This window comes from Eleutherodactylus coqui, chromosome 5 (genome assembly GCF_035609145.1).
Source record: "Eleutherodactylus coqui strain aEleCoq1 chromosome 5, aEleCoq1.hap1, whole genome shotgun sequence".
Lineage (NCBI taxonomy): Eukaryota > Metazoa > Chordata > Amphibia > Anura > Eleutherodactylidae > Eleutherodactylus > Eleutherodactylus coqui.
The window spans coordinates 262,281,653-262,353,741 of record NC_089841.1 but is presented as its reverse complement, the minus strand read 5'-3'; the positions used below and the strand labels follow the sequence as shown (position 1 = coordinate 262,353,741).

General features: G+C 47.2%; 1 protein-coding gene across 2 annotated transcripts; it reads right to left on the bottom strand.

Annotated features, from left to right (window-relative positions):
- Nucleotides 1-27,907: 27,907 nt before the first annotated feature.
- LOC136627115 (WD repeat-containing protein 55-like) lies at nucleotides 27,908-52,987 on the bottom strand. Of its 2 annotated transcripts, none has more exons than XM_066602051.1 (5): nucleotides 52,938-52,987; nucleotides 38,455-38,568; nucleotides 33,748-33,847; nucleotides 31,054-31,223; nucleotides 27,908-28,443 (listed from the first exon to the last, which is right to left on the bottom strand). In XM_066602051.1, the coding sequence occupies exons 3-5, from the start codon at nucleotides 33,832-33,834 to the stop codon at nucleotides 28,107-28,109; spliced, it is 594 nt and encodes a 197-aa protein (XP_066458148.1). In that variant the 5' UTR covers nucleotides 33,835-33,847; nucleotides 38,455-38,568; nucleotides 52,938-52,987; the 3' UTR covers nucleotides 27,908-28,106. The 2 variants fall into 2 exon arrangements, with proteins under 2 accessions (XP_066458148.1, XP_066458149.1); XM_066602052.1 differs by lacking the exon at nucleotides 52,938-52,987 and adding an exon at nucleotides 39,777-39,850.
- Between the last annotated feature and the right edge of the window lie 19,102 nt (nucleotides 52,988-72,089).

The window sequence follows — 72,089 nt, the reverse complement described above, 5'->3', positions numbered from 1 at the left end:
GACCGATGCCCAACCTTTTGAAAGTTCCCGGGGTCCGGGGGATGAGGCTGGGGACTTCCGGCAACTGTCTCAAGAGCTTTCAGTGGGTGAGGAGGACGATGACGATGAGACACAGTTGTCTATCACTCAGGTAGTAGTAAATGGAGTAAGTCCGAGAGAGGAGCGCACAGAGGATTCGGAGGAAGAGCAGCAGGACGATGAGGTGACTGACCCCACCTGGTTTGCTACGCCTACTGAGGACAGGTCTTCAGAGGGGGAGGCAAGTGCAGCAGCAGGGCAGGTTGGAAGAGGCAGTGTGGTGGCCAGGGGTAGAGGCAGGGCCAGACCAAATATTCCAACAACTGTTTCCCAAAGTGCCCCCTCACGCCATGCCACCCTGCAGAGGCCGAGGTGCTCAAAGGTCTGGCAGTTTTTCACTGAGAGTGCAGACGACCGACGAACAGTGGTGTGCAACCTTTGTCGCGCCAAGATCAGCCGGGGAGCCACCACCACCAGCATGCGCAGACATATGATGGCCAAGCACCCCACAAGGTGGGACGAAGGCCGTTCACCGCCTCCGGTTTGCACCGCTGCCTCTCCCCCTGTGCCCCAACCTGCCACTGAAATCCAACCCCCCTCTCAGGACACAGGCACTACCGTCTCCTGGCCTGCACCCACACCCTCACCTCCGCTGTCCTCGGCCCCATCCACCAATGTCTCTCAGCGCACTGTCGCTAGTACAAGTGTTGGAGCACAAGCGCAAGTACGCCGCCACGCACCCGCACGCTCAAGCGTTAAACCTGCACATAGCCAAATTTATCAGCCTGGAGATGCTGCCGTATAGGGTTGTGGAAACGGAGGCTTCAAAGGTATGATGGCGGCGGCGGCCCCGCGCTACTCAGTTCCCAGTCGCCACTACTTTTCCCGATGTGCCGTCCCAGCCCTGCACGACCACGTCTTCCGCAACATTGTACGCGCCCTCACCAACGCGGTTACTGCCAAGGTCCACTTAACAACGGACACGTGGACAAGCACAGGCGGGTAGGGCCACTATATCTCCCTGACGGCACATTGGGTGAATTTAGTGGAGGCTGGGACAGAGTCAAAGCCTGGGACCGCTCACGTCCTACCCACCCCCAGAATTGCGGGCCCCAGCTCGGTGGTGGTATCTGCGGCGGTGTATGCTTCCTCCACTAAACCACCCTCCTCCTCCTACGCAACCTCTGTCTCGCAATCAAGATGTGTCAGCAGCAGCACGTCGCCAGCAGTTGGTGTCAGGCGGCACGGCAGCACAGCGGTGGGCAAGCGTTAGCAGGCCGTGCTGAAACTACTCAGCTTAGGAGAGAAGAGGCACACGGCCCACGAACTGCTGCAGGGTCTGACAGAGCAGACTAACCGCTGGCTTGCGCCGCTGAGCCTCCAACCGGGCATGGTCGTGTGTGACAACGGCCGTAACCTGGTGGTGGCTCTGCAGCTCAGCAGCCACACGCACGTGCCATGCCTGGCCCACGTCTTTAATTTGGTGGTTCAGCGCTTTCTGAAAAGCTACCTACGCTTGTCAGACCTGCTCGGAAAGGTGCGCCGGCTCTGCGCACATTTCCGCAAGTCCCACACGGACGCTGCCACCCTGCGCACCCTGCAACATCGGTTTCATCTGCCAGTGCACCGACTGCTGTGCGACGTGCCCACGCGGTGGAACTCTACGCTCCACATGTTGGCCAGGCTCTATAAGCAGCGTAGAGCTATAGTGGAATACCAACTCCAACATGGGCGGCGCAGTGGGAGTCAGCCTCCTCAATTCTTTAGAGAAGAGTGGGCCTGGTTGGCAGACATCTGCCAGGTCCTTGGAAACTTTGAGGAGTGTACCCAGATGGTGAGCGGCGATGCTGCAATCATTAGCGTCACCATTCCTCTGCTATGCCTCTTGAGAAGTTCCCTGCAAAGCATAAAGGCAGATGCTTTGTGCTCGGAAACAGAGGTGGGGGAAGACAGTATGTCGCTGGATAGTCAGAGCACCCTCCTGTCTATATCTCAGCGCGTTGAGGAGGAGGGGGAAGAGACAGCTTGGCCTACTGCTGAGGGTACCCATGCTGCTTGCCTGTCATCCTTTCAGCGTGTATGGCCTGAGGAGGAGGAGGAGGATCCTGAAAGTGATCTTCCTAGTGAGGACAGCCATGTGTTGCGTACAGGTACCCTGGCACACATGGCTGACTTCCTGTTAGGATGCCTTTCTCGTGACCCTTGCGTTACACGCATTCTGGCCACTATGGATTACTGGGTGTACACACTGCTCGACCCATGGTATAAGAAGAACCTTTCCACTCTCATACCCGAAGAGGAAAGGGGTTCGAGAGTGATACTATACTACAGGACCCTGGCGGACAAACTGATGGTAAAATTCCCATCCGACAGCGCTAGTGGCCGAAGGCGCAGTTCCGAGGGCCAGGTAGCAGGGGAGGCGCGGAGATCAGGCAGCATGTACAGCACAGGCAGGGGAACACTCTCTAAGGCTTTTGACAGCTTTCTGGCTCCCCAGCAAGACTGTGTCACCGCTCCCCAGTCAGGGAGTCAGCGGGAGCACTGTAAAAGGATGGTGAGGGAGTACGTAGCCGATAGCACGACCGTCCTCCGTGACGCCTCTGCCCCCTACAACTACTGGGTGTCGAAGCTGGACACGTGGCCTGAACTCACGCTGTATGCCCTGGAGGTGCTTGCTTGTCCTGCGGCTATCGTCTTGTCAGAAAGGGTGTTTAGTGCGGCTGGGGGAATCATCACAGATAAGCGTACCCGCCTGTCAACCGACAGTGCTGACAGACTTACACTCATCAAGATGAACAAAGCCTGGATTTCCCCAGACTTCTCTTCTCCACCAGCGGACAGCAGCGATACCTAAACAATACGTAGGCTGCACCCGCGGATGGAAGCATTGTTCTCTATCACTATCAAAAACGTGGACCTTTTAGCTTCATCAATCTGTGTATAATATTCATCCTCCTCCTCCTGCTCCTCCTCCTGAAACCTGACGTAATCACGCCGAACAGGCAATTTTTCTTAGGCCCACAAGGCTCAGTTATATAATTTTTGTAAACAATGTTTATATGTTTCAATTTTCATTAAAGCGTTGAAACTTGCACCTGAACCAATTTTTATTTTAACTGGGCTGCCTCCAGGCCTAGTTACAAATTAAGCCACATTAACCAAAGCGATTAATGGGTTTCACCTGCCCTCTTGGTTGGGCATGGGCAATTTTTCTGACGTACATTAGTACTGTTGGTACACCAATTTTTTGGGGCCCTCGCCTACAGTGTAATCCAATTAATTTTTTGCCCACCTGCATTACAGCTGACGTTACCTCAGCTGTGCTGGGCACTGCAATGGGATATATTTATGTACCGTCGGTGGGTTCCTGTCGGTCCACACGGAGTTGTAACTGCATGTGTCCACTTCTAAAGAACCCCAGTCTGACTGGGGCATGCAGTGTGGGCCGAAGCCCACCTGCATTAAACATGACATTACCTCAGCTGTGCTGGGCAATGCAATGGGTTTTATTTATGTACTGCCTGTGGCTTCCTGGGACCCTCCCATGCTGTCGGTCCACACGGACTTCACAATAGGGAGTTGTACCTGCCTGTGTCTACTTATAAAGAACCCCAGTCTGACTGGGGCATGCAGTGTGGGCCGAAGCCCACCTGCATTAAACATGACATTACCTCAGCTGTGATATGCAATGGGATATATTTATGTACCGCCGGTGGCTTCCTGGCACCCACCTATGCTGTCGGTCCACAGGGACTTCACAATAGGGAGTTGTACCTGCCTGTGTCTATGAATTAAAAACCCCGGTCAGGTTGGGGCATGCAGTGTGGGCCGAAGCCCACCTGCATTTAATCTGACGTTAGCTCTGCTGTCCAGGGCACTGCAATGGGATACATTTTTGTACAGCCGGTGGGTTCCAGGGAGCCACCCATGCTGTGGGTGCACACGGAATTCCCATTGCAGAGTTGTACCTGCCTGTGACTATTTATAAAAAACCGCGGTCTGACTGGGGCATGCAGACACCTTGACAGAATGAATAGTGTGTGGCACAGAGGTTCCCCATTGCTATGCCCACGTGTGCAGCTCCTGATGACGGTGGCACAGGATTATATTTCTCATTGCTTCTGTTTCTGTACAGCATTGTGGGCTATCGCCCGCCCCTTTTAAAGAGGGTCGCTGCCTAGCCGTGCCAACCCTCTGCAGTGTGTTCGGCGGTTCCTCCTCATGGCAGACGCACTTATAAATAGACATGAGGGTGGTGTGGCATGAGGGCAGCTGAAGGCTGCGCAGGGACACTTTGGTGTGCGCTGTGGACACTGGGTCGTGCGGGGGGGGCGGTGGGGAGGCAGCATGTAACCCAGGAGTAGTGGCAGCGGAGTGTCATGCAGGCAGTGATTGTGCTTTGTTGGAGGTAGTGTGGTGCTTAGCTAAGGTATGCATTGCTAATGAGGGCTTTTCAGAAGTAAATGTTGGGAGGGGGGGCACTCTTGCCGCTATTGTGGCTTAATAGTGGGGACCTGGGAACTTGAGATCCAGCCCAACATGTAGCCCCTCGCCTGCCCTATCCGTTGCTGTGTCGTTCCCATCACTTTCTTTCCCATCACTTTCTTGCCCAGATTTTCACAAATGGAAACCTTAGCGAGCATCGGCGATATATAAAAATGCTCGGGTCGCCCATTGACTTCAATGGGGTTCGTTACTCGAAACGAACCCTCGAGCATCGCGAAAATTTCATCCCGAGTAACGAGCACCCGAGCATTTTGGTGCTCGCTCATCTCTGTTTAATATGTTTTTATTAGATTTTTCAATAACACATACATATAACACATAGTACTCGTAGCACGAAACACGAGTAAGGCATTTATTTGTATCGTGCCTCTCCAGGTTAAGGCATTGAGGATGTTAGAGAGGGGGTCATATACCAGATTTGACAATTCAAGTTGGCAACTGCTGACCTTTCACCTGGCCTCTTGTACGTGGCTTGTTGTATCACTGTTTTTTTTTTGTTTTGTTTTTTTTTTGGTGTAAGCTTGCTCTGCCTTGTTTAACTTCACATCACACAACATCAACTTATTGTGTCTGCCCTTGGGGTACTGCCCAGTGTCAGACACCAGAAAAAGAAAGACAGAATATAACAGAGGGAATGGTTGGGAAGCAATAGGGTAGAGGGGGGGGGGGGGGGGTAGGGATAGGAAATGTAAAGAGGGCAGTTTTGGTTGGGGGAGGGTGCCCGCCTATCTGGGTTCGCCTTTGTGGTCCCCAGTCAGCTCGAGTGATTACCTTCGGGTTGTTGTGGTTCGCTCCTAGGGTTCCGCCCATCACCACCCCATCACCAAATGGAATTGTGGCGAGTCGCGGTATTCGTTCCATGTTGCCCATGCTTTGATATCTCTAGCAGGTTTTTCGGCTCCCTCGTCGCCCATCTCCTCCATATATATCAGCTGGTTCAGTTCCTGAACAAACTCTAGAATGGGGGGAGTTAAGGTGCTGCGCCAGTGGCGTCGGATGACTGCTCTCGCAGCGGTGAGGAAGTGGCGCAGTAGCCCTTTTTTAATGGGGGCAAATGGGCCCGGGATAATTGACAATAGTGCCATCTGTGGGGTGACCTCCACTGTGGAGTGTGACGCTCCCTCGTAAAGCTCAAAGACTTTGCTCCAGAAGGGCTGAATGAGTGGGCAGTCCCACCAGATGTGTAGCATGGTACCACGCCCGGACCTGCATCTCCAGCACTCCTCAGGAATCGAGGGATAGAAGCGGTGGATTTTGTCTGGGCATCTATACCACCTGGAGAGAAGCTTGTAGTTTTTCTCCTGAGCTGCGCAGGCTAGGGGTAGTTTATGCGTAAGAATGAAGGCCCTCTCCCAATCGGAGTCCTGCATGTCCCCCATCAACTCCCCCTCCCAGCCCACCGTGTATCCCGGTAGGCCCAGGGTAAGCCTGTCCAGAATTATTTTATAAATCCTGGAGAGGACTCAGGTCGGGGGCTTAGACCTTAGAATTAGATCCTCAAAAGGTTCAGGGGCATTCCCGTAGGTGCGCGACTCTAGGTAGTTTCTCCAGAATGAGGCCAGCTGCAGGTACTCCATCCAGAGTAGTTTCTGGTCGGGTTTAGACGCCTGCAGGTCGATAAAGGACGGTAGGCCTTCGTTTCCCATAATCTGGCAGCATCTGACGTCCTCCTCTTCCCTCCACCCTAGAAAGCTCTGTCTCTCATACCCCGGTGGAAACGCGGGGTTGTGGAATATTGGGGTCAGAGCTCCTTTGCGGAGTGTCACGTCTCCCTTGGCTGTCCGTCTGTCCCATGTTTCTATGCAATTCAAGGTCATTGGGGTGTGTGGCAGATTCGTGGGTCTGTCCTCTTTTTTTTTTTTTTTAATCCATGGTAGTAACCTAAGGTGGGGCCAAATCAGTGCAGCCTCCAATCCCACTCACTGTTTCGAGGCCGCATGGTGGTGCCAGTCTATCAGCCTGGTAAGGACCGCTGCTGAGTGATAGACCTTCAGATCCGGGAGGCTTACTCCTCCTCTGCATTTAGGGCGCGACATGGTTCTATAGCTAATCCGGTTGCATCTCGAGCCCCACACGAATCTACGAAACACTTGGTGTAGTTGTTTAAAGTATTGAGCTGGGAGTTTGATTGGCATGGCTTGGAACAAATATAAGAACTTTGGGGTCGCGTCCATTTTTAGTACATTTATCCGACCGAACCAACTTAATTGCTTGGTGGCGTATCCTTTCAGGTCTATCGTTACTTTATCTAGCAAGGGGATATAGTTTAGTTTATATAATGCCTCCGCGTTTGCCGCTATTTGGACTCCTAGGTATTGGATGGAAGTTGTGTGCCATTTGAAATTAAATTGGCCTGCCAGGTGTGCAACTTCGTTGTGGGGGAATGTGATATTCATTGCTTCGGATTTATGTAAATTGACCTTGAAATTACTTAGGTGGCCATATTGGGTAAATTCCCGTAGGATTGCTGGGAACGAGGTGCGTGGCTGAGACACAAACAGAAGAAGGTCGTCTGCGTAAAGGGCCGTTTTACACATCTGGTCCCCAACATGTATACCGCGTATGTCTGGGCTCTCCCGGAGCGCCACTGCTAGGTGTTCCATTACGATCTGACTATAAAGATTAGTAGTTAGGGAAACGCGTCGAGGTGTATTAGGAGAGTAGTGGAGGGGCTTAGTCACATGCTATGATACAAGTTAAAAGCATTCAGCTAGCAATTGAGGAAATGGACACACAGGTCTCGGCGTCTAACAAGCAGTAGTCCTCACAGGTGTTTCCAGTCATAAGTAAACCAACACAAAGTACTGCCGCAGATATACATGCTTTACTATGAACAAAGGTTTATATACTCTGATAGAATGTGGTGAATCAGACAACATAGCCACTTCCACTGCCTGATGTACAGCTGGCCAACACTATCGGCCTTATTAGCTGTATAATTAATTTGGTTGAATATACCCAATGAGAAGGATTTTTTGGGGATCCTTATATGAATACCCATATGCAAAATGAAGTATAGAGAATGGTGGTCCCATTTATACTATATTGCACTAAGTGTTTGAGGCAACAGAAAGAATAAGAATAGAAGCACCTATTGCATTGAATAAAAATTGAAGATTTTGTGGTGTTGATAAATGTAACAACCAACAACCAACTTCAATTGTTATCCTGCTCATAAGTAGTTGGACTTTATCTACAGACGGATACGTCTGTCCTACATTGTGAATACATTTCTTTCCTAGCCTATGTCATTATATACAACACTTTGAGTGCACTTTGATACTTTCTTGGATGGTCATCAATATTTGGTGCACAATCTATCCATTTATCCTAATAGGAACCCAATATATCACGGAAGAAGTTTGTCACAAAGAAATAACAATGATATGTTAGATTGTGCATACTGTATCTAATAAGTCTAACGCATGAGAGAGCTAAAATAAACACAAATACGTGAAACTTGATACATCTTTATTAAAAAGTTTATTACGTCTGTTATACAAAAAGAGGCATCAACATACTTTGATATATGGTGAATATTTTGTATTCCCTATTAACGCATAATGGGTTCCCTATTGGCTTAAGCTATACATTTATTTAGATTATCACTGTATTTGTGTAATGTGCCTTTGACTAAGTCAATTTTATCATTTATTAATAAAAGTTAATTTTTAATCCTAACCTGTAAATAAGTGTTCCATTACGATGGCGTACAGGAGGGGGGGACAGCGGGCACCCCTGCCTTGTCCCATTTTTGATATGAACTGGTTCAGACAGCAGGCCATTCACTCGGACCTGTGCTGATGGATTAACGTACAGCGCCAGTATCCAGTTTAGGAATTTCGGCCCCAGGCCCAGTTGTGTCAGAGCGGCATTCAATCGACGCGGTCGAATGCTTTCTCGGCGTCTATTGAGAGGAGACAGAATGGTTGCGGGATGCGAGGGGCCTGGCTTACCAGAAGGAGGGTCTTATTGGTGTTGCTCCTCGCTTCTCTCCCTTTTATGAACCCCACCTGATCATTATGTATTTGGGAGGGAAGAATAGGGGCCAATCTGTTTGCTAGCACTTTGGAATATAATTTAATATCGAGATTAAGGAGTGATATCTGGCGGTAGCTGGAGCACGCTCCGGTGTCCTTGCCTGGTTTGGGCAGCACTGTAATATGTGCCGTGAGTGACTGAGGAGGGAAGGGGGTCTCTGGTGATATCCCATTGAAGGCCTCAAGCAGTACCGGGGTAAGAATTTCCCTGAACTGCTTAAAAAAACGTGGGGTGAACCCATCTGGGCCTGGTGCCTTACCGGCCGGAGAGGCTTTAATTGCATCGTTAATTTCATCTGTAGTGAATTCGGCCTCTAGAGCTTCCCTTGTCTCCTCTGTGATCCCTGCTAAAGCTATTTTTTGCATATATGCATCTATTTTGGATTTCCTCCCTGCGGGTGTCATGTCTACTAGCTGTCCTTGTATATTATATAATTCTTGGTAGTAAGACCTGAAGGTTTCTGTGATGTCCTTGGGGTTGTGTTTTTTATGACCTCGATTGTCTGTTATGTACGGTACATGCGTTGGGTTTGTTTGGTTACGAAGAAACCGTGCCAGCGAGCGGCCGCATTTATTTGCGTGCTCGTAGGAGTAACGTTTCAGGCTGTCTCTGAATCGTAAGTATTTCTGGTCCAATAGGAACCTCAACTCTTCCCTTATGTTTATCAGTTTGTTTTGGGTGGGTGGGCTTCCCAGTGCGGCGGAACTCTTTTTCCAGGGTCGCTATTTTATCTAACAGGGTGATCACCTTCGCAGCCCTTTCTCGTTTTAGGCATGACCCGTGTTTAATAATGACCCCCCTTAGCACGCATTTGAGCGCCTCCCACTGTACCGGTTTAGAGGTCGTGTCCGCCGTATGATCAGCAAGGAAGTTCTCTATAGTTTTGTTAATATCTTCGCAGCATATCGTGTCTTTTAGGAGAATGTCATTTAATCTCCAAGACCATGGCCTATCTGTAACTCCTGGGACAGTCAGGGAGAGCAACACTGGGGCATGGTCCGACCAGATTGCTGACCCAATAGTGGCCTCTGGGTTCCATGTCAGCGCGTGGTGACTTGTGGCTATGAGGTCAATCCGGCTATGGGATTGGTGAGCTGGGGAGAAGTAGGTGTAGTCTCGTTCCATAGGGTGTGTCAGCTGCCAGACGTCTACCAGTTGGAGCTGTCCCATCGTCTTGTGGAATCTATGGAGCTGTGAGGCCGAGACTGAGGCCCGTCCTGATGAACAGTCCCGTTCAGGGTCCATGGGGAAATTGAAGTCACCCCCAATATCACCATCCCCTCTACGAAATTAGCCAGTCTATTCAGTATAACCCTCCCCGTCTGGGCAGGACTCCGATTGGAAAGGTACCATGTCGCTAGTGTAAATAGCTTACCCCACAGGCGAACTTTCAGAAAGGCGAAGCGTCCCTCTGGGTCCACGTCCGAGTCCAGTATTTCATGCGGAACCGCTCTATGTATTGCTATGGAGACTCCCCTCGATTTGGTGGTGGGGTTCGTGCTGTGGTACCATGCTACGAAGCGTCTGTTTCTCAAGGCTGGAGTATGTCCAGTGCGAAAGTGCATTTCCTGTAGGAATAGAATATGAGATTTTAACTTATGCGCTTGATATAGGATTTGATTTCTTTTTTGTGCTACATTGAGCCCCCTGACATTTAGCGAGCAGAAAGTTGTTTTGGTCATCTTTTTGGGGTGCGAACGGCTCAGGTGCTGTGTTCAAGGACTGTATCTGGTTATGTATCTGCCCGGTTCAGGACCTCTCAGTGTCACTCTTGGCGAGCTCAGTGAATGGGGGATGGCGTGAGGGGTGAAGGGGCAGGGTGAGGAAACAATGGGAAGGGGAGTAGGGAGGAAGAGTGGGGTGACAAGACAAAGTTTAGTCACACTACAAAGATTAGACTATTAGGGGAAAATTTACCCCACAATTTGTAGTCGGTGGTTCCCTTAAAATAGGTAACCCACCGGGCTGTTGGGTCGCACCTGACCCCCTCCTTTCGAAGGGGAGGGGCACCTGTGGTCCTGGAGGTTTTTAGAAAGGAAAAGTAAACAGTATGTTACAACAGCAATGGGGGGGATTCGAATTTGCCCTTGTGACGACTAGTAGTCAGTCTTGGCTCCCCAAACTAAGGCGCGCTTTCCAACGGCGGAGAGACCGTTCTGGAGAGCACCTCCGGACCGCCAAGTGGCCACATTTTCAGTATGCATTTTTAGAGAAACCGATATTTAACTTTTCAAAATACTCAAACTTGTTCGCAGCTGGGCGCTTGATTAGGTATGTTTTTTAAAGGTGGGTCAGCCACGTGGTGGGGCTGGTGGTGAGTGTCTTCGGTCGCGTCTTTCACGGCGTCTTCTCCTCCTCCCTGGGTCCCTGTGTGGTTGTTGGTATTGCTCATCTCTAGGTAGCGACGGGAGCATCGGCCAACCCAATATGTCAGGGATTGGGATATTTAGTGTTTCGCAGAAGGCTGGTATACCTTATAGGTGTCTCAGTTCTCTCATTCTCCCTCCGTGTCGTACTTGGAGGCGAAAGGGGAACCCCCAGCTGTAGGTGATATCTCTTCTGCGTAGCTCTTCAAGTAGTGGGCGCAGAGCCCTTCTTTTGGCCAATGTGAACCTAGATAGGTCCGGTAGGATCTGTAGCCGAGTTCTTTCGAATTGTATTTCTCGTTTTTCGCGTGCCCCTTTCATTATGGCTTCTTTCAATTGGAATTTATGGACTCGGCATACTACATCGCGTGGCCTGTCTGGGTCTGTAGGCTTGGGCCCTAAGGCTCTGTGGCATCTGTCCAGTTCCAGTGGTGTGTCTGGTGGTGCTCCCCGTAGATCACTGAAGATGAGACGTACAGTGCTTTCTAGGTTGGAGGGTTCAATTCCCTCAGGGAGACCTCTAATACGGATGTTATTTCGGCGGCCTCTATTTTCAATGTCGTCAAGGGAATCCATGAGGAAATGCAATTGATGAGAAACTGTAGCTAGGGCGTCTTCGTGATTTTCTACTTTATCAGTAAGGGTAGCTACTTCGTCCTCGGCTGCTGAGACTCTCTCTCCCAGATGATGGACATCTTGGCGGACGGCGCATATTTCTGTTTTGTATGCTGACTCTAGTCGCGTAATATACGCCTCCATATCTTCTCTGGTGGGTATGGATTGGAGCTGTGCTCGCAGTTCGCGGAACTCTGATATTGTATAGTTATTGCCCCCTTGCTGTGGAGTTGGCGAGTTGTTGGTGTCTAAGCTGTTTGTGGCACTTCTTGCCCTTTGTGGCGTTGCTGTGTCTACGCTTCCTTTTGTTGGCTGGTGCGTTCTGTTTAGAGATGGTATGTTGTATTCGTCGCTCGCGCTTGTGTCGGCGTTGGTTACTGCAGCTTTTCTTCTGGGGGTCGTGATGTTGCTTGCCGTTTTCGCCCCACTTTCTTGGGGTGTTGCTGAGGCTTCTCTTCCTGGGCCTGCGCTATTCTGTGCTTCTGTTTGGGGATGCTGAGTTGTGCTACTATTGTTTCCCCCAGCCATTAATGGTCTCTGTTCGGGCCCCTGGGTCTCTGCTGCATTGGGGGATCTGCCGCTTTCCATATTCCCTCGACAAGAGGAGTTGCTGACAGTCTCTTGTGGGGGAGGCTGTTGTGGAGCACGGCCGCCATATTGTGTGGCTGTATATGCTGGTGTCGGCTGTTGCAGTATTGCAGGGGAGGGTCGCGGGGGATGCCGCTGTGGGGTGTCTCTGCCCTCCTGTGTGGCCTTATATAGCGGCGGGGGCTGTTGCGCTGTGGCGGTGGCACGTTGGGAGAGTGCCTGCTGCATTGTATGGCCGCCATTTTGTGCTGCCTCTTGTAGCTGTGGGGGCTGTTGCTCTGATGTGGACATCATCCTTGCCTCGTCCCTGGGTTCTAGTACTCCCTCTGGGTCCGGAGGCTGTGGCTGCCCTCCCCCTGGCTTCCCCGCCATACCTTCGGTGCCGCGCTGAGGCTCGGAGTCCGTCCTGGTTCCCTCCAAGATGGCCGCCTCCCGCCTCGTGTGGAGATCTGTGCCGCTGCCGGGTGAGTTGCCGCCGGTTTCCCGGTCCTGTTCCACCTCTCGCTCACTGCTGTGTAGCCGCTCGGGTGCTGCGGGGGTGAGAGGGAGAGTCCTCTTCTCCGCTGGCTGCTGCATTTGTACGCGGCGTTCCTGCAGCTCCTCCACTGCTCTGCCGGCGGCGCCATCTTCGGATCCTCTCTTTGCCTTCCCAGCATGAAGGCTTCCAGTCCTCGGGCCGCGGGGGGCCGGGAATGCATGGATATGCACCGCTGGGGTCTGCTTTTTTACTGCTGCCCATTTCGGCTTCTTTGTTCCGTGATGTGGTCGCTCTGCAGGACGTCGGCGTCCCCGGTCTCGGGAGCTCTCAAGGTCTGCTGCTGCTCTCCGCCATGGCCAGGCCACGCCCCGTCACTATTATTATAGGGGGCCACTGGGGGATGTCACTATGATCATTAGGGCTGCTCTGGGGGATGTCACTATTACCATTAGGGCTGCTCTGGGGGATGTCACTATTATCATTAGGGCCGCTCTGTGGGATGTTACTATTACCATTAGGGCTGCTCTGGGGGATGTCACTATTACCATTAGGGCTGCTCTGGGGGATGTCACTATTACCATTAGGGCTGTTCTGGGGGATGTCACTATTACCATTAGGGCTGCTCTGGGGGATGTTACTATTACCATTAGGGCTGCTCTGGGGGATGTCACGATTACCATTAGGGCTGCTCTGGGGGATGTCACGATTACCATTAGGGCTGCTCTGGGGGATGCTACACGCGCCTTCGTCAGCAGACTGCAGTGAGTTATTGCGAGTAGATGACGTTTAGTATGATTCGCAATAAACCTCATCCACTCGCGAGAACACTCTGGCCTGGATCCTGCGACGGCGCACAGCCGCTGGATGAGATCCAGGAGATAAAGGAGAAAATACATTCTGTGATAAGTCATTGCTGTTCAGATTGAGTGTGAGCTTCCAAGCCCGGATAAATGGGGAGGGGTGGAGAAAGGAATGGCAACTACTCCACGATACTGCCAAAATACTTCATGGATTACAGCCGAAAAAGGACAGAAGAGCAAGGAGAACGATGAGCCATAATGTGACCGAAAGTCGGCCTCGACTGAACTGATGACGACGACCATCAGACTGAAATGGATTTCAACCAAAATGATAGTTTGATAGACCTACCATTGATCAAACCCCTTACATGCCACTATGCTTTGTTTACACAGTTACCCTTTAAATCAGGGGTATTAAAACTAATTGTCACCGAGGGCCACATCAGCATTATGGTTGCCTGTAACGGGCCGTCCATAAGGGCTCGGTCACATGACTGTATTTGTGCTCGGTATAACGTGCATATTTTTATGCATGTAATTAGGACAGCTTAAACACCACTGATTTCCATTGGGGTATTCAGAAACGTGTATGTTATGTGGGTGGGAAAAAATCACAGCATGTCCTATTTTGTCTGCATTACCGATTGAAATTGCCCATTAAAGTTAACAGGATCCCTTAAATACGCATGATATTTACTGCATATTTACTGCATTGCAGAGTGCCTACCAAGCCATGCCTGTGATGTGGGGTTGATAGATTGCTCATCCGATCACGGTATAATGTAATATTATAAAAAAATCATCAGGTCGACTTCACACGGACATGATACACGCACATTTGGGTGTTTTTAAGCACATGTGTGCGTATTTCACCATATACTTTGCACGCACATGCAGAAAAACCCCACAATCGTGGCCCCCGTTGATTTCAATGGGCGATTAAGTTTGCTATGTGATATTCTCGTGTGCAATACACAACAAAATAGAACGTGCTGCATATATTTTTGCACAAACTTAAAGCATGAGCAAAATACGTCCAAGTGAACGAACCCATTGAAATGAATGGGTTCTATTTACACAAAATGGCGCACAAATTTTGCAAACTTAATACGCAGCGCAAATGTGCTTGTGTGAATAAGCCCTGAAAGCTGAAATAGTTTATAAAAATTGTAAGTTGTAGCTGGAGGACAACGGTCCGAAGGGCAGAGTGCAACCATAGGGCTGGGTTCACACAGGGCGGATTTGCCGCGGAACTTCTGTCCGAAATTTCTCCGCTGCAAATCCACCCGAGGCCGCTAATCCTGGGATTAGACAGCCATGTGGACGAGATTTCTCAGAAATCTCGTCCACACGGGACGGCCAATCCGTTGTGGCAAAGCCGACGCTGCGGCCCGGATTCACCAGCAGCAGCATGTTAATTTTTATTTTATTAAGCTGCGGCCGCGCTCTCCGGGAGTGCTGGCCGAAGCGAAAGAGCGAGCGGCCAGGCCGCTTCAAAATCCACGGCTAAGTGTTGCAGGTTTTGAAGCAGCGCTTTTTCCCGGCGGAAATCTCGCGGTTTTTCACTGTGGCCAAACTGCAAGATTTTCACCAAGAATCCGGCGTGTGAGAACCCATCCTCAGTGTCAGACACCCCGTCGGGCTCCTGCAGGAAGTCTGCTGAACAAAAACCTAGAAAAATAGCATTCCGTTTTTTTATGATGCCGGCATTTTCTACTGTTTGGTGTTTTTCTTTTGGTGCCAAATTGTTTTTGGTTTGGGTTTATTTTCCATTTACTTCCTGGTTTCAGATGGGGCGGATTTGCCGTGGAAATTCCATCCCGGGATTAGCCAGCGATGTGGACAAGATTTCTCAGAAATCTCGTGCACACAGGATGGCGAATCCATCGCTGCAAAGACAGCAGAAACCGGCACTGCAGCGCGGATTTGCCAGCCACAGCATGTCCATTTTTTCTTTTAATTACGCTGTGGCCATGCTCTAAGTGCCGCCGGTTTTGAAGCAGTACTTTTCCCCGCAGAAATCTCGCGGTTTTTCGCTGCGGCTAAACTGCAAGATTTCCACCAGAAATCCGGCGTGTGAGAACCCAGCCTCAGTGTCAGACACCCCATCGGGCTCCTTCAGATGGTCTGCTGAATAAAAACCTAGGAAAATAGCATTCCCGTTTTTTATGATGCCGGCATTTTCTACTGTTTGGTGTTGTTCTTTTGGGGCCACATTGTTTTTGGCTTCGGTTTATTTTCCATACACCCCAACTTGTTAGGCCTCTTTCACACGGGCGACAGAGATATCGCAGCAATAGCGCACCAGTGTTCTGTGTGATATCGCTGCTTTTTCTAATGGTGATATCATGATTGTGTGTCCCTATTTTCGGGGAGGGGGGGGGTTAAATATATGCCCAACACTGAAAAAAAAGCCCTGGCTGCATAAAAAAAGAGAAAGTGCCTGTTAGGTGATGTATTATATTTTTTTATGAGGCCAGGGCTTATTTTAGGGCTTTTACAGTAGGATTTCCTATTGTAAAAGTTGCATCGCACTGCACGAAAACCACTTTTTCGCTCGGTGCAATGCAACAGAAACATGGGCTACAAATCATCGCAAATCATAAAAAATTTTTTTAGCATCACGCATTTTTTTTCTCACAATGTAGCAGCCTACAAAACATCACTAATGTGACAGAACCCATTGGAAAGCATGGGATTCACATACATGCAATTAGTAGCGCTGTCACATCACATTTCCCATGTAACCCCACCCAATTTCACATGTAACCCCACCCAATTTCACATGTAACCCCATCCAATCGCACCTCTAACCCCACCCAATCGCTCCTCTAATCACACCTGAAACCCCACCCAATCGCACCTCTAACCTCACCCAATATCACCTTTAACCCCACATAATCGCACCTCCAATCCCAACCAATCTCAAATATAAACCTACCCAATAGTACCTCTAACAGGAAACAATTTCACCTGCAGCTCCACCCAATCTTACCTGTAACCCCACCCAATTGCACCTCTAAACTCACCTAATTGCACCTCTAAACCCCACTCAATCTCACCTCCAATCCCAGCCAATCTCACATGTAGCCCTACTCAATCGCTCCTGTAGCACCACCCAATTGCACCTCTAACCACACCCAATCGTACCTCTAACTTCACGCAACCGCACCTCTAACCCCACCCAATCGTACCTCTAACTTCACGCAATCGCACCTCTAACCCGACGCAATCGCACCTCTAACCCGACGCAATCTCACCTCTAACCCGACGCAATCTCACCTCTAACCCGACGCAATCTCACCTCTAACCCGACGCAATCTCACCTCTAACCCGACGCAATCTCACCTCTAACCCGACGCAATCTCACCTCTAACCCGACGCAATCTCACCTCTAACCCGACGCAATCTCACCTCTAACCCGACGCAATCTCACCTCTAACCCGACGCAATCTCACCTCTAACCCGACGCAATCTCACCTCTAACCCGACGCAATCTCACCTCTAACCCGACGCAATCTCACCTCTAACCACTCGCTATCTCACCTCTAACCACTCGCTATCTCACCTCTAACCACTCGCTATCTCACCTCTAACCACTCGCTATCTCACCTCTAACCACTCGCTATCTCACCTCTAACCACTCGCTATCTCACCTCTAACCACTCGCTATCTCACCTCTAACCACTCGCTATCTCACCTCTAACCACTCGCTATCTCACCTCTAACCACTCGCTATCTCACCTCTAACCACTCGCTATCTCACCTCTAACCACTCGCTATCTCACCTCTAACCACTCGCTATCTCACCTCTAACCACTCCCAATCACATTTCTAACCCCACCCAATCGCACCTCTAATCTCACCCAATCCCACCTATAATCCCACCCAGTCTCCGTTGTAACCCCCACCCAATCGCACCTCTAACCCCACCCAATTTTAACTGTAACCCCACCTAATCGCACCTCTAACCTCACCGAATATCACCTGTAAATCCACCCAATCTCACACCTCTAACCCCATTTAATCGCACCTGTAACCGCACCCAATCTCACATTTAGCTCCACCCAATCTCACCTGTAGCCCCACCCAATCTTACCTGTAAACCCACCTAATCGCACCTCTAACCCCACCTAATCGCACCTGCAAGGCCACCGAATCTCGCCTCTAGCCCCACCCAATCGCACCTCTAACCAACCCAATCGCACCTCTAACCAACCCAATCGCAACTCTAACCAAACGCAATCTCACCTGTAACCCCACCCAATCGCACCTCTAACTCCACCCAATGGCACCTCTAACCCCACTCAATCGCATCTGTAACCATATCCAATCTCACTTCTAACTCCACCTAATCGCACCTCTAACCCCACCCAATTGCACCTGTAATTCACCGAATCTCACTTCTAATCCCACCCAACCGCACCTCTAACCCCACCCAACTGCACCTCTATCCCCACCCAATCGCACCTCTAATCCCACCCAATCTCACATGTAACTCTACACAATTGCACCTGTAACCCCATCCAATCTCACCTGTAACCCCAGCTAATTGCACCTCTAACTCCACCTAATCGCACCTCTAACCTCACCTAATCGCACCTCCAACCTCACCCAATCTCACCTGTAACCCCACCCAGTTGAACCTGTAACCCCACACAATCGCATCTCTAATCGCACCTCTAACCCAACGCAATCTCACCTATAACCTCGCCCAATCTCACCTGTATCCCCACCCAATCGTGCCTCTAACCCCCCCCCCAATTTCAATCCAACCCAATCCCACCTATAAACCCAACCAATTACTTCTGTAACCCCATCCAATCGCACCTCTAACCCCCCCCCAATCTCAGCAGTAATCCCACTCAATCGCACCTCTAGTCCCACCCAATCTCCCCATTAACCCCACCCAATGGCACATGTAACCCCACCCAATGGCACCTCTAATCCCACCCAATGGCACCTCTAATCCCACCCAATGGCACCTGTAACCCCACCCAATGGCACCTGTAACCCCACCCAATTGGACCTGTAACCCCACCCAATCGCATCTCTAATCCCACCCAATCGCACCTCTAGCCCAACGCAATCTCACCTGTAACCCCACCCAATCACACCTCTAATCCTACCAAATTGCACCTGTAACACCAACCAATCTCACTTGTAACCCCACCCAATCACACCTCTAATCCTAGCCAATCGCACCTGTAACCCCATCCAATCGCACCTCTACCCCCACTTAATCGCACCCTTCAAACCACCCAATTGCTCCTGTAACCCCACCCAATCTCACCTTTAACCCCACCCAATCTCACATGAAACCCCACCGAATCGCACCTCCAACCTTCCCCAATCGCATCTGTAACCCCATCCAATCTTACCTATACGCCCACCCAATTGCATCTCTAATCCCACCTAATCTCCCCTATAATCCCACCTCTAATCCCACCCAATCACATCTCTAATGCCACCCAATCTCCCCTGTAACCCCACCTTTAATCTCACCCAATTGCACCCCTAATCCCACCCAGTCAACCAGATCCCTCTGCTGGTTATGGCCACCAAACTAGATCAGATCCCAGAGGCAAAACGGGATGAGGTTCTATCCCGGACTGCATTTTTGGCTGGGGACTTCAACGCAGAGCAGATAAATCCGAATTAAAGATGCCCCTACTGGGTGTCCGGCTCCATCATTGTGTCATATGTGATGGATCTTGAGTCCCAAATGCCTCACTCGAACCAAAGCTTGTGAAACAAACACACAAGACACGGTCATTTGCGTTAAATTGACAACATTTTATTTGAAAAGACATTTTTTTCATTGTTCCAAATGTAAGATCAGACACTGAAAATGGCGCACCTCCGACTCACGAAGAGTCATCATCCAGCACTCAGGAGAGGAAAAACCCCCTGTGGAGGAAACCTCTGGGGAGCCATGGCTGGAGGACGGCCCTCCCTCCGGGCTTAGGGGGTTAATGCCAAGATTTCACAGCAGATTTTATACATTTTATCACATTTACAGCAATACATCCTAGAAAAGAACATATGATAGTTATTAGTAAAGAAGGCGAGGGCAAAGCAGAGGCCCCATGTGATGCCTAATGGAGATATCCAAATGTGACCTCTCCAGGCAGCGGATACTGGATATGACGGAGATCTGGCTGCAGCATCTGTCACCCCTTGGATCACTAGGGATAATAGACATGATCTGGCTGCGCAGTTATGGCTGATCGGGCTGGCTAGGTAAATATGGCTGATCTGGCTGGCTAGGCTGGTGTCCCCCCCCTCCCTCACAGATGGTGAAGCTCCAGGTCTCCAGACACACCAAGCACGGCGCTGCATCTGGCCGTAAGCCCTTCCGTCATGGAGTTTTCATGGATGGGTTCCTTATGACATAGCCCTACCTATGGATGACATCACAGTTGCCATGGTTACTGCAGGTGTTTATCACCAAGGCCTCATTCCCTTGAAGTCACCCATAATTAACCATTCAATGACTGGTACTGTGCTTTCTACAGAAGCCTAATAACTTGTGATGTGCGAGCATTGCCCTTAGCGAGTACCTGCCCGCTCGAGAGAAAAGGTTTGGCTGCCAGCGGCGGGGGAGAGCAGGGAGATCTCTCCCCCCCCCCCCCCCCCCCCGCTCCCTCCAGCTTACTGCTGCAACTCACCTGTCACCCGCGCCGGCATCCGAACCTTTTCTCTCGAGCGGGCAGGTACTCGCTAAGGGAAATGCTCGCTCATCTCTACTAATAACTCATCACTGAGGCGGCCTTTATTATTATGGCATTTAAAAAAAAATGGCTGGATGGAAGTTAGAGGGGATCTACAGGTCTGAGGTGTAATATCCACATTAACACCCTCACATACCAGCTGCTCATAGAGGGTGATGATATTATTAGTTTTCTATATATTGTCTACAATCTACAAATATACAATGACACACATTTGTCTTTTACTGTAACTATTTACGTTTTCTGTATTAGGGCTCAGTCACATGGGCGCATCCGGGCATTGATGCGCCCGTCTTCCTGCAGGATAAGACGGCCGCACTGCAGGGCGAAGAAAGAACACATGACCGGCTGCATTGCCGGCCATGTGTTCTTTCTACCGGGGCTGCGGAAAGTCGTCTGCACCAGCAGTTCGGCCGTCTTCTTCATGCAGTAACACGGGCGCATCGGCGCCTGGATGCGCCCGTGTGACTGAGCCCTTACATGTGCTTTCTCCCCAAAGGTCACTCATAGGATATAATGCAAATGGAGTATAATTTCTTGAGCATTGTCAGAATGGGGTAATTAAATCGATGTGGTATTTAAAAAACAAAACAAAAAAACAAAACACTCGGATTCCATGGCGCTTTTTCAACACTGCATTTACTGCGGTTTCAGCAGCGCTGTCATGCATTTTTACAAGGTTTTGGCTGTGTTTTCAGCACAGAGCTGTGAACCATATAAATGTTGCCTTCAATTCTGACAGCAGCATTTAAATGCCCTGATCGATGTCTGGTGGTCCTAAAGAGCCCCCCGTGATGAGTTCACAGGGTGGCATGTGGTTGCCAAGGCAGCCCAGGTGCCTTCTGAAATCCCTAAAGGCTGCCATTGCAGAATGCCTACCAAGCCATGCCTGTGATGTGGCTTGATAGATTGCCCATCCGATCATGGTATAACATAATATTATATTACATCATACAGCAGATGGGAACAAACTACTGCAAGTTCCTGTCCCCTATGGGAGGTTAAAAAAGTTTTAATAATTAGAAAAAATAAAAAGGTAATAATACTTTAAAAAAAAAAACACTTTTTTCTGCCATTTTTGTATTGGAAAAGTATAATAAAAAAAGGCACTATTTATTCCTCACGGCGAGTGTCATCAGAAAAAAAAACACGCCAGAATTGCCCCTTTTTGTTACCCAGTCTCCTAGAAAAAAATTGAATAGAAAGCGATTAAAAAGACCTGTACTCCAAAATTGGTACCAAGAGAAACTAGAGGACGTCCTGCAAAAAAACCCTCACACAACTATGCAGACGGGGAAAAAAAGTTAGAAACAAGACCCTCCAAAAGATGGCTGATTTTTTTTTTTCTATTTCACTCCACTTGAAGTTTTTTAGCAGACTGCTGTCTTAGGGTCTCGCTCACGCCCTGAAGGTTGCGGGTGCGTTCTCCACCTTGTTCAGGTAGCCAGCTCAAGGCTGACTCAGCCTTCCAAGGTCAGTAAAAGGAGTCTCCAGCTGGCTGGGGGGTAAGGATGATTGGGGAAGGCAATGGCAAACCACCCCGCAAAAACAGTCTGCTAAGAAAACATTATCATGTGACGTCACCCTTAGGCCACCCTCACACAGGGAGTTTTGTACAGCGTTTAGTACTGCATTTTCAGCCGAGCGCTAAAGGCTGTACAAGGCTCCCATTCATTTCAATGGAGCTGCTCACACAGGGCTGAAAACGCAGCGTCTTCCAAAGCTGCCCTGTGTTGCCCATTGAAATGAATGGGCAGCGGTTTCAGCACTGCTGAAAACGCAGCAACACTTGGTGCCGCGTTTTTGACAGCGTTAACCGCTCACCGATTTTCGGAGGGAGGGCTTACAATAGAAGCCCTACCCTGAAAATCAGTCCCAGCTAGGCTAGATAGAGAAAAAAAGAAAGTAATACTCACCTAGCCGCTGCGGTCTGGGTCGTGGCCGCTGGTCTCTGCCACTGATCCGGGCTTCCCCTGCACTCACAAGTCTATTGCCGTAGGCCAGGTTTGAGAACCCCGCCTCCAGCAATAGAGTGCTGTGATTGGTTGTCGGCGCTGGCTCGATGCCCAATCACAGCCCTTCATTGACTGTCTCAGCCAATCGAGCCAGCGCCAACAACCAATCACAGTACACTATTGCTGGAGGCGGGGTTCTCAAACCTGGCCTACGGCAATAGACTTGTGAGTGCAGGGGAAGCCCGGATCAGTGGCAGAGACCAGTGGCCACGACCCGGACTGCAGCGGCTACGTGAGTATTGCTTTTTTTTTTTTTTTTTTAGCATCCTTGGCTGCGTAAAGTATGCCAGCGCTGCTTAAACCGAGCGGAATCTGCAGTAAACGCAGCGTTGAAAAACGCTGCGTTTCTGCAAACGTATGAGGGAGGCCTAAGAGTCGGTCACGACTCGGTGCTCGCGCCAGGGGACTTTACCTTTTACTTTATGATACATTAAATATTACCATTGAAAAATACAACTCGTCCCACAAAATAATAAGGCCTCAGTCTAACTCGGCCCGATATCGCGCTCGCCAGCGCAGGCTTTCACAATGATAAGAGGTGTTTTTCTGGCAAAAAAAAGTAAAAATCAGTGTTAGAGGATCGGTAAGTGTTTCCCACTTTGTGCTGTGTTTTACTGTCCCACTTAAATCAATTGGTGATGTGCTCCGAGGAACGCGAAAAGATAGGACATGCAGTGATATGTTTTACCCGCACGGCATCGCTCATGTATATAACTCCATTCAAAACAATGGGGTTTATAATTGCGCAAGACTTGTCAGTCTCGCAACGCACAAATCCTGCGAAAGTTTCTTGGAAATGCGAAACTGGCCTCAAACATCTACGTTGATGGATGAAGAAATAGGAGTTAAGATATTTTTTTTTTAACTGGGGAAGAAAAGCTGAAAATGAAAAAAAAAAATAAAGCCGCGTTCTTAAGGGGTTAACGCCTGAAAACAAACAGTTATGTTCCAGTGTTGTTATATTAAGCAGGTATTCTTCCCTGGGTTGGACAAAGGGCAGGCTGGGTGGGCAACTGCCTGGGGAGAGGGTGACGGGGGGAGAAGGCATTTGAGGAAGGAAAAATTCTTGAGGTGCCACACAGTTTAACAGTGTAAAGGGCACATGCCATGCTGATGTGTAGCCTGCTTAACCCCTTAGTGACCGAGCCTGTTTGCGCCTTAATGGCCAGGCCAAATTTTGGAAATCTGACATGTGTACTTTAACGTAGAATAGCTCCGTAAAGGTTTTGCATATCTAAGTAATTCTGACATTGTTTTTTCGCCACATATTGTACTTCATTTAGGTGGTGAAAATAGTCCGATATAATTTGTCTATATTTATTAAAAGTGTCAGTATTGGGAAAATTTTGAAAAAAGTATCGTTTTTTCACATTTTCAATTGTAATATATCAAATATGTGCAAACATACTGTACAAACTTTTCATAACATATATATTTCCATCTATTTACTTTATTCTGGACGCACATTTGAAAAACTTTTATGTTTTTTTAACCATTTAGGAGACGTACAAATTTAACATTACTTTTCAGCATTTTGAGGAACACTTTATTTTCCTGCACCAAGCCAAGATAGCAAAGGCTCATAGGTGTCAGAATAATAGATACCCCCACAAATGACCCTATTTTAAAAACTACACCCCTTAATGTATTCACTGAGGGGAGTCATGAATATTTTGATCCCACAGTTTTTTTTCAGGAATTAATTCAATTTAGAGGAGAAAAAGTAAAATTTCATATTTTTGGAAACATGTCATTTTAAAGACATATTTTTTTCTATAGTTTACATGAAAATGAGGATTTACACCCCAAAATGGATCCCTCTGTTTGTCCTGTGTTCAAAAATATACCCAATGTGGCCCCAATCTTATATCTGAGTGCACAACGGGGCCCAAAATGAAAGGAGTAGTCAGTGTCTTTCAGAACAGAAATTTTGCTTGAAGGCGTTTTAGGCCCCATAGCACACATGTAGAGTTCTTGAGTGCCCAAAACCATAGAAAACCCCCACAAATGACCCCATTTTGAAAACGAGACCCCTTAACAAATTTATCCACGCATTTACTGTCCATTTTAACCCCACGGTTTTTGAATAAATTCAAGCAAAGCAAAAAGAAAAAAATTGTGATTTTCGTTTTTTGGGCAATTCTGTTATTTTAAAAACAGCTTTTTTGTACAGCACACATATAAATGAAGACTTGCACCCCAAAATAGATACCCCTGTTTGTGCTGTTTTTAGAAATATACCCATTGTAGCCCTAATCTTATGTCCGCATGCACAACAGGGCCCAAATGAAAGGAGTAATCGGTGGTTTTCGGAATATAGATTTTGCTTGAAGGCCTTTTTTGCCCTATACCACACTTGCAGAGTTCTTGAGCACCCAAAACAATAGAGAACCCCCACAAATGACCTCATTTTGAAAACTAGACCCCTTAACGCGTTCATCTAGGGGTGTACTGTGTATTTTAACCGTAGAATTTTTGAATAGATCTGAGCAAAGCAGTAGGAAAAAATTACGATTTTCATTTTTTGGGCAATTGCATCAATTTAAAAACAGGTTTTTTTTGTACAGCACACATATAAATGAAGACTTTCACCCCAAAATGGATACCCCGTTTGTCCCGAGTTCAAAAACGTACCCATTGTGGCCCTAATCTACTTACAAGACACATGGCTAGGCCTATCATGAAAGGAACACCCGTTGGATTTCAGGGTACAACTGAATAAATTGCAGGCCCCATTGCCCACTTATAGAGCCATTGGGCAGCCAAAACAATAAGGAACCCCTTCAAATGACCCCACTTTGAAAACTAGACCCCTTAACGAATTCATCTAGGGGTGTACTGCGTATTTTGACCCCACAGTATTTGAATGAATCTAAGCAAAGCAGAAGGAAAAATTACGATTTTTAAATTTTTTGGCAATTTTTTCAATTTAAAAACAGTTTTTTTTGTACAGTGTACATAGGAATGAAGACGTTCACCCCCTCATGGATCCCCCCGTTTGTCCCGAGTTCAGAAACATACCCATTGTGACCCTAATCTACTTACAAGACACATGGCTAGGCCTATAATGAAAGGATCACCCGTTGGATTTCAGGGTACAACTGAATAAATTGCAGGCCCCATCACCTACTTATAGAGCCATTGGGCAGCCAAAACGATAAGGAACCCCCACAAATGGCCCCATTTTGAAAACTAGACCCCTTAGCAAATTCATCTAGGGGTGTACTGCGTATTTTGACCCCACAGTATTTGAATGAATCTAAGCAAAGCAGAAGGAAAAATTACGATTTTCAATTTTTCTGGCAATTGTTTCAATTTAAAAACAGTTTTTTTTTGTACAGCGTACATAGGAATGAAGACCTTCACCCCAAAAAGGATTCCCCTGTTTGTCCCGAGTTCAGAAACATACCCATTGTGGCCCTAATCTACTTACAGGGCCCATGAGAAGGCCTATAATGGAGGGAACACCTGTTGGATTGCAGGGTACAACTGAATAAATTCCAGGTCCCATTGCTCCTTTGTACGGAATAAAAATTGCCTCCCTAAAAATCTCCCCCCCCCCCACACACACACACACTCCGCGCCCTTTTCGTCTTTCCCCAAATCTTAGATAAAAGTAATAATGTGAACTGTGTGGTATTTCCGAAGACAGGGGTAATTACGGAGGCTGGTTGGAATGGGCACATGGGGCAATAAAACCGGTATCCCCCCTCCTCTCATGCTTTTTGGGGGTCATTTCTTGACCTCAGTAGCGGGTATGGGGTGTAAAAAATAGCGTTCCGTGAGTCTTCGTAAGCTTGCCGAGGTGCGGTGGTCTCGCACAGAAGGCGCTCAACAAGCTGCTCCTGGAACTGCAGGAAGGCGAGCGTTCCCGGGGCTTCTTGTAAAATACGTATTACAGGTAGCGGTCTGAATAATGCCAGGCTCACGCAGCCGTAGGCGGAATCCGCTTGTGGATGCCCGCAGCGGATCCCAGCTGTAAGCCCGGCTGTGACCCTGCGTACGGCCGCGTAATATACTGCACATAACTGCTTACTCACACAGGCGGTCATTCACAGTACAATTTTTTTTTGTTTGTATTTCCCGCACCGTCGCTTAGCGATGACACGGGTACCCGCAGCCCGTATACAACGTAGTTGCATATGGGCAGTGGGTATATCCACGACCATGGAGCACAATGGGCTCTACGTTGCGGATATCCGGAGTAAAATAGAACCTGCTGCATTCTCTTTTCTGCGAGTGGATTACGTAATTCCAACCCACTAATGTGAGCGGAATTGTGTAATCCAATGCGATTGATCTGTGTATTACGGCGGATCAGACGCATGCGGAATCCGTAATTCCTATCCGGTCATGTGAGACCGACCTATGTTAGATCGCTACTTTTTTTATTACGTGACCTGGGACCACTCAACGAGGCCACCCGTCACTGCTCTAGGCTCTCGGCGACCGTTGGTCACCGAGAGCAAGGAGATTTTACGTTTCCTGGGCTCCCCGACTCCTGCGCATGTGTCCGGCATTTTGCTGACGGTCGCATGTGCAGAATCAGGGTAAGTTCACGGAGCAGGATCGCGTCGGGGTTCAAATACGGAGGCCTCTGGTAAAAAGTTTCAACTTCTCTCACCGATCGCATCGGTGAGGGGAGATGAAACTTCAATTTTTTTTTTTACTTTTACGTGATCGCCATTATCCATTGTATAACGGCGAACATGTGACCAGGAACCACTCACCGCGGCCCCCCGGGAAATCTCCAGGCTCTTGGCTCAGTTTTGTAGCCAGGAGCAGGGAGAATTTCAATTATCCTGGCAATCCACAGCTTTTGCGCATGCGTCCGCCATTTTGGCGACGAGCGTGTGCGCAGAAGCTGGGGTAAGGTCCGCAGATATGCTCTGTGAGGGGAGATGAAATGTAAGCTTTTTAAACTTTTTTAAAAAATTTAAAAAACTTTTTCGTGATCGCCGCTATCCATTGGATAGCGGCGATCACGGGGCCGGGGGGCCACTCACCGCTGTTCCCAGTAACAGGCTGGAGAACACTGGAATGAGCATTTGGTGGCAGTACGGCAAGTACTATATTGTGGTTTCCAGTAGCAGCACTACAGTTTGTACTTCTATTCTCTGCACACTTTTTAATGCTTCATCATGAGCTCCGATTCCACTTGACATTACTCTACTTACAGCCATTGTGGCCAGCACCCAGGGCCAAACCACATTCTGCAGTGGAATCTTTTGCATGCGATGGGTTGATGTTTGCACCGCTTCTTCCAGTAGCCAGAAATTTAAGTTAACTTGTCAACTTCCATTCCACCATATATATTACACACACTCATATATATATATATATATATATATATATATATATACCCCGTGTACATATGCATATTATATGGTAAATGCTGGGCAGCGTCCAGGCAGAGAGAAGCACATTTCTTTTATTTCTGCATGTTCTACATGCCAGATACAATGTAAACAGACGTAACATTCTAGCACACGACGTCCCGGCTACCATGTCCTCTGGTCTCCATGTAAAACCTTTAATAAAATAATTTGTCAATAGAGTGCGCCTCTCTAGGTATGTACAAGTCCTGTCCATATAATAAGGTAGATTATTGGCATACACCTACAGGCACGGGTAGGTAGAGCAGAACCATGACAGAGGCATGTGAAGAGATCAGTTCAATACAAAATAGCGCTAGTAGCTACAGGAGCATAAGTGATCATGGCTGGTGGCACAGCGATGTCACTCACTGACTTGTGTTGTGGCGGGTTTACTCTTGTGCCACCTCTACAAATTTTAAAAATGGCCAGAAGATAAAATATGTATTCTATTGTTCCGCTGAGTTAATAAGACTTGGTAGCATTACCGTCCCCGGTAGATGCACAGCCTGCGTCCAGTCTAATAGACGGAGGACTCCGATGTCCATCACATGCCCAGTACACTTCTGTTTAATCACTGTCGGAGTCATCGCTGTCGCTCTCCTCTTCATCCTCATCCTCTTTTTCCTTAGCTTCTGCCTGGTCTTCCTGCAAGTCAGTAAACAAGTCATCAGCTCCTCCAAATGCCTTCTTGCTCAAGGCTTGTAGCTGCCGGTTTTTCTTCCGCTTCCGGTAAACATCCACTATAACTGAGCCAATGTTTAACACATCCCAGAACTTCACCTTCTGGTCGTGGGCACAGCTGGCTAAGAATCTGCCATCTCTCGACTTTGCTAGCTGTTCTATGGGCTCTCCGGGATGTTGTCCCACTGGGCCAATAACTCGATTGGGCAAAATGTTAACGGCTCTAGAAAAATGTATGAAGTAATTAATTCTGGTTTTGCATTTATTATTTCACAGCAAAAAACTAAATTGTGTTCATGAACATCTTTACACAGAAAATACATTATTTAACCTATTTATAACAATTCAGCCCGATTTTCCTACACAAGACATTCATTCTATTTACTTTCTCCATCATGTGTTTGTCTTATGTATGGAAGCATGGTTGGTTTCTATATAAATACATTTATAAATATTGTTACTTGTGTAGCACCAACATATTCTGCAGCGCTTTCCAGTAATTTAATTTATTGCCCCCCCCCCCCCCCCCCACCAAGCTGGGTACACATTTTAGTGACCTCTGAGCCGGCTACCTGAATCATGCTGAGATTGAACTCGCAACCTTCAGATCGTGAGCGAGCGCTTAGGACTGCATTTCTGCTGCCTTAACACTCTGTGTCACACAAGGCTATTATTTGAGGCATCATATGTCATCAACTTAGTAATTACTAGGAAGGTATAGTACCAGTGTTTCTGGTGGTGCAATGCACCACACAGCTCTGCTAGAGGCACCTCAAACACACAGCTCTGCTAGAAGCACCTCACACACACAGCTCTGCTACATACAATGTTCTTCCTATACAACAGGGATCACAAGCAGCACAGCACTGGAGATGAAGGACCTGTGATGTCACAGTCATGCTCCGCCCATGATCACATGACGGTGACGTCATCAAAAGGCCCAAACAACCAATCGCTGTAAATCAGCCAACCCAAACAACCAATCAGGTTGTGAATCGAGCAGAAGTGTTGTGGAATATAATAATATGTCTACAGACACCCTGCAGCCTCAGTCGCTATAGAATATTAACAAACACCTAGCTGGACAGCAGCCGTGTGCTTACAGGTCCTGTGATGATGTCACAGTCATGTGATCAGGTGCAGAGCATGCAATTCCCTCACGGGGGTTGAAAAAACTTTGATGACGTCATCGTCATGTGATCAAGGGCGGAGCATTTAAGTCACTCACAAATCCACTCACTCACGCACGGACAGACAGGTCGTTGTTAGTAGTGTGATCAACACAAAAAACTTTAGCCTAAAAACAGCTGTACAGAAGACCTGGACTACACACTAAGGCCGGATTCACATGACCGTATTTGCGCCGGCAATATGCAGTGAATAAAGCCCATTGATATCAATGCGCTCGTCCACAAGTACGTATATTGCGTGCGCAATTCTGTCACGGGAAAAGATCTACAGTATGTCCTATTTTCATGAGCATTTGTAGAATATATGAAACTGATTAGACTGAATAGTCATTTCAATGTACGGGACAGTGGCAGCGGGTTTCTCTGCGTGCGCAAAACATACAGTAAAATACTCAGTTGTGCGGGAAAATATGCAATGCCCTAAGAGCAAAAATGCAGTGCAAATGTATATATATACGCTCATGTGAATTTGGCCTTAGGCTAGGTTCATACCACATCCAGGCACTCTATTTAGTAGGACTGTTTTAAATTACCCTGTGAAGTCTATAACCCAGCTAGATCCAGATGTATGTTTGTAAAAAAATAAGTAAAAAATAAATAAAAATTATTATATATATATTGCATGGAATACATTTTTTGCCACATAGTTGTCCTGTAAAGCGCTGTCAACTACACTTTTTTAAGTACACTTAAGGCAAAAGTATACCGAAGAATATCAGTCCTAAGGACACTTTTCTAACATACGTTTGGCCAATTCTAGCTTCTGGGTAGTTATATGTATACATTAAGAGAATGTCACACATGAACCTTACCATCGTGTCAACTTGGTTGAGGATTTACATGACTTTGGTGTGATAAGTGGTATTTAACAGTTGCAGTACCAGATGGCCGCCTATAGTGTGACTGCCATAAAACTATATACTTTATGGAAAGACTGGTCCATACATCAGTAAGGAGATACTCCACAGTGTCTAACAATGCCATATATTATATCTGCCTCACATGGACAGGACACCAGAGATTGCCCGTTTCTGTGTATGTATATATATGTCACACACACACATACATTTCTATATACATATACACAAGCATATACATATACACACACATACATTTATATATACATATACACACACATACTGTAGTGGACAAACATTCTGCTGTCGGATGAAAGCCATTATCTTATAGGGCAGTTTTATTGTACAGTAGGAGCACCTATGGCTCCTGTGTAGAGGGGCCATAGTATATACTGTACAATAAAACTGCCCTATAACATAATGGCTACTACTGTACAATAAAATGTTGCATCTGTTTGGTAATTAAAGTACTGCATTTAATCCCGGGAGCTGCAGGGGTTTTATCCTGTCCGGGGGTCTTGGACAGGGTCCCGGATGTGCATACACTTACACATCTTGGTGCTGGCATGGTTGGAGCTAATAAACAGCAATGGCAAAAACAAGGACCTTCTATTGACTTCAGTGGGACAAGCCCCGTATCCGTTACTCATGTGTGAATGAAAAAGGGTTCAGTGAAATGCAACTTGTGGCGTCACACCGCTGCAGATGGCTTTACTCGATGGCGGGGATGGAAGTCTCTAACCTCTCTGTCAGCAGCTTACATAACAGGTAAATAGGACTACTGACCTGATGATGCCGTCCATGGACCCTGTGCAGACTATGTTATCATTAATAGGGATCATACAGTCGATGGACTCCGCCTTCACAGCAAAACGATCACTCGTTGCTCCAAATCCATTCCAGTTGAACAGATAGATCGTCCCCTCACTGGAGCCACAAGACACTTTTTTACCTCTCTAAAGACGGAGAAAGAAAGGAAAGATATGAAATCTAAGTAAGATCTGCATTCCCCCCCGTTACCACTAGGTGTACGCACATCACATGACAACACCCTGTACACAACTTACAATCAGTCTAAGTCATTGCTGTTCAGACTGAACGTGAGCTTAAGGAGCCATAGACATCAGACTGAAATGGATTTCAACCAAAATGATAGTTTGATAGAGCTACCATTGATCAGAACCCCTTACATGTCACTATGGTTTGTTTACACAGTTACCATATAATGTACTGAAAAACTTTTTAAAAATTCTAAGTGGAGTAAAATGAAAAAAAACCCCAACATTCTGCCATATTTCAGTGCGTCTTGTTTCTACGGCGCACAAACTGCAACAAAAATGACATAACTTTATTCTATGGGTCGGTACGATTGCTACGATACCAAACTTTTATAGGTTTTTTTTTTACTGTACTAGTCTTTTTTTTTTCAAAGACATTTAATTTTTTTCACTTATTTTCTGCCGCCACTTCTGCACACAATAACTTTTTTATTTTTCCGTCGGCGTGGTTGAGCAAGGACTCATTTTGCGGGATGTCCTGTAGTTTCCGTTAGTACCGATTTGGAATAAATACGACTTTTTGATCGCTTTTTATTGCATTTTTTTTGGGAGACCGGGTAACTAAAAAAGTGCATTTTTGGCGTTCTTTATTTTTTTTTCGGACGACATTCACCGTACGGGGTAAATAATGTGCTACTTTGATAGATCTGACTTTTCCGGATGAGACGATACGAAATAGATATTTTTCTTTTATGATTTTGATTTTTTTTAATATACATATAGCAAAAGGGGGGTGATTTAAACTTTTATTACTTTTTTTAAATTACAATTAATAAAACTTTATTGATCTTTTTTTAACCTTTCTACAACATGCGATGCTTTGATCGCTCCTGCAGTATGACTATTAGTAATGCTATAGCATTACGTCATACTGAATTCTGACAGGCAGCCTATCAAACAACCCCACGAGGATGGCTTGATAGGCAGTCTCTCAAGGCAACCCTGGGGCCTATCAGAAGGCCCCCGGCATCCATGAAACCTGCACGGCTCCTCTGATCCCACTGCAGGGGTGGCGTACGGGACCCCGAAACACTGTTCGGGGGAAGTAAAAGCCGCTGTCAGAATTGACAGCGGCATTTAAAAGGTTAATAGCCGTGGATGGCCGTATGGCCAATTGCAGCTATTGACCGCGTGTGTCAGCTGTAATAAACAGCTGACGCCCGCGCTGTATGAAGAGAGGTCGCCCCGCGACCTCTCTTCATACATACCCCGACCCTCCAGGATGTAAATGTACGTGCTGGAGTGGGAAGGGGTTAACGTTAACTGGATCGCTTAAACACGCATGCAATTTACTGCATATTTGCGCATTAAGGTAGGAAAAATCAATGGGACCTACTTGTATTTTTGTACGTATATTCACCGTGTTCACGTATAAAATACAATGAAATGCAAGAAGGTACAAATCCGCAGTGACTGCACACAGCGTCGGTCTATGAAAACACTGCATATTTCACGGACCAAAACGGCGAGCATCTGTGTGAAGGAGCCATAAAACGTAGCTGCTCCATAACATAATATGGAGTGCTATGCACTATAATGGAGTTTCTCCCCTTCCACCTATTTAGCACCGAGCTTTCTACCGCGTTTCTCCGAAAATAAGACAATTTTTGCCCCAAAAGAGGCACAGCGTCTTATTTTCAGGGGTGTCTTAATACTTACCTAGCAGGCGCTGTCCCGGTCCCTCTCGCTGCTCTCCAGGCGCTCCGGCAGTCTTCCATGTCATCCTCAGCGCTGAGCGAGCATTCTCTTCCTGGTAACGTGGGTTGAATACCCCGCCTCCACAGAGAATGCTGTGATTGGCTCAGGCTGCGGTCCTGTTTTACAAGTACAAGTCCACTGTGTCATTATGGGAAGTAGAACAAAAAGTTGGCAGCCGCCTTGATAAGAAATACCAGTACAGCGATTGCTGTCGCACAAGATTAAGGAGGTTGCATCTTTACTCAGCCTTATGTTTGGGCACGAATCTTTGTAAGAAGGTTCGAAATTCTGTATAAATAAGCAATTTAGTGGTGTGTCCAGTTCTGGAGACCTCACCTACAGAAAGACATTGTCAAAACAGAACAAGTCCAAAGACGGGCTACAAAAATGGTGGAAGGTCTCAAGAACAAAACTTATCAGGAAAGACAAAGGGAGTTTCCAGGGAAATAGATAATCAATATTTGGGGTACACCACTCGGGACCCCAGCCGATCAGCTTATTGGACGTCTGCTGTCAGCACCGCTAGACACAGGGGTGCGGAGTGTAAGACCCATGCTTGTAAGTGCAGATGCAGCTCTCATTGAGTTTAATACTACACAGGGGTCGGAGAAGCATTGCTTTTCTTATACAAACGGAAGAATGTTTTATGTGCCACTTGGCACAGGGATACAGTGGGCATCTTAAAAGAACTTTAAGGTATTTCAGAAATCAATGCACAACCAACCTTCATTATAGCTACAGATGTCAAGTCTCCACTCTGGTATTCTGAAAGCAACTCCAACCTGCGTCTCTTTATGTTGAACACTCCCATCGTTCCATCTCCACTAGGAGAAACAAATACGATTACTGGGTTATTTGTGCAAGAAATGCATTTCACTAAAATAACTGTACAATTTTTTGTTTGCCTAATTAGTTTTAACAGACAGCAAATATGTTTCTTGAAGCACAAGATGCAGATACTGAACAAGATGGCACAACTCAAAATGTGGTTTGGTGGCCAGGTTGTAGAATACCTTATACTGTAGCGGCATCTAGTGGTCATTGTGAAGATTGCAGTCATTTGTCCATGAACATTTATGAACCAACATATTGTCTACCCATTAAACTATCCCCAACATGCTGTCAGCCACCAAAAACGGTACAAAAACCAAATGTAAACCTTCAAACATACATCGGTATTTGTGGTTTATATATGTCACCACTTTTTTAACCCTTTCCAATCCAATGTCGGGCCTGCCCCGACATAATTTCCCTCCACAGCTCCGATGTCGGGGCAGGCCCAACACTGCAGTGCAGGAGTGGATCTGCACCCGATCGTCAGACACATCAGGTGCAGATACACTTCTGCACTGATCCTCATCGAGGACCCCTGAGGAGAAGGCAGAAAGGGTTTTTAACCCTTTCTGCCTTCTCCTTTACACATTACATAGCGCTCAATTAGCGCTATGCAATGCATAGAGATTCCGGCCGGCGATCATGTGACCGCCGGTGTTACCTGACCCCCAGCGGTCACATGAACGCTGAACCGGGAGCCTGCACCGTGGGGGAACCTGCTTACCTGTCCGGTGTCTTCCGCATTCTCCCTTCTGTCTCCCGGCTCGGCGATCATGTGACCGCTGGATGCCACCTGACCCTAGCGGTCACATGATCGCCGAGCCGGGAGGCAGAAGGAGAATGTGGAAAACGCCGGACAGGTAAGCAAGATCCCCCATGGTGCAGTGAGCACCTGCACCCTCCTGAACTCTGTCAGTTCAGGAGGGTGCAGGGAAATGTATTTTTTCTCACCCATTCTCCCCAGCTGCAATTTATTTGGAGCTGGGGAGAATGGGTGAGAAAAAATAAATGGATTGGAAAGGGTTAATAGACCCATTCGATGCTACCTTGCAGGCTATGGCCACCTGCAGACGGCCGGGTCGGATCCTGCTGCGAAAATTCTTGCAGCCGGACCCAACCTGAGCGCCTGCAGAGAGCAGTACTGAACTCACCCACTCCCGCAGCTCCGGCTTTTTCATGTACTGGCTGCCGGGCAACCAGCGCATGCACAGAGCGGAGTCGGCGGCCGGTGAGTGACGTTTCTGTGCGGGGCTCGTTAGAGCATGCCACGGTTTGTTTTCTGCGTGGGATTTTGCGCAGACAAACCGCGGCCGTCTGCATAGGATTGCATATTGTAATGCAATCCTATGCAGGCGTGTACGGGCGGAAATTCTGTGGGGAATCCCGCCACGGAATTTCCGCCCATCTGCAGACAGCCTATTGCTGTGTTTATATCACCTGAATAATATTATAAATATTTATGTTTTGGAGAAATAAAAAGAGTTTAAGAAATAAATAGTGGTTTTCTTTACACATATGTATTAGTGAAATTAATTTAAAAACTGCTGACAGATAACCCACAAGTACCCTTACATCTCTTGGCTGCATGCAACTGTTGGTATGATCTTTTAATGATATCTTAAAGGGAACTTGTCACCTGTTTTCCATCTATTAAACCAGCCCTGTAATAGGAAAAGTACTTTGTAAAGCTTCCGCACCATATTCTAATGAGGGCTTAACAGACCAGTGAGTGTGCCAGACGCAGCCACCCGAAGCCCTCCACTCCACTGGTCTTTGAGTGATGTGGATGACATCCCCTACATCACCAACACGATACAAAAGAAGCAATGTTTCGGACGTCCGATACAAGGCGTTGTATGTGCAGTAGAAACTGAGGGGTCTACCAACAGCACTCCAAAAGAAATTGTACATGCGCTCATTGCAAGATAAATTGTGCACAGTGAGTTTGGAACAGTCATGTTGATCACATAAGGAATAATCAAAAGGCCAGAGGGACATAGTTTAAAAAAATCCTTTGGGCAGATGCAGGGTCCGAACACACCCACTGGATTGTTAAGCCTTCATTAGTACATTTCTTGTCCATGTCATTGAAGAACACATATGAAGACCGTGGTACCTCTCCTGCAGGCACCAAGCTAACCGTTTTAGCTTAGTGTCCATAGGAGGCAGACCTCTTCATTCATTGGTCTTCAGCTGTTACTTTCCTTAATCTGGGAATACAGGGCTGACACTAGACTCTTCCTGTTACCGCACCAAGGAGGGAAAACAGACTGGCGTTAACCATTCTATATCTTGGCCGACCCTCAGAAGACCAGGAGGCACAGTTAACTGTTATTTTGACCATGAGCCACCAGCCATAGGGCACCTCCCACATTGGAGCCCTTCTCTTCTTTCCAAAGACAGGCGAGCACAGGGGCACACACTGCTGGAGTTCTGGAGCTATATATAATTTGGTGGAAATGTGAGTATTTCTCTCCAGCTAACTAAGTATTCAGCCCCCTCTTACTTTTGCACCTGTTCATCCCTTCTCCTCCAACTGCCACTATCACCACCACCATCCAGGCCCGTGACTCTAGAACCCGCGACTCTGGAACCCTAAAACCCGCGACTCTGGAACCCTAAAACCCGCGACTCTGGAACCCTAAAACCCGCGACTCTGGAACCTGCGACTTTAAAACCCTAAAACCCGTGACTCTAGAACCCTTGAATCTGTGACTCTAGAACCTCCGAGTCTCTAAAACCTCCGAGTCTCTAAAACCTCCGAGTCTCTAAAACCTCCGAGTCTCTAAAACCCACGACTCTAGAACCCTAGAACCTGCGACTCTAGAACCCTAGACCCAGCGACTCTAGAACCTTAGAACCTGCTACCTTAGAACCCTAGACCCTGCAATTTTAGAACCTGTGATTTTAGAACCTTAAAACTTACGATTTTAGAATCCGTGATTCTAAACCCCCAGAACCTGTAACTCTAGAACCCTAGAACCTATGACTCTAGAACACTGGAACCTACGAATCTAGAACCCACGACTCTAGATCCCTAGAACCTGCGACTCTAGAACCCTAAAACCCGCGACTCCAGAAACCTAAAAAACCCGTGGCTACAGAACCTTAAACCCTGCAACTCTAGAACCCTAAAACCAGCGACTCTAGAACCCTAAAACCGTGACACTGGAACCCGCGACTCTAGAACCCTAAAACCCGCGGCTCTAGAACCTGCGACCCTAGAACCCGTGGCTCTAGAACCTGCGACTCTAGAACCCTAGAACCCGCGACTCTAGAACCCTAGAACACGCGAATCTAGAACATGCGACTCTAGAACCCTAGACTTCTTCAGTGGCGTTAGTAGTAATATTGTCTCCTGTATCTGCCTCACTTGTAATAGTGACCCCCACAGAGGCCTCAGTAGTAATACTGTCCCCTGTATTAGCATCAGTATTAATAGTGACCTTTATAGTGGCGTCAGTAGTAAGTGTCCCCTACATAAGCCCCAGTAGAAATAGTGTCCTTTATATCAGCCACAGTAATAATAGTGACCCCCACAGTGGCTTCAGTAGCAATAATGTCATATATATTGGCCTCAGCAGTAACAGTAACCCCCACAGTGGCCTCAGTAGTAATACTGTCCTCTGTATTGACATCAGTAGTAATAGTGACCCCCACAGTGGCCTCAGTAGTAATACTGTCCTCTGTATTGACATCAGTAGTAATAGTGACCCCCACAGAGGCCTCAGTAGTAATACTGTCCCCTCTATTGGTCTCAGTAATAACAGTGACCCTCAGTGGCCTCAGTAGTAATACTGTCCCCTGTATTGGTCTCAGCGATAATCGTGACCCCCCCCCCCCCCACACACACACACACACACACACACACACACACAGTGGGCTCAGTAATAATAGTGATCCTCTATCACTCTGCATTTCATCTAACATTTTATTTTGTTGTGTGAATGCACTGGCGAAAAACCTTTCAACATATTTGCTTTCTCCCCATCACCCTCTACAATTTTTACAGGGCCTACACATTCCATTTTAATCTTTTTATATACTGTTTATAGAAGAAGGGGCTAATAGATCCATTTTGGTGCACAGATAAATTATTGATTAACTTGTACTTGTAACACATAATCGTGTTATTACTAGTTGGGAATATTGTCAGACGTGGCAGTCCTGGAGGTCACTGTTTGCCCTCAACTCATTAGCCCAGCCGTGTATCAAATCGTCCACTCACTGTAGAAAAAATAATGCACACAGCAGCAACTAAAGACCACCAAAGTGTCCTGGTGAATACTTGTCTATATCATAAGGCAAGGAGGAAAATAATGCAGAGCCCAGTTTAAAGGGTCCGGATCAAGAGCAGCAATTCATCCAAGAGAAGATAAATAGTCCAGGCAGCATAAGATGAAGCAAACTTGTATCCTTTACTCCTTCCTCCACAACCAAGTTTGCTTCATCCTATGCTGCCTGGACTATTTTTCTTCTCTCATCCACTGGCTGACGATTCGTGTCAGTGGTCGCAGTTGATGGTCTCCCACTGTGTGGTTTGTCTTCATTGCTGGTTTCACCTTCTGTAAACTTCTTCACCCACCTGTGAACATACCTCTTGTCAATGGTGTCATTCTGGAGCCTTCTGTGGATGTCGGACAGCCTTCACCCCTCCTTCGTCAAGAACTCAATGACAGCACGTTGTTTCTGCTTGGAATCCATTACTCACCTGCAAGGAAGAACAAGATTCTGAAACCCCCGTATAGAGGAAGAGTCTCTCCAACTACATGTGCAATTTGAACAAACTGCATCAATTAATAAAGAATTTATGACCACTTTTGCATGACTTTCGGTACAGCCCGCAGATACATATACATTTTTTATCTTTACTAATTTTAATAATAAAATGTCTTCTATAATAATACAATATTTTTTGTTGCCGTCTTCTGACTGCCATAACTTTTTTATCTCTTAAAAAGCCAAATCACACGTATAGATCCGTGACGGCAGGTGAAACTAACTTTGTGACCAAGGACCACAGCCCCATGAGTATCCTCAGCATTCCTTACGCATTTGATCGGCAAGGGGACCTGAAACTAACTTTTTTAAACTTTCCATTGACTTTAATGTGATCGTTTGTACCGGGGGGGTGGGGGAGGGGGTGGAGGGGTGATGGAAGGGGACTTCCCGTAGTTGTCAGTTACCTCCGGGAGCTGGCAGCCTGGAACTGCTATGTCCAGAGCCTGCAGGGCTTTAATTCCCACATAAATGTTTAGCAACAAGGTGCTGCCGATGGATCACACAGCGGATTGCCATTATGCCAGGTATAGCACATTTTAAATGGGCTATAAATCCGCGATATCGACCAATCATGGATGCAGCTCTGTCGGTTGCACAAGTAAGTACATTTGTTAAAGGGATGGGTTTTGGGGGGAAAAATTCTTTTACTCTTTTGTATATAGAGGAGCCTTTTGTGTTGGTGGTTAAATTTCTGGTAAACAACAGTTCCTTCACTACCTCCATTCCGATTAATGAAACAAATGTCAGCTAGCAGCAATGCTTTATTGTGTCTAACCATTGACTCGTCAATTTGCATTACAAATCCTGTGTTCTTTAAGATGCAAGTTCTGCAGTTCTTCCACATCAGCAGCCATCTCGTCAATCCTTCTTGGAACGGTGTCATTACTCCAAGAATCAATTTCACCATGGCACACATGTCAGGCCCCAGCATAGTACTGATAATCTCTTTAACTGCGGGTAACACAAGTGTTTCCGCAATAGTATGTGATTTGCCATATTGCGCTTTTAGTAAAGAGACTTTATAGGAATCAAGGATGCCTTTGTCAGCATTGGGAGCAGATTTTCCAAACAGCTTGCCTGCAGTGCTGCAGTTCTCAAACTTTGACCTTAAACCTTGGAAAAATGAAATCGGCTTACCCTCTTTGTCTGAATGCATTTTAGCAAGGTGATCACTCAATTTCGAAGGCTTTATAGCTTTCATCGAAAATGCCTTTCACGAACAAGGCACAAGGGAAGCTGTCCGTTTGTAGAAGGGATGAATCCATATTTCCAGTATTCATTTTAATATTGACAGCATTTCTTCTTCTCAGCCATTTTTCTAAAGTATGCTTCAAGAATGCACTGCTTATGTCGCTCTATCATATAATGATGTATGACTTTTATAACTCCATGACTCCGCTACAGATCAATCATACTGGATAACCCAAAGAACAATGTAACCCGCTGTATTCCATAATGCTGCTGATTGGCTAGAACTTTTAATTGTGTGGGTCTCTGGGAGTTGCAGTTGATATGAGGCTTCTGACAAGACACTTGGCGCCCACTAAAACTACAACTCCCAGAGACCCACAAGTGAAAGTTTGAAGTGGTATCACCGAGGTATCACAAGAAAAACAAAACAACAAAGCACACACAACCCCCCCCCCCTTTATATTCCAACACCCCCTACTGCTCCTTTTCATTCCACCACCACCTTGAGAACTAAAAACGCCCTCCAGGGGGCAATAACGCCCACGTTGGCAACCACTGATCCTGAGTGACAACTTTCTCCCTGTTTGTGTATAGGGAGACGGTTGTCACTCTACATTCTCCACAGAGCAGGAAAATAAAGTTAGTGAACATTTGTGTTAATTACTTCTCCGTGAGCTATTTGGTATTTGAATGAAAGAGTTGAGTTTGGAAGTTTGGGGCTTCAGTGGTGCTTCGACCATTAAATAAAGCCACACCAAGTCTAGTCCCTGACAAATCTATTCTTCTCAAGGAAGATTGCATATTATGTGGAAAGACCCACTCTCTTATTAACCCCTTCGCTCCCCAGGACGTACCGGGACGTCCTGGGAGCCTGGTACTTCCCGCAACAGGACGCACCGGTACGTCATCGGGATAGCACTAAATCATGACTGACCTCGCGCTATCCCGCAGCGGGAGCCGGCCGTCAGTCACAGCAGGCGTCCCGCCGCAACAGTAGTAGTGGCAGAGAAAGAGTTCACAGAGGGAGCGCGCTCCCTCTGTGTCTCCGGACGGCTCTCGCGATGTCATCGAGAGAGCCCGGCCCGTCACCATGGCAACAGGACGCCAGGCACTGGCGTCCTGCATTGCCTATGCCTATGATCACTGTATAAGTGATAAGGCATGGCAGAGCAGTAGCTCTGCCATGCCTTATCACAGCGATCATAGGCACAGTGCTGCAAGCTCCTCAGAGGGACTCAAATTGTGTAAAAAAAAAGAAAAGAAAAAGGTTAAAAAAAGAAAAATGTAAAAAAAAATGTAAAAGAAAACCCTTTTTTATGCTTTTTCTAATATTCGCTAAAACAAAGGTTAAAAAAAATTAAAACCCCACATATTGGGTATTGACGTGTCCGTAACGACGTATACAAAAAGGTGAACACGCTTTTTATTTTGTACGACAAAAAGTGTAAAAAAAACGCTAAAAAACAGAGACAAGATGCTAACTTTTAGCATTTTGCCTCACAAAAAAATGTAATAAAAGTGATCAAAAAAGCCGTACATTCCCCAAAATTCACCAATAAAAACTACAGCTCGTCTCGCAAAAAATAAGCCCTTACAGAGCTCTGTACATAGAAAAATAAAAAAGTTACAGGACTTTGAATGCAGCTATAGAGAAAAAAAAAAGATTTAAAAAAAAAAGGCTTTTTATTGCAAAAAAGTGTAAAAACCTATTAAAAAAATATAAGAATTTTGGTATCATTGTAACCGTACTGACCCGCAGAAAAAATTTAGTGTGTCATTTATGCTGCATGATTAACGCTGTTAAAAAAAAATAATAATCTGTCAGAATTGATGCATTTTCTCTCTGTTATCATAAAAAAAATAATAAAAGTTTTACGATATAGTCTATGTACCCAAAAGTGGCACCGATACAAACTACAGCTTGCCACGCAAAAAACAAGCCCTTATACGGCCGCGTCGATGGAAGAATAAAAAGGTTATGGCTTTTGAAAAATGGCGATGGAAAAATACCAAAAATCGCTTGGTCCTCAATGCCAAAATAAGCCATGTCATTAAGGGGTTAACCAAAATGGCACAAAAAAAACCCATGGTGTCTGAGGGTTGCTGCTGTGTACTATATTTGCATAAACAGCAACAGGTTAAGAGCCCCCTTATAAAGTCCCCTATAAGCAGACGGTCTCATAATATTTTTCCTTTGGGTTTAACTAGTAAAACAAATACTCTTAGGACATATACTATGATGTAACTAGGCACCAGTATTGGTATTAGCAGCAGTAATAGCAGCATCACAGCAGATCATTGCTGGAGTTTGCAGAGTGCTGTGGGGGACCAGGTACCTCAGGAGCGGCAGCTGCAGGGCAGCGAGTGAGGGGAGTAGGACTGACGTTTTTACACAATGCTCAGCCCATTTCAATGTCATTTTTTATCCTGACTACTACCTTTATAATATCTTGTTTTGTTGTGGTGTGCTCACATACTATGGGTACATGCTTCTATGTACTTATGTATAGAATACATTTACAGTAAGGCCGTCTGCACAAGGGGGGTTTGCATTGTGGAACCCGGTGCGGGCGTCCGCCTCAGGATTCCGCAGCAAATACCACCCATAGCATGCTATGGCAAATGGTGATTTCCTCTTAATAAGCGAAAATCAACTGCGATTTTCCGCTCGTGGAGAAGTCACAGCCTGCTGCGATTCTGTGCGGAGTCCGCACGGACAGCTTCCACTGAAATCAATGAAAGCCGTCCGACCCACGGCTCTTCCGCAATCATCATTACGGAAAGGTAGCAGGATACGGGTCATCGACAAGCGATGGCGTGGCACAATCTGTACTGTGCATGTGCCCTAGTGGACCGTCGGGCACATCGGCAGCACAGACTATGAAGACTACAGACAAGAACGCGGGGGTCACTGGCCGGGCACAGGGTCAGATTCAGCTGCAGGATCCTGCATGTGAAAACCGATCCAGCCGTGAGGAGGCGGACTAACAGCTTCACAGTTTCCCTACGTGTGTACTGTTAAGGAATATAGGCATTACAAGGGTGCGCCCCGAGCGGAGAGCCACGGCAGCTCTCAATAAGGGCGGCTTCACATGGGGCGTATGCACAGCTGCACACACCTCAGCGCCACATATTAACACAGTAAATGAGGTTTATTTGCCCGCGTTTTGGCACATTGTACTGTACTCCTTTGTACTGGGTCTCCCTGCGTATTGCGTGCGCACCTCCCATAGACTTCTATGGGGCCCTTTTATGTGCAAATACACATGAAAATCGAGCAGGGACTATTTTTTTGAACACAACCAAAATAACCTGCCAAAAAAATCGTTAATATGAATGAACCCATTGACATCAATGGGTTTTATACTATGCTAATTCCATGCGCACAATGCGATGTGCAAATACATCCGTTCCAAGCTGCCTAAAGGTCTTAACCCCTTAGTGACCGGCCTATCGTGTTTTTACGTCCTGCCCCTGCAGAACATGTATGAAGGGAGATCGCACGGTAGTCTCCCTCCATACAATGCGGGTACCGGCTGTCTCTTACAACTGACACCCAGCGGGAATACCTCTGATAACCCACGTGTCTCATCAGAGATGTCAACCCATTAAATGCTGATAGGGGCTAAAAGAAATTAATATATGTTGCTTAGTAATCTATTTGAATCAATAAGGCTGACTACTGCGATATTTTATGTGTGAAAGAGCTGGTGACTGTTCTGAGGAACAGACCTGTGGTTTCCTGTCTTAAGGTCTACGTCTGACTGAAATGGAATCAGGAAGGTCATCAGAACAGATGTTCATAAGTTTAGCAAGAGATGGCTTAACCACAGAGAGTTATCAGCAATTTCTTAAAGATGTGCTTGTCTAAGTCATATATCACAAGTCTAAGTTAAATGTTAAGTCATAAGTTTATTGTCAAATGTGAAGTCACAAGTTTTTCCCTGTTTAACCACAAGTCGCATCCCTGCAGGAGCGATTGGCTATAAAAACCAAGACATGCAAATAATAAACTCAGAGTTCATTGCTTTAACCATATACTGTGTATGGCTCAATGCTTTGCCTCTCAAAGGAGCGCTCCTACTTAGGTCAATTGGAACCGGACAACATCACTGACCAGTCTGTTTGTGCAGGCTAACCCTCGACAGTTTTTGGCGTCCAACTAGGGGGCGGGGCTTATCTTTACGGGACATCGCAACCAGTAGACTGAAACAAACTCCTGGCCCGTTGACGTGGACACTGGATCCTGAGACCCCAGACTGAAAACACCGGTGTAAAGGTAAGAGGTTGTCTTACTATTATACAGTCTGGATTCTTTAGATCTGTGTGTCTCTAACGGACTAGAGGTTAGTTGTTGCCTGTTTCCTATATTTTCTGCCCCGTCCATATTTTAGAGTGAATAAGTTCATTTAACTGTGCTAGACGGAAGAACTCACTCATTGGGACTTAAAGAGTCATGTTGTCTGTATTGGAGATTGAAATAATTGTTATTGTTATAGTCTCATTTCTGGCAGTCATATTGTTACTCTGGATCTGTTATAATAATACTAAAAGTTCCCTAAGAGGCGAAGTCTGGTCTCCCCTGAATCCTAGTGTTTGAAGTTGACCACGGTTTAGTTCTGTAAATCTATTCCGGGACAGGGAACTGTGTGTTCCCAGATAATCTCAGTGATTATCTTAGTTTACTGTGTGAAATATACGTCCTGTATACTTAGTGAAGAATAGTTGGAAGTGGTCAAGCATGGGGTCTGAACAATCTAAGATATATCAGACTCCTATTGAAATAATTAATGATAGAGAAGGGGAGGACATTTGCAGACAAGCCTATAAAGTTTACAAACGTATAGGCCTCAAGAAGGCGGGAACATTCAATTATGAATTTTGGTCACAATATGAGGATAAGCATAGAAAGGAAATAAGAAATAAGGGTTTGGAAAAGGGCATGAAGGCCATCCTGGACTGCTCTAAAACAGCAGAAGACGAACACTGGGACTCCGAGTCCCGAGGCGAGGGCATTTTAGTTTATTGTCCTATGGCCCGGCCACCAATAGACGTTCCCATGGAAACCCCTACGGTTCCATTAGTCCCTCCTGTCGTCCCGGCCGCTCCACCAATGTCTCCTAATAATCCCTTTAATTCTCTGTATCCCAATTTGCCGCCCCTGCCCCCTACGTATCCACAGGCTACTGCCCAGATGGATACACCTCCCTACAGCCCTCAATCAGGACCCCCGGGCCCTGAAGTAAATAGAGGTCCGGCTTGGGACTGTCCACGTTGTGGTCAACAGAATGCCTGTTTTAAAGAACTCTGTACGGTATGTGGGACTCCACGTCCCAGGGACCAGTGTAGACAACTGGTTCCCTTGTTCCCTGTTACAACCTCCACTACCCATTATAGAGAAACAAACAGACCGAGTCCACCATTGGGCACGGTCAGACTAGAGGACACCGACAGACCATCGTCTTCTAATGACAGACCCACGGACGCAAGTAGACCAACTCCTGGGTCTACGGTCACTACATGGCGACCCTGGAGCGCCACAGACCAGATGGCACTGTGTCAGCAACTGCCCGATCCCCAGACAGAGCCAGCAGCTTTCCATAGAAAGTTGGAAGTCATACAGAAAAACTACTCTGCCACTTGGACAGATATGGAATGTCTTATGAATGTAAAATGTCCTCTGGGCCTTTACAATAGTATTGCCCAATTTTGTGGTCTTGAAGATCGCCCAGATGACCCCCAGACATTACTTAGTGGTACTCAATATGTGGACAAGGTTAAGGCCTGGTTTAAGGATAAAGCCCAAGAGAGACGTACAGCCCTAACCCAGTGTAGACAGAACAAGGGCGAGTTTATTGAATGTTACTTTGGCCGTTTAGAGGAAGTTGGCAGAGATCTGGGTTTATATGATTGTCCAAAAGCCATACGTAATGCTGCTTTTTGTGAAGCCTTTATGCAAGGAATAGATAAGCGCCTGTCCGACCGCGTTAAAGCATGTACCCCCGATTGGCGACAGGCCAAACCGCGTGATCTATATAAGAAAGCTGTAGGATTTGTCATGGACACAGAAGACCACGCAAAGGGTGTTATGGTTAAACATTACACCATGGAGGGGGACACAGCCCGACTTACAGACCCCAGGCGGGAGACCCGTAAGTGTTATAACTGCGGGAAGACTGGACACTTGGCCCGTAATTGTAGGGCCCCTAAAGGCCCTAGACAGAACATGTCAGACGAAAGGGGGCAACAGGGAAGTACGGCCAATACCACATCATCCCGCCCACAGGGAAACAACGAGTATACCAATTACCAATGAAGGTCTGGCACTCCTTCCCCCGTGTCCCTTATAGTTACTGACACACGTGGACCACAAATTTTTCAGCCTCTAAAAATCCAGGGGAAGGAGGTGCCCTTTTTAATTGACACAGGGGCCACTAAATTATGTGTTAGTACCTCACAAGTCGATGACCTTAGTATTCCCCTCTCAGACTCCATAGCCATAGCCGTTGGAGTGTCCGGTGAACCAACACCCATGCGTGAGACTGAACCCATAGAAGTCTCTTTTCAAGGGTCACGAGTCCTCACTCGCTTCCTGGTGTCACCTGCTGGGGATTGCATCATGGGAACCGATGTGATGGGACCCCTGGGGTGCTGTATTCAGCTCCATCCTTCCGGTGAGGCTCATGTCAGTACCTCTGCGGCCGACCACCAAGTATTCTGTCTCATGGCAGCAGACTTGGTCACTCCGCCTCCTTCTTGTACTGTATATGTGTTGACCCCAGAAGATACACAGGTTCTCTCAGCAGTACCAGAGACCCTATGGGCAAAAGGGAAGACAGACTTGGGCCGTCTCCACGTACCCCCAGTCATGGTGTATCTCAAAGATGGGGAAAAAGCCCCCATGATTCGCCAGTATCCCCTAGCCATGGCACAGGAAGACGCAATAGCCTCCACTATTACAGAGTTATGTGCCTTGAATGCTTTAAAACCTTGCGTCTCACCCGCTAACACACCACTCTTCCCGGTTAAAAAGAAAGGCAAGAAAGGCGAACCTGATACCTACCGGATGGTTCACGATCTAAGAGAAATCAATAAGGTGACCATCGTAGAGACACCTTTGGTCCCCAACCCCTACACTCTGTTGTCCACCATACCCTCCGGAACCTGTTGGTACACCCTGGTCGATCTTGCCAATGCATTCATGTCCGTCCCGCTACACTCCGATTGCCAGTACCTGTTTGCCTTCACGTTCCGAGGAAAACAGTACTGTTGGACTGTTCTACCACAAGGGGCACAAAACAGCCCAAATCAATTCACCCGATGTATGATGCTTGTACTTGATGCATGGACGGTCCCACCAGGTGTGGCCCTGCTTCAGTATGTTGATGATCTCCTACTCTGTGCACCGGACAGACCTGCCTGCGTTGCGGCCTCACTCAGCCTCCTTTGTTTTCTTGCAGACAGCGGGTGTAAAGCCAGTAAAGACAAATTACAGTTTTGCAAATCTCATGTTGTGTTTCTTGGTCACTGCCTAGGTCCTGGTACAAAACACCTCACGCCAGAACGTACCAAGGTGGTGGAGGACATGCCACTCCCCGCCTCCCATGCTCAGTTGCGGACATTCCTGGGACTAGTGTCATACTGTCGGCCGTGGATTCGCTCTGCCTCCATGACCATGCAGCCTCTGTACGACTGCCTGAGCTCGAAGCCATTTGCTTTGACCCCGGAAGCCGAGTCAGCTTTCCATCAGCTGAAAATACAGATTACCAGTGCTCCAGCACTGGGTCTGCCAGACTATGATAAACCCTTTCAGATGTTCGTGACTGAGATGGCGGGACATGCTACTGCCGTCCTCACACAAGAGCATGGTGACAAAAAGCGCCCTGTAGCATACTACAGTGCACATCTTGACGCAGTAGCCAGGGGTTCACCCTCCTGTGTACGAGCAGTTCTGGCCGTACAAGCACTACTTGAGAAAGCTTCTGAGGTGGTCCTAGCCTACCCTCTTGTGGTCCTCACGCCCCATGACCTACATGGTATTCTGACACGGTTAGCCGTAGACATCTGTCTCTTGCTAGACAGATCAAAATGGAACTTGCAGTACACTCTTCATCCAATGTCTCATTTCAACGTTGCACAACTTTGAATCCGGCCACCTTACTGCCATTAGGTGACACTGATTCAAATGGGGGAGTAAGCACAGGGGATCAACTTTTTGTCAATTCCCTAGGCGAAGAGGAAGCTTTTGACACCGAGCACCAGCATGACTGTGCTGCTCTGATGGAGCAGGAGACAGCTGGATTTGCTCATGTCACAGATAAGCCACTCCTGAACCCCCACCTTGAAATGTTTGTGGATGGATCACGATACCAGAATTAGATGGGCAGATTTGTGACAGGGTTTGCTGTAGTATCAATGAATGAAGTACTGATAGGCCGCGCCTTGCCCCCACATATGTCAGCACAGGAAGCGGAGCTGTGCGCTCTGACCGAGGCCTGCAAATTAGCCCGGGGAGTCACTGCTAATATCTACACGGACTCCAGGTACGCGTTTGGCGTTGCGCATGACTATGGGCCGATCTGGCGGGCGCGGAGCTTCCTAACAGCTCAAGGCAGACCGATAAAGAATGGTGAGGCAGTAAGTAGTTTAATGTCAGCTATCATGCTCCCGAAGCAGGTAGCCATATAAAGGTAAAAGCACACACCCAAGGGGACTCCTTGGAAAGCAGAGGCAACGAGAAGGCAGACGGAGCAGCTAAGGCTGCAGCCCTGCTGGACTGGAGGGCACCCGTGTGCAGAGTTCAGACCAGGTCCTGCCCAGCGGAGGAGGATCCTGATCCCCCTGCCAAGGACCAGACCCTCTCTGTCCCACTGCAGAAGGAGGTGGACCTACTCCCCTCAGGGCAAGAGCAGGAGCGCTGGGCAAGTGCAGGGGCAGTAAAAGGAAATGAAGGTTGGATGATGGGTTCCCGTATGTGTTTACCTGCGGCTGCCTATCCTAGTATGGCCCTTTTGGCTCATGGAAAGGTGCACGCCTTGCGCAATGCTATGGTAGCCCTGGTGGAGAAAATGTGGTACGCTCCGGGATTTGACAGGATGGCAAAGGCATATGTCAAGGCTTGTGAAATCTGTGCACTACACAACCCCGGTCAAGTAGTAAAGACCCCTCGGAAGTGCACTCCACGACCTTTGTACCCCTTCCAGAGACTACAGATAGATTACATCCAGCTGCCCAGGTCAGGAAGGTATGAGTATGTCCTGGTATGCGTTGACCTCTTTTCTGGGTGGGCTGAGGCCTACGCGGTCCCGAAGGCCACTGCAAAAAAAACTTGTGTCAGAGTTAGTGTGCAGATTTGGGGTACCAGAGACCATTGAGAGCGACCGTGGTACTCACTTCACTGGTGAGGTAATGAAGGAAGTCATGTCCGCCTTAGGAGTAGAGCAGGCCTTTCACACCCCCTATCATCCGCAGAGCTCCGGAAAAGTGGAAAGACTCAATGGCACCCTCAAACTTAAGATACAGAAAGCCATGGTTGAGACAGGAAAACCTTGGCCCGAGTGCCTACCCCTGGCCCTCTACTCAGTACGGACCACGCCAAATAGGAAAACAGGACTGTCTCCTTATGAGATTCTCTTTGGCTCCGTGCCTAGGTTAGGACTGTATCACCCACAAGCTCTATCCCTGGGTCATGATAAAGTTACTTCCTTTGTGCAGGATTTATGCCAAAAGCTAAAAATAACACACGACCTAGTTTTCTCTTCTATTCCAGACCCTGATAGTTTGGAAGGATCCCACTCTCTGAATCCTGGAGATTGGGTGGTGGTAAAGAGACACGTCAGAAAGACTTTGGAACCTCGCTTTGACGGACCATACCAAATACTGTTAACCACTCCCACCTCGGTCAAGCTAGAAGGCAAACCCACTTGGATTCATGCCTCACACTGCAAGAAAGTTCCAACGCCTCAGCACCACGAGGGGGGTGGAGAGTAAGCCCAACCCAGGGTGGGGGAGGGGGATGGCAACCTGGACACCAGCATTGATAGTCTGGATAGGTGTATTATTTACCCTTTGTCTTCTTGGACTACTCTCTTTTCGGGACAATTCCTCACCAACTGTCGATGTAAGAAGAAGATGGACTGTTTGGGCGGAAGGACACCCCAACATGTGGGAATACTTTGCAAAAGACGTACTGAATATCTCCCACATGTGCATGCCCAACCTTCGGAGTGGGGAAGATATTTTACGGACTTGCTTACTGTCTATCCCCACTCCAATAAAGACACTTTGCGATATATATTCAATAGTGCATAACGATAGTGATGTGGAGGAGAGCAATGTTTTCCAGGAAAATACCTTTCTTAATGTATATGAATATTGTCCCCATTGTGATGCGGTCGAACATACACTTTGGTCAAATATGACTCGTTTCCGGGTCAGGAATGTCGCTCCGGCTGAGGTATGCTATAACTTCACGTGTAATAAAGAACATATGGGAGGTTGTGCGCAGAGAACCAGGGTGACTAGTGATTCCCAGAGACTCTGTAATCGCACAGTCGAGCAATGTAGAAAGGTACAGACTCCTATGCTTTGTAACCACACAGTCCGAAGCCCCAGCCATTTTAGGCACGTCAAATTACCATTAGGCTGGGTCCTGTCCTGCGGTAACCTGACTTACACATATATTCCAGCTAACCTGACCGGAGGTCCCTGCTCCCTAGCTAGATTAAGTATACTAATGTACCAAAAACCTAACAGCCCACAACTCACCAAAAGACAAAAGAGGGAGGTAGAAGGACTGGATAGCAACTGTGAAGGACCACCCACTCTACTTAGCTACGCAGAATATACGGCGGTTCCTTCCAGTCTTGTCACTAGGTAGTGTAGGGTCAGGGTGAGGCGACCTGGACGTGTTCACCATTAGGACTATCTCCAGGAGGGACATTGGTGTGGGTGAAGATTAGGGAGTCCCACGCCGTGCGTACCTGTGCACGCTACTGGTATTGTAACATCATACTAGAGCGAGAAGAGAGACCCCTGGTGGTAGTTTTGATCTACACGTGTACATTGACATCATAGGATAGCAAAGGGGGGTACCTGACGAGTTTAAAAAAAAAAAAAATAGAGACTAAGTTAAACCTAGATTCGAGTCCATTTTCCTGGTCATTATGGTAAATAAGCGTTGATTGGATTAATTATGTTTATTATAATTAGCAGCGGTTTATAAATTATACTAGAGACGCCTTATAGGGACTAGTCGACCAATAGGACCTACCTCGACTATGACTTTTCAAAATAGAACTGGACCCTGCGTGTGACTTCCTGATGTCCAAAATGGGTGAATGATAGGGGCTAAAAGAAATTAATACATGTTGCTTAGTAATCTATTTGAATCAATAAGGCTGAATACTGCGATATTTTATGTGTGAAAGAGCTGGTGACTGTTCTGAGGAACAGACCTGTGGTTTCCTGTCTTAAGGTCTACGTCTGACCGAAATGGAATCAGGAAGGTCACCAGAGCAGATGTTCATAAGTTTAGCAAGAGATGGCTTAACCACAGAGAGTTATCAGCAATTTCTTAAAGATGTGCTTGTCTAAGTCATATATCACAAGTCTAAGTTAAATGTTAAGTCATAAGTTTATTGTCAAATGTGAAGTCACAAGTTTTTCCCTGTTTAACCACAAGTCGCATCCCTGCAAGAGCGATTGGCTATAAAAACCAAGACATGCAAATAATAAACTCAGAGTTCATTGCTTTAACCATATACTGTGTATGGCTCAATGCTTTGCCTCTCAAAGGAGCGCTCCTACTTAGGTCAATTTGGAACCGGACAACATCACTGACCAGTCTGTTTGTGCAGGCTAACCCTCGACAATGCCGATATCAATTCTGAGATTGCAGAGAGCTGTGCGTGTGTCTTGATAGACTGCCTGTGGAATCGCAGTAGGATGTAATGCTATGACATTCCATCATACTGCAGGAGGGAACAAAGCATTGCTAGTTGTTGTACCCTCTGGGGACTAAAAACAAAAAGTAAAAAGAAGATCAATAAAGTTTTACAATTATTGAAAAAGAATAATAAAAGTTTAAAAACCACCCTTTTGCAATAGGTCTAAAAAAAGAATCTCTCCTTTCCTCACCGCCAGCCCTCATACTCCCCTCACCTCCATGCCGGCCCTCATACTCCCCTCACCTCCATGCCGGCCCTCATACTCCCCCCTCACCTCCATGCCGCCCCTCATACTCCCCCCTCACCTCCATGCCGCCCCTCATACTCCCCCCTCACCTCCATGCCGCCCCTCATACTCCCCCCTCACCTCCATGCCGCCCCTCATACTCCCCCCTCACCTCCATGCCGCCCCTCATACTCCCCCCTCACCTCCATGCCGCCCCTCATACTCCCCCCTCACCTCCATGCCGCCCCTCATACTCCCCCCTCACCTCCATACCGGCCCTCATACTCCCCCCTCACCTCCATGCCGGCCCTCATACTCCCCTCTCACCTCCATGCCGGCCCTCATACTCCCCTCTCACCTCCATGCCGGCCCTCATACTCCCCTCTCACCTCCATGCCGGCCCTCATACTCCCCTCTCACCTCCATGCCGGCCCTCATACTCCCCTCTCACCTCCATGCCGGCCCTCATACTCCCCTCTCACCTCCATGCCGGCCCTCATACTCCCCTCTCACCTCCATGCCGGCCCTCATACTCCCCTCTCACCTCCATGCCGGCCCTCATACTCCCCTCTCACCTCCATGCCGGCCCTCATACTCCCCTCTCACCTCCATGCCGGCCCTCATACTCCCCCCTCACCTCCATGCCGGCCCTCATACTCCCCCCTCACCTCCATGCCGGCCCTCATACCCCCCTCATCTCCATGACGGCCCTCATACTCCCCTCTCACCTCCATGCCGACCCTCATACTCCCCCCTCACCTCCATGCCGGCCCTCATACTCCCCTCACCTCCATGCCGGCCCTCATACTCCCCTCACCTCCATGCCAGCCCTCATACTCCCCTCACCTCCATGCCAGCCCTCATACTCCCCTCACCTCCATGCCGGCCCTCATACCCCCCTCACCTCCATGCCAGCCCTCATACTCCCCTCACCTCCATGCAGGGCTTCCCTCCGCAGCCTTCTCTCCTCAGGCAGCCTTGTGTTATGGCTGACAGTCCTGCTCCTTGGTAACCAAGTACAACAACTAGTCCGGGCTGCGTGTTCACTAGGCAAACATGTTCCTCACGTGCTGTACAGCTGACATGTCCTCCCGGCCCCCATACACACATATATACACACAGCAGTCTGTCGGGATACACACGATATATCACAGCTCATCCCCCCCGTCTCCCCGGCTCACCGTGTTTCCCGCCAGTGATGAGCGCCGCATCCTCCTGTCAGCAGCCCAGCTCCCTGCGGCATCACCTGAGTAATCTCCTCTGCCCGAGACTGTAGCACTGAGGCGGGGAATGAGGCAGTCAAGGAGGAGGGCTCTGCTCTGTCACCACCCTGGAGGATGTCACGACAGGGGCCGTCTATAGAATACATGTCCCGACAGATGACTGCAGTGCCATCCTCACAGCCGTTCACACACTGCGGCAGCGGCGCCCATTCTGAGGGGAAGCAGCTGGTGGCCCTATTGGGGCAGATGAAGAAGCCATGGCTGGTGGCGGAGGGTCCTGCGATGGCTGTTACCTCACAGCCTGTCTCAGGGCTAGTCACACATCCATATGTTTACAGCGTATTACGTGGGCTCTGTACGCTGTGCGATACGCGGTAACTCGCAATCACTTACATCGCCTTACGCTTAGCAGAAGAAACTGCGTAATACGCAAGCGCAAAAAAAGAGTGCAGCATGGCCTATTATATGTGAGTTAGAGCCCACTGTTCTCTATGGCCACGCACATGTACATGTATGTATATACAATTACATGCATACGGGCGGCGGGAATACGCGTCATCGCTAAGGGGGATATAAAAAGGAATAAACAGGTGAGCTGCGCATGGCGAGGTGCGTCAGTACGCAGTCATGCGCAGTATGATTTTGCTGCCATACGCAGGGTCACAGCCGGCTCCACGCTGCGTTTTACACTTTCGGCCGTGTGAGCCCGGCCTTAGTACTTCTTCACATGACCATATGCAGAAAACCACTCGCCGCAGCGCATTATAGTGAATGAGGTATATTTGCGCCCGTGTCTGCTCGTAGTTCTGTACTTTGTGCGCACGCAGGGCCAGGTCACACAACACACCCCTCCGTGGATTAAAAAACTATTTAGCTTTATAAGCCCCAGATATGTTGCATTCCCCGTGTTTTGCGCAGTATTTCACGCTTCCCCTATTTGCGCTCCTCCCATAGACTTCTCTGGGGGACTTTGCTGCACAAAACACAGGAAAATACAACAGTTCCTACTTTTATCCAAGTACGCAAAATTCTCGTGCAAAACGCACTGATCAGAACAAATACACTGACATTAATGGGTTCTATTATGCCTAAAAGCATGCGCAAATATGGTCGTGTGATGCCGCCATTATGTTGGCCATCGCTCCCGGGCCTGGCATCAATTGAGCCTCTTTCCCTCTTCTTCCCTCAGGCGGCTGCAGCCTATCGGCCATGCTGGGGTCGAATGTATGAACCCCCCGAGCCAGGGCATCCCTCTCCAGGTAGTCGAAATCACGACAGTCCAGTTCCACACCGTAAAGGTGCCTATAGGCGGAACGATTATCGGTCAAATAAGCAGAAGTGAATGAAAATCTTTCAGTCTGAACGCGAGCCAACCACTGGACGACAAACAATATTCATTCGCTTTTCATTCATTTTCTGCAGGCCTATAAACCCCCATCGGCTCCTTCACTTATCGTTCCATTTACACAGACTGAATGATTCTCGTTTCAACAAGCTAACGATGTCTAAACAGAGAGCACGAGCGAACGAGGTCGAGGTGACGCCATTCGCTCGGTCGAACAATAATATAATCGCGCACGTCTAAAAGGACCTGAAGGCAACTTTATATTGAACAACCAGATAGCTAGGTTCAGTCTCCGGGGGACGGAGGTTGCAAATAGTTACAAACCCGCAACTAAGAAAAAGGACAGTTTCGCACGGGCAATGAAATTGCGCGAGAATTGTGCGCTGCGAGACACATAATTATGAATCCTATTCATTTTAATGGTTTCATACACATGAGCGATATTTTCCCACATGGCAGCACGATGCTATGCGAGAAACAGATCGCAGCATGTTCTATCTGGCTGCAATATCACCCATTGCTTATTGAAAGCAATGGGAGAACTCAGTCATCCTCCATTACAGCCGCGGCAGGGGATTCTTTCATCCCCTCGGGGAATCCCTTCAGATGTGGGGAAATCTCTTCAGCCCTGACTGGGGTGAAGAGGTTTCCTGACGGGATGAAGGAATCCCCTGCTGTTGCTGTCACAGAGAATCACGGAGTTCTCCCACTACTTTCAATGGGGCCGGCGCTGCTGCCACCAGCCCCATTGAAGGTACTGGGATGAAGGGATTCCCCTCTGTGATGCGAGGCTGTTTTCACATGAAAATGCCTCGCATCCACAGGTCTTTTACATGGTGGAAAGTGCGATATTGGGCTGTGAATCGCGGCTTGATATTGCCCTCGCCGTTGTGAAACTAGCCCGATCAGGATCTCTCTGTTGGTAGCGAGGAGAGAGGAAGTCAATCCCAAAAGTTTTCCTCCCATGAAAGAGCAAGTCAATGTGCTGCATGAAACAGAGCTCTGACACCAGCCAAAGACTTCTCATGAGCCAGCCCGGCTTATACGAACAGGTCGGACTCTGCACGCGGATATTTGTAGCCGAAGACCTGTAAGCCATCGCGGGAAGTAATTGTGTTTGATCGCGGATGCATGCGTATGTACAGCATATCCTCCGCACAGACGAAAACGTGCAAGCAGGGAATGATATTAGAATATCGCCCAGATGAAAATTGTCTCCTTTGGGCTGCGGGACACTCACATCCATTGACTACAATGGAGGATGTCTGCGCGGAATCCGCTAAAAATAGAGCATGATACGATTTTTCTTCCGATCAGGGAATACGCAATTCGTTCTTGCAAGTGTGAAGAAAAAAAAATGAAAATAAATGCCTTTCAATGTCTGATCTTCCGAGTAGACGGCGACTGCAGAATCCGCAATTCAAATCCGTTCGTTTGAGCCCGGCCACAGAGACCTCAGAATCTTAGGACGCTTTGGGAACCTTATATTGGCACAAAAGACGTATTGGACCTTCTGTAACTAGTGCTGCATAGAGTATATACAAGATTACTACTAGTACCCATTAGGCCGTGTTCACATGGTGGAATCTGCAGTAGTCCGTGTGCACACCTACCGTGTGTGCAAGTTGCGCCTGAGTGATTGGGGCTTAACTTGCATCGGACAACACGCAGAAACTTGTCCATGTGCTATCAGACTCACTTGGACATAGCACATAGCCATGCATCAGCGTGATACGGACAGGAATAGAGCATGTGATGAGTTAGTGGTCCTCATTAATCTGCATAGGCCCATAGGCTATAATGGGGTCATGTGCTGCCGGGGATTTAACACAGACAGCACATGGCCCAAAGGCTTTATAGAAAGAAGAGAAGTGACATGTCCCTTATTGATGTGGATTCTGCATCGGTGTATCCACATGCAGACTCAATGGAGGTAATTTGTGTGCGTACCTACGGCAGCTCTAATCCAGATCCATGTCAGAGATCTACCGTTAACATGCAGATTTATGCCATGGATTTCCATTGAAGTCCGTGTTGGATGTTTCTGAATATGGCCTGACTACTAGAAGACGGAGAACAAGGGGTCCAGTGCGACAACTGTCCACGGTGGGGGGCATCAGGAGACGTCAGCAGCAGACACAAACTCTTCAGCTACTTGGTTTACGTAGGTTGAAAACAGACAAATATCCATCAAGTCCAACCTTACTAAGGAATTAAAATCACGCCCGCAAAACGTAACCAACGGATTCACAAGCCGACATCCACAGAAGATCTGTGCTTAGCTCTCCAAGATGTCTGGAACAACTTCCCTGCCGAGTTCTTTCAAAAACTGTGTGCAAGTGTTCCTAGAAGACCTGATGCTGTTGTGAAGGTAAAGGGCGGTCACACCAAATGCTGATTTAGATTCCTCTCTTCACTCACTTTGCATTTTGGTTTTTTGATAAAACTAAGAACACTTCTTCTATTTCTAAAAGCATTCTAATCGCGGTATAGCGCTCCCATTGTTTTCAATTGCGCCGCTCAGACAGCCACTCGATTGCAGTAATTTTTAGCGCCGTGATTTTCGAGCGGGGTTTGTTCTATTTTTGAGCGTTTAGCGCTCCTCATCAAAACTAAAGTAAATCGTAGCGCTTACCGCAACTCCTTGGACGTTCTGACAAACACATATATCCCACATACAAATCACGAAACACTGAGATTATAGAATCTGCGTGACGGTCAGTTCATGGTTTCCGTTTTTGGAGTAGAGAAAGTGTAATAACACGGGAAAAAAATGATGTTTTTTAGCCAATTGATTTCAATGGGGTTTGAAAAATAACAGAAAGGCTTCGGAATGCCTTCATTCTGTCAGGTTTACGGTTTTTTAAACAGAAAAATCACGCTTCAGACTGCGCTTCATCCAAAGACACGAAAATCTAATGAAATGGAAGCATACGGAAGCCTTTCTGCTTTTTTGAAACCCCATTGGAATTAATGGGGAAAAATGGATCATTTTTTTCTGTTTTATTTCAATTTCTCTCCTCCAAAAACGGAGCAGAGAGATGGAAACCCTGAACCGACCCCAACGCAGGCGTGACAGCAGCCTTATACTGCTAGAGAAAACATTTGTTACATCTTAGAGAAGCGATTCGAGGACCATCTGAGACCTTCGGGAATCAGCAGTAGTAATACTATAATAATGCTCACTAGTAATAAAAAGTATAAGGGCAGGATCCCCCCGCTTCATACGCTAGAACAACAGGAGTTAAAATAATTCATGCAGATTAAAAATCAGCTTCATCCCTTTTAGCAGTGATTACTTGTGTGTAGTGACCTCTTCTTCTGCTTGTGTGGAGCTTGTTGGCCACTAGACGCGTTTACGACACACAAAAGGTTTTTCACCCCGATACCAGTCTGAGAATGGCGCATTATTGGGATGTGAGTAGCTGGATGGCCATATCATCGAACACCTGGACCGTTCTGACCAGACTGTGAGGAAGTGTTGGGCCCAGTGGATGTGTGAGGGCACACAAGGTGACCGGGCTCAGGACCGCCTCGACAGACCACCAGTAGAGAGGATCATATGATCGTTCGACAAGTATGAGCAGTTCAAAGTGTTTCGTTGTCCGCCATCCAGAAACAGGTGACACCATCGTTAGACCCCTGTATCTGTTGTATTCGTTTCCAGGTGATTGGCTGAAGGACCTTTGGTCTCATGGCGCCCATGACGTGTACTGCCTTTGACACCCACCATCACCATTTGCAGTGGTGTTATGAATGATGAAACTGGATGCTACGAAGTGGATTCCAGTTGTCTTCAGCGATTAATCCAGGTTTAGTTTGGGCATTGATGACGGCTGTGTTCGTGTTTGGAGACCTGAGGGTGAGCACCACAATCCTGCCATTGCTGTGGAGAGGTACACTGGCCTCCACTGCTAGTGTGATGATCTGGGGGGGCATTGCATATGACAGTCGGCTACCGCTAGTGGTGGTACGAGGGACAATGACAGCTCAGAGAAATGTTCAGGACATCCTGTAGCCACATGTGTTTTCTCTCATGGCGGCTTCCAGCAGGATAATGGTTATCCACACACAACAAGGGTGTCTAGGAATGTCTCCACAACACTGTCACACTTCCGTGGCTGCCCAGTTGCCAGATTTATTGCCAATAGAACATGTATGGGACCATCTGGGATGCCAACTTCGACAGCCTACAAGTTTGCATGTTCTAGAGGCTCAATTACAGCAAAGGTAGACTTTCCCCCTTGGTCTCTTACAACTCACAGCCTCTCCCACTCACAGAGATGACAATACTCTTGATCTAGTCTTCCTCCGTCTCCGCTCTGCTTCCCACTTAACTAACTCCGCTCTCGGACCATAACCTCCTCTCTTTCTCTGTCAAGCTCCCTAGAATCTCCCCAGACCCTCCTACCATACGTACAGGACCTTCAGACCGTTCACACCCAAAACTCACTCTGACCTCTGGCATCTTCCCCCTCCTTATTCAAATAAGCTATCATATCCCAACTGCTAAAGAAACTGAATCTTGACTTGACCCATCTCAAATCTCCCCTTCATCTTCAAGCTATTAGAACGCCTAATTTACTCCCGCCTTAAAAGCTATCTATCAGAAAACTCTCTTCTTGACCCCCCTACAGTCCAGCTTCTATCCTCTACACTGAACAGAAACCGCTCTGACTAAAGTGTCAAACAACCTCCTAACAGCTAAATCGAGGGGCGACTATTGCCTACTGATCCTCCTCCCTTGCTGTTGGGGTCCCCCAGGGCTCGGTCCTCAGCCCCCTTCTTTTTTCCATTAACACAGCCACTACCATCAGGACAGACCATCAGGAGATTTGGCTGTCAGTACCATCTCTACACCAATGACACCCAGTTATACACCTCCTCCCATGACATTACAACACCATTTCTTCAGTATGCAACCGAATGTGCGCTGTCTCTAACACAATGTCCTCTCTCTACCTTAAACTGAACCTCTCAAAAACTGACCTTCTCCTGTTTCCGCCCTCTACTAACTGACCTCATCCTGACATCTCCATCTCAGTGTGTGGCACCACCATAACTCCCAGACAGCACATCCGCTGCCTTGGGGTTATATTCGACTCCAATCCCTCCTTTACCCCCTACATCCAATTTCTGGCCTGAACAGGTCCCCTGCACCTCAAGAATATCACTGCGCTTCAGTTGGCAGCTCTCTCCAGGACTTGGACAAATCCTCTGCTGAAACCTAGCCATGCTTCTCTGTTTCCCTGTCTTGTCTCCACCATGTTCCTGATGATTAAGCCTCCTATATAAACCTGGCCATGTTCCCTCCTCCCTTGTGTGATTATTGTGCCTCACTAGCCATTGATCAAGTTCCAATTCTGCCTGCTTCTCTGCTATTCAATCAAGACCTTCTGAAACCGACCCCTGGCTTCCCTCTTGACAACACGACCCACCTCCTTCATTTGTTCTGCCAATAAGACCTGCTGTTGCTGACTCCTGGCTCGTCCCCAACTACTCTCTCCACACCTGCGGCTACTACACTTAAGGCTCCAAACCAGTACCTGAAACAGCCATAGAGATAATGTATGAAAAGTCTCATGAGAGGAATTATATACAACTGTAGATGTGTCATTAGGATTTCTTACGGGGGTTCCAGGAGAAGGCGAACGAGTAGATTCCGCCAACCTACCTGCTGCATCGTGGCATTTCTCAGCAATGCATTCAGATAACTCAAAGCATTCAGTGCAAATTCACCCCGCTCAATATTCAATATCGCCTCCAATGTTGCACAGGCAACCGCACGATGCAAAGTATTCGCAGTAGCCAAAAATTGCTACCAGAAAAGTGTTTGTGAAGCAAGCCATGTTCGTTTTTTCCTCCTTCATTACTAGATTTAGTGTTTTTAGAAAGTAATAATAATCTACAATCTATTGTTTGTACTGAACATGAAATACAAGACTTGTGGATCGCCGGTGCATAATGCTATATAATGTCATTTCAGCCCATTTGAGCAAGTCTTTCATTAAACATTAGGGCTGGGCAGAAACGTTAATCTTGCACTATATTGTGGCCCAAGAAAACCATCAGTCTGTAGCTAGATTTACATCTGAGGCACATTTTTTCCCACCAACATCAATCTCTATGCTTGGGACGATTTGTCAATACCTCCTCTTATAAATTTCCAAGCTTAGACCAAAATCTCAATCTTCAGTTGCACTTTTCAAGGCTTGTGAGTTGTAAAGCCCTTTATGTCATTATAGCCCAAGAGAAAATCAGTGACAAACATAAAAGCCAAGAAAGACATACATAATATTTATCTACAGCACTGGGTCTATCAGAGCAGTGGGCCCCAACCTTTTTTGCAACAGCGACCGGCTTAAAGCAAGACCATTTTTCCATGGCCCGGCATGGCAGGGTGGTCAGGGACGGGACTTTGGTCATATGGGGGTGGAGTCATGCAGTGCTACTTAGCATCGCTATACACCAAACAGCGCTGTACACTGGGATGGCTGGCAAGACCTCGGTGTACAGCACTGTAGACCAGGTCCCCGCCAGGAGCTATGCCCGCAGCCACGAAACTGTGGCCAGATCGCTGCCCCGCACCACCGTGCCCCACATAATGTGCTCTGAAGGAAGCCGTGTCACAGAGGTCTACCCACGTATTCTTCTCTGCCGGGAGCCGCGTCTACTGAGGCCAGCCCACACAGCGTGCTCTGAGCCGCCACAGAGCAGAGCACATGGTCAGTATTTAGTGCTGGTCCGCGGACCAGTGGTTGGGGACCCCTGTATTAGAGTACATAAAAGGGTGAATAAATAATGATTCTCTATAAGGGGTTGTACCAAGATTAACTTATATCACCTACGCACAGAATAGCTGATATAAATCTGATCGCTGGAGGCATCACCACTAAGACCGTCACCAATCCCGGGAAAGTGGGTCCCATGTTCCCCTGCTGCACCCCGCAGTCAGGAAGAGACTGAAGTGAGTGGTGTTTGTGCATGCGCAGTGGTACTTCATTCATATTCAATGTGACTGCCAGACAAAGCCGAGTACAAGCGCTTGTACTTGGCTACTTCCGTCAGACCCAATGAGATGAACGGAGCGGTGGCCACGCATGCTCTGCCACCGCTTTATTCAATCTGACGTGACTGCAGCATTTGGGGGGGATGGCTGGGGGTCTTAGCCGTGAGACTTCCACCAATCACACTTTTATCACCTATCACCTACACAACATAAAGGTCATTGCAAATCATGTGGAAGAGCAGGAAGTATTTGAGTAAGCACCTTCTTAGGGTGTGAGAGTGAGTGAAAACGCAGAATTATGAAACCAATGATTTTCAATAGTTTCATTCCCATGTGGAGTGGAAACAAACGCAGCATGTCCGATCTTTCTGCGTTTTGCGAACTTTTTATTTCCCATGTTCTCCTATGGAGTCTCCTTTTCGCACAAACTTGCGACTCTCATACGATACGATGCGATTTTAACATTAGAAACTCCTACTGACTTTCACGCAAGAAAATCGTCTTCGGCAGTGATGCGAGTCCCTTAGAAGTCAACCAGACAAGTGATAAAGTCAAAGGTGAAGGTCTGAGTGCGAGAACATCACATTTCATGACTCTGGTCTATGAACTAGCCCAGCTTGCCATTGCCCATGTAGAGCTGGTCAGACATGTATGCTTCCCCTCCATGGAAATCTATGGACTATAAGGAAACAACTGATAGGATTTCATAATATCCACTGATTTCACTGGAGAGCTGACCGCACATATGCATTCACATCTCTACAGCAAAAAAGGAAAATACCTATTCTAGTGGGAAGCCCTATAAAATGGGGAGTTTGTAGCCCCAGCCCTGCTGACTCCATTGTTGTCTATTGTCCCTCCACTTCCTCATTTTCCCTATGAAGGCTCTTCTTAGCTTCAGTTCTCAGACTTGTGAATGTGTCAAGTGGGCGGTCCCCACTGCCCGCTGTCAGTGGGTGATGTCGGAGTTGATTGACGTTGAGCAGCAGGGACCGCCCACTTGACAGATTCACGCTGAAACTAATTAGTCCGTATGAGGAAACAGGAGGGAGCAGAGCGAATAGTGAGACGTTATCAGAGTCAGCAGGGCCACAATTGCAAAGTTATGCAGTCAGCCCTACCGACAAGGTAGGTTGTCTTTAACCCCTTCCCGCCCCAGGGTGTAAATACATTTTTCTGAAAGTATTTAAGGGGTCTGGTCAGGGGTCTAAGTTAAGTTAGGTGTCTGCGATGTGTTATAAATATAGGAGAGGTTGGAACATATTTAAAAGGTCTTTTCTGGAGTCTGATATTAATATAAATATATATGTAGGGAGTCTGAATATATTTAGGGGATCTAGAGTCTGAAATGAAATTAGTGGTCTGATCTGGGGTTTGATATTAAGGCCTCCTTCCCACGAGCGTGACGGGCTCCGCCGCGTAATATTACGCAGTGAAGCCCGTCACGGCGCCCCCCAGAGACACCATACTTACCAGCGGAAGATCGCGTGAAGACGCTTCCCCGCCCACCGCCGTCGCGTCATGTGACACGCCCACCGCGTCACATGACGCGGCCGGCCGTGTCACGTGACGCGCCGGCCGCGTCATATGACGCGCGGCGGTAGGCGGGGAAGCGTTTTTTCACGCTATCTTCCGCTGGTTGCAGCGGGAGATAGCATGAACGGACAGCTTCCATTGACTGCAATGGAAGCCGTCAGCGCGTACACCCGCAGCAAATAGAACATGCTGCGGGTGAGAATGGGAGATTTCACGGTGCGTAATTCCGCGGTGGAATTACGCATCGTGTGCATTGTGCTATTAGGTTCAATAGAACCTATTAGCAGGGTGCAACGCAGCGGATTTTTGCCGCGGATTTACGCGGCGTAAATCCGTTCGTGGGAAGGAGGCCTAATAAAGAGGATCCAAATATATTTAGCCCCGCTCCTTTATATAAGACACCCCCCCTTGGGAAGGACACTCCCAGTTTGCCGTGATCATCTTCTCAAGTATCACCCTGTGAAGGGCTCTCTATGGCTGACATCTCTGTTAAAGAACAAGGCAATGCTCATGTCGCATATTGTTGGCCAACTTGAAGGGTGCCTGCACACTTGCGATCGCGATATCGCTGCGTTTTTCTTTAACGCAAATGTCAATAGAACTTTCTAATGCTAAAAATGCATCGCACAAAAATCGCAAAACACAACATTTTTAACATTAGAAAGTCCTATTGACATTTGTGTTAATGAAAACGCAGCGATATTGCGATCGCCAGTATGCAGGCACCATTAGTCAAAGACGTGATGCATTTGCATTTATGATTGCTATGTGGCATTTACAAAAACTTTTGATCCCCGTGTAACTGCAGTCACTGCTGAAGCCCCGTTATGTAAAGAGCTGGCATGTTCTACAGTGCGAATATTCACATAATGTACCTATGTGGGATATGCAGTACCATTTACTCTACTCACCTGTCTTCCTTCCAAATACGTTAGCGCTGTCCCAATATTGGCCACCCCGTGGATGCGTTTCATTTGCTTGCCTGGCTTACATGGCTGAAACATTAATAACAGGATGTTGTTCTTTTATTTAGACACAACGATTCTCGCAATAATTCACTCAAAGCCACCTTTTGAGTGGTAACCGTTGCGTCTAAATGCACGGACATCATGCAGTTTTCGTGCACAAGTCGTTCATCGTTCAATTCTAATTTTCTTGAATTGAGCGATCCACTCTCATCAGCGGTGCAGACTGTTGTCACAGTCGGCAGCGCTGATAAGATTCTTTCAGCTCATATTCCCCTGGTAGTTCACAGCGGGACACAAGCTGTAATCGCGGAGAACAATACAGATGTTTGCTTATGCAGAACAGCTGTATTGTTCGCGGAGTGATAGCGGCGGTATCCCGCTCCGCCTGCATAGCTCTTTGGTAACTGATTAGCTAGCATAGACTATGCAAAGATGATCGCTCAAAACAGTCACTAAAACTATAGTTTGAGCGACCTTGGAGCAATCATCTGTTAGTGTAAATGGGGTCTAACATTGCCATAGAAATTACTGGAACAACATTATCATGCAGGCAGCGACCGATTGATGCCTAAATGTGCAATAAAATAAAATGTGCTACTGAACCGTATTATGTCAGCAGAAGGGGGAGACGCTAATAGGGATTTGAAAATATTGAAAAATTATACTCACTAATGTAGCAGAAACGTACTGAAAGGGGTTTTCCTATTTAAGCAAGTGAGAGCGTACCGTGAGGCCTCTCTCCCACGGGCGTATGGTCACTGCATATTACACGCGGGATACACAGTACCAATCTCCCATAGGCTTTGCCCAGGCTCACATGGACTCATCACTGATCATTCAGCGCTCCTCTCTTAGGACAACAGTATGGGTACATCTATATATACGTATAAAGACGAAAGCCCTCACTGACTGACCGACTGACTCGCCAAAAGTTCTCCAACTTCCCGATGTCGTAGAAACATTAATTTTTGGCACAAGCACAGATTATCTCCAAAATAGGAAAAGCAGTTGGGTCTTAACTCGATTATTCAATTCTAGCGCAAAAGAATTGGCGTCGAAATTTTACGTACATAATCTAAATCTCTCACTTCCCAATACTATAGAAACTTAAAATTTGGCACGAGCATTGATTATGTCATAAATAGGAAAAGTTAATAGGTCCCAACTTGAATATTCAATTCTTTCCGCAAAAGAATTAGCGTTCAAATTTTACATACGGAATCTAATTCACTTCGCGGTGTCACAGAAACGTGAAATTTGGCACGAGCATTGATTATGTCATAAATAGGAAAAGTTAATGGGTCCCAACTCGATTATTCAATTCTATGCGCAAAAGAATTAGCGTCCAAATTTTATGTACGGAATCTAATTCTCTCACTTCCAGGTATCATAGAAACTTGAAATTTGGCACGGGCATTGATTGTGTCATATATTGGAAAAGCTAATGGGTCCAAACTCGATTATCCAATTCTATGCGCAAAAGAATTAGCTTCCAAATTTTACGTACGGAATGTAATTTTCTCTCTTTCCGGTGTCATAGAAACGTGAAATTTGGCACGAGCATTGATTATGTCATAAATAGGAAAAGCTAATGGGCCCCAACTCGATTATTTAATTCTAGTGCGAAAGAATTGGCGTCGAAATTTTACGTACATAATCTAAATCTCTCACTTCTCAATGTTATAGAAACATGAAATTTGCCATAAGCATTGAATATGTCATCAATAGGAAAAGTTAATGGGTCCCAACTCGATTATTCAATTCTAGCACAAAAGAATTAGCGTTCAAATTTTACATATGGAATCTAATTCTCTCACTTCCTGATGTCATTGTATATAAAGGAAACATCGCATGGTTACCTCCTCGTGGTATTTCCTGGGTAAAGCAGAGAACTATGCAAAATGGTGAACATATGTTTTTCCGGTATCTCTAAAGTAATCACGACTTCATAAGATTTTCCGTGTGAACACCAGATAAACACCAGTACCAAATTAACTCGAGCGAAGCCGGGTATATCAGCTAGTACATTTATATATTTGTGGGCAAAGTTATGTAACTGTGTATGCAATGACAGTGTGTGCCTGTATATGTATGCTTGAGTAATGGAAGTATACATGTGTGTGTGCCTGTATATGTATGCATGAGTAATGGAAGTACATATGTGTGTGTGCCTGTATATGTATGCTTGAGTAATGGAAGTATACATGTGTGTGTGCCTGTATATGTATGCATGAGTAATGGAAGTACATATGTGTGTGTGCCTGTATATGTATGCTTGAGTAATGAAAGTATATATGTGTGTGTGCCTGTATGTGTATGCTTGAGTAATGGAAGTATATATGTGTGTGTGCCTGTATATGTATGCTTGATTAATCTATATATTTAAAGACGAAAGCCCTCACTGACTCACTGACTGACTTAGGCTGCCTGCACATGGGCGGAAATCCCGCCGCGGGATTTCCGCCACTGAAAGTTTGCATAGGAGTGCATTACAATACGCACTCCTATGCAGACGGCCGCGGTTTGGCCGTGCGAAATCTCGTGCGGCAAACAAACCGCGACATGTCCTATTTTTGTGCGGGGCACGCACTCACCCGGCCGCCGGCTCCGGTCTGCGCATGCGCCGGCTGTGCCGCAGCCGGCACATGAAAGAGCTGGGGCCGCCAGGCGCGGGAGAGTACGCGCTCGTCCCTGCAGGCTCTCGGGTCGGATCCCGCGGCGAGAATTCTCGCTGCCGGATCCGACCCACCCGTGTGCAGGTGGCCTAACTCGCCACTAATTCTCCAACTTCCCGATATCGTAGATACATGAAATTTGGTAAGAGCATAGATTATATCCAAAATAGGAAAAGTAAAGGGGCCCCAACTCGATTATATAATTCTACCGCAAAAGAATTAGCATTGAACTTTTACGTACATAATCTAAATCTTTCACTTCCCAATGTCATAGAAACTTAAAATTTGGCACGAGCATCGATTATGTCATAAATAGGAAAAGTTAATGGGTCCCAACTCGATTATTCAGTTCTAGCGCAAAAGAACCAGTGTCCAAATTTTACGTACAGAATCTAATTCTCCAACTTCCCAATGTCATAGAAATTTGAAATTTGGCAGGAGCATTGATTACATCATAAATAGGAAAGGCTAATGGGTCCCAACTCGATTATTTAATTCTAAGCATATCCAAAATAGGAAAAGTAAAGGGGCCCCAACTCGATTATTTAATTCTACCGCAAAAGAATTAGCGTTGAAATTTTACGTACATAATCTAAATCTCTCACTTCCCAATGTCATAGAAACTTAAAATTTGGCACGAGCATCGATTATGTCATAAATAGGAAAAGTTAATGGGTCCCAACTCGATTATTCAATTCTAGTGCAAAAGAACCAGCGTCCAAATTTTACGTACGGAATCTAATTCTCCAACTTCCCAATGTCATAGAAATTTGAAATTTGGCAGGAGCATTGATTACATCATAAATAGGAAAGGCTAATGGGTCCCAACTCAATTATTTAATTCTAAGCACAAAAGAATTAGCGTCCAAATTTTACATACGGAATCTAATTCTCTCACTTCTTGGTGTAATAGAAAGTTGAAATTTGGTACGAGCATTAATTATATCATAAATAGGAAAAGCTAATGGGTCCCAACTTAATTATTCAATTCTAAGCGCAAAAGAATTAGCGTCCAAATTTTACAGACGGAATGTAATTCTCTCACTTTCCCGTGTCATAGAAATGTGAAATTTGGCACGAGAGATTGGGTGGTTTTAGAGGTGAAATTGGCTGGGGTTACAGGTGAGATTGGATGGGGTTACAGATGCGATTGGGTGGGATTAGAGGTGAGATTGGGTGGGATTAGATGTGAGATTGGGTGGGATTACAGGTGCGATTGGGTGGGGTTACAAGAGTGATTGGGTAGAGCTACAGGTGAGAGTGGGTGGGGTTAGAGGTGCAATTGGGTGTGGTTAGAGGAGAGATTGGGTGGGGTTACAGGTGAGATTGCGTTAGGTTAGAGGTGCGATTTGGTGGGGTTACAGGTGTGATTGGGTGGGGCTACAGGTGAGATTGGATGGGATTGGAGGTGCGATTGGGTGGGGTTACAGGTGAGATTGGGTATGGTTAGAGGTGCGATTGGGTGGGGTTACAGGTGAGATTGGGTGACCTTAGAGGTGCGAATGGATGGGGTTACAGATGCGATTGGGTAGTGTTAGCGATGCATTTTGGAGGGATTAGAGGTGTGATTGGGTGTGGTACCGATGTGATAGGATGGGATAAAATGTGAGATTGGGTAGGATTACATGTGCGATTGGGTGGGGTTAGAGGTCCGATTGGTTGGGTAGGTTTAGAGGTGCGATTGGGTGGGGTTACAGGTGAGATTGGGAGTGGTTACAGGTGAGATTCCGTGGGGTTAGAGGTGAGATTGCATGGGATTACAGGGGAGATTGGGTGGGTTTAGAGCTGTGATTTGATGGGGTTACATGTGATATTTGGTGGGGTTACAGCTGCGATTGGGTGGGGTTAGAGGTGTCATTGGGTTGGAATACAGGTGAGATTGGGTGGGTTTACAGGTGTGATTGGGTGGGCTTACAGGTGCGATTGGGTGATCTTACAGGTGAGATTGGGTGTGGTTAGAGGTGAGATTTGGTGGGGCTACAGGTGAGATTGGGTGGGGTAAGAGTTGCGATTGAGTAGGGTTACATGTGAGATTGGATGGGGTTAGAGGTGTGATTGGGTGGGGTTACATGTGAGATTGGGTGGGGTTACAGGTGTGATTGGGTGGGGTTACAGGTGTGATTAAGTGGGGTTACAGGTGAGATTGGGTGTGGTTAGAGATGCAATTGCATAGAGTTACATGTGATATTGGGTGGGTGCAGAGGTGCGACTGGGTGGGGTTACATGTTAGAATGGATGGGGTTAGAGGTGTGATTGGGTGGGGTGAGAGGTGAGATTGGGTAGGGTTATATGTGAGATTGGGTGGGATTGGAGGTACGATTGGGTGGGGTTACAGGTGAGATTGGGTGAGGTTAGAGGTGCAATTAGATGGGGTTACAGTTGGAATTGGGTGGAGTTCGAGGTGAGATTGGGTGGGGTTACAAGGAAGTCTGGGTGGGATTATAGGTGGCATTAGGGGGGTTTACAGGTGAGATTGGGTGTGGTTAGAGGTGCGATTGGGTGGGGCTACAGGTGAGATTGGGTAGGGTTAGAGGTACGATTGGGTAGGGTTACATGGGAGATTTGTTGGGATTGGAGGTGCGATTGGCTGGGGTTACAGGTAGAGATGAGCGAACACGTTCGGCTCCGCCCCTTTTTCGCCCGAACACCGAACTTTGCGAACACTTCAGTGTTCGGGCGAAAAAGTTCGGGGGCCGCCGTGGCAGCGCGGGGGGGGTGCGGCGGGGAGTGGGGGGGAGAGGGAGAGAGAGAGGGCTCCCCCCTGTTCCCCGCTACTGCCGCCCGCGCCGCCGCGCATCTCCCCGCCCCCCGGCGGCACCCGGACACTTACGCGCGAACACTGCAGTGTTCGGCAAAGCCGGTGTCCGGGTGCGGATGTGTCCGTAACGGACACGTTCGCTCATCCCTAGTTACAGGTGAGATTGGGTGAGGTTCGAGTTGCGATTAGGTGGGATTAGAGGTGGGATTGAGGGGGTTACAGTGGACATTGGGTGAGATTAGAGGTGCGATTGGGTGGGGTTACAGTTGACATTGGGTGGGATGAGAGGGGCGATTGGGTGGGGTTACAGGTATGGCTGAACACTAAAAAGTTTTCATGAAGACATCAATTCTTTGTTTTTTAGACCTGCTTTTACACAGGCGACAAAAAATTGTGCATTTATCTTGTGATGCGACAGCGCTACAAATCACATGTATGTGAAGCCCATGCTTTCCAATGGATTCCATCACATTAGCGATGTTTAGTAGGATGCTACATTGTGAGTAAAAAAATTGCGGGTTTCCAAATTTTTGGGGGGCGATTTGTCATGTTTTGTCGCCCATTTATTGAGAGGACAAACTCCCTTTCTCCAAGTGCCTTGTGCTGTGAGTTTCTGTAGTATACCTTCCTGCAGCCACAGAGACTGGCATCCGTGGTGAATACCTGCCAGTGTAGAGTCAGAAAAGAGCATCCAGATGAATGTGTGGAAAGAACCTGAGAGGCAAGTGGGATTGTTGTAGTGGTCCCTTAAAAATGAATAAAGCCACAGAGTTGGAGAAGGGGAGGAAAAGGAGCCTACTGCACCGCTTAAAGGATAACCGCAGGGAGGGTTAAACAGTCATCAATACCATGACTGAGGAGGCAGGCGGGAAGCAGGTGGTTGTGGCCTGGATGGTGGTGGTGATAGTGGCAGTGGGAGGAGAAGGGATGAACAGGGGGAAAAGTAAGGGGGGGCTAAATACTTAGCTAGCTGGAGAGAAATCCTCACATTTCCACCAAATTATATATAGCTCCAGAACTCCAGCAGTGTGCGCTCCTGTGCTCACCTGTCTTTGGAAAGAAGAAGAGGGCTCCAATGTGGGAGGTGCCCTATGGCTGGTGGCTCAGGGTCAAACTAACAGTTAACTGTGCCTCCTGGTCTTCTGAGGGTCGGCCAAGCTATAGAATGGTTAACGCCAGTCTGTTCTCCCTCCTTGGTGGGGTAACAGGAAGAGTCTAGTGTCAGCCCTGTATTCCCAGATTAAGGAAAGTAACAACTGAAGACCAATGAACGAAGAGGTCTGCCTCCTATGGACACTAAGCTAAAACGGTTAGCTTGGTGCCTGCAGGAGAGGTACCACGGTCTTCATATGTGTTCTTCAATGACATGGACAAGAAATGTACTAATGAAGGCTTAACAATCCGGTGGGTGTGTCCGGACCCTGCATCTGCCCAAAGGATTTTTTTAAACTATGTCCCTCTGGCCTTTTGATTATTCCTTATGTCATCAACATGACTGTTCCAAACTCACTGTGCACAATTTATCTTGCAATGAGCGCATGTACAATTTCTTTTGGAGTGCTGTTGGTAGACCCCTCAGTTTCTACTGCACATACACCGCCTTGTATCGGACGTCCGAAACATTGCTTCTTTTGTATCGTGTTGGTGATGTAGGGGATGTCATCCACATCACTCAAAGACCAGTGGAGTGGAGGGCTTCGGGTGGCTGCGTCTGGCACACTCACTGGTCTGTTAAGCCCTCATTAGAATATGGTGCAGAAGCTTTACAAAGTACTTTTCCTATTACAGGGCTGGTTTAATAGATGGAAAACAGGTGACAAGTTCCCTTTAAGATATCATTAAAAGATCATACCAACAGTTGCATGCAGCCAAGAGATGTAAGGGTACTTGTGGGTTATCAGTCAGCAGTTTTTAAATTAATTTCACTAATACATATGTGTAAAGAAAACCACTATTTATTTCTTAAACTCTTTTTATTTCTCCAAAACATAAATATTTATAATATTATTCAGGTGATATAAACACAGCAATAGGCTGTCTGCAGATGGGCGGAAATTCCGCGGTGGGATTCCCCGCAGAATTTCCGCCCGTACACGCCTGCATAGGATTGCATTACAATATGCAATCCTATGCAGACGGCCGCGGTTTGTCTGCGCAAAATCCCACGCAGAAAACAAACCGTGGCATGCTCTAACGAGCCCCGCACAGAAACGTCACTCACCGGCCGCCGGCTCCGCTCTGTGCATGCGCTGGCTGCCCGGCAGCTGGGACATGAAAAAGCCGGAGCTGCGGGAGCGGGTGACTTCGGCGCTGCTCTTTGCAGGTGCTCAGGTGGGGTCCGGCTGCAAGAATTCTCGCAGCAGTATCCGACCCGGCCGTCTGCAGGCAGCTATAGCCTGCAAGGTAGCATCGAATGGGTCTATTAAAAAAGTGGTGACATATATAACCCACAAATACCGATGTATGTTTGAAGGTTTACATTTGGTTTTTGTACCGTTTTTGGTGGCTGACAGCATGTTGGGGATAGTTTAATGGGTAGACAATATGTTGGTTCATAAATGTTCATGGACA

What these genes read in the sequence shown, in the direction of transcription:
- LOC136627115 (XM_066602051.1), bottom strand. Translation starts at nt 33,834, where the DNA reads ATGGGAGTGTTCAACATAAAGAGACGCAGGTTGGAGTTGCTTTCAGAA. An exon ending in CATCTGTAGCTATAATGAAG is followed by an intron (nt 31,224 to 33,747) that starts GTTGGTTGTGCA and finishes CTCCGTCTTTAG; the next exon opens with AGAGGTAAAAAAGTGTCTTG. An exon ending in TCCATGGACGGCATCATCAG is followed by an intron (nt 28,444 to 31,053) that starts GTCAGTAGTCCT and finishes ACATTTTTCTAG; the next exon opens with AGCCGTTAACATTTTGCCCA.